Source organism: Strongylocentrotus purpuratus, unplaced genomic scaffold (assembly GCF_000002235.5).
Source record: "Strongylocentrotus purpuratus isolate Spur 01 unplaced genomic scaffold, Spur_5.0 spur5_scaffold_20, whole genome shotgun sequence".
NCBI lineage: Eukaryota > Metazoa > Echinodermata > Echinoidea > Camarodonta > Strongylocentrotidae > Strongylocentrotus > Strongylocentrotus purpuratus.
In genome coordinates, this window is record NW_022145606.1 from 29,595,957 (window position 1) to 29,668,045 (window position 72,089).

The 72,089-nt window shown below is 38.1% G+C and overlaps 1 protein-coding gene and 3 long non-coding RNA genes across 4 annotated transcripts; all 4 read left to right on the plus strand.

Moving 5' to 3' along the window:
• Positions 1 to 5,551: 5,551 nt before the first annotated feature.
• Positions 5,552 to 11,138, plus strand: LOC115918259. Its single transcript, XR_004065586.1, has 3 exons — positions 5,552 to 5,667; positions 8,342 to 8,568; positions 10,003 to 11,138. It is a non-coding gene; the product is annotated as an uncharacterized LOC115918259 (long non-coding RNA).
• Positions 11,139 to 17,241: 6,103 nt separating this feature from the next.
• On the plus strand, positions 17,242 to 24,632 carry LOC115927363. Its single transcript, XR_004065587.1, has 5 exons — positions 17,242 to 17,366; positions 21,651 to 21,741; positions 22,228 to 22,364; positions 23,184 to 23,300; positions 24,054 to 24,632. It is a non-coding gene; the product is annotated as an uncharacterized LOC115927363 (long non-coding RNA).
• A 16,892-nt stretch (positions 24,633 to 41,524) lies between these two features.
• Positions 41,525 to 43,210, plus strand: LOC105443174. Its single transcript, XR_004065729.1, has 3 exons — positions 41,525 to 41,618; positions 42,641 to 42,715; positions 43,139 to 43,210. It is a non-coding gene; the product is annotated as an uncharacterized LOC105443174 (long non-coding RNA).
• A 690-nt stretch (positions 43,211 to 43,900) lies between these two features.
• Positions 43,901 to 46,485, plus strand: LOC105443246 (salivary glue protein Sgs-3-like). The gene is made up of 5 exons (XM_030993834.1): positions 43,901 to 43,959; positions 44,430 to 44,504; positions 45,606 to 45,680; positions 46,169 to 46,243; positions 46,457 to 46,485. The coding sequence occupies exons 1-5, from the start codon at positions 43,914 to 43,916 to the stop codon at positions 46,483 to 46,485; spliced, it is 300 nt and encodes a 99-aa protein (XP_030849694.1). The 5' UTR covers positions 43,901 to 43,913.
• Positions 46,486 to 72,089: the final 25,604 nt, after the last annotated feature.

Genomic DNA, 72,089 nt, shown 5'->3' on the forward strand with positions numbered 1-72,089 from the left:
GTGTTTGAGCAATTTCCAATTTAAAGTAGGAATGCCATGACTTTGTGAGGTTGTCATCAGTAAAACACAGATCGTAACAATGTAAAATATCTTGCGACGTTCTCTCCAATATGCCATCTACAGCAAATTTCACAAACGTTCATACAGGGGATGTATATAAACAAATTTGCAATAGTTATATTCAGGGCGCATGCATGATTACAATACAGAGAAAATATATATTTCGGATTTTTTTTTAGTAAAGAAAAGATGAGAGAGGACTTCGCAGAATACATTACAGAGTAGGCAATTTGTTTTTGATTGATCAAAACTTTGGAAATTCAGAACTTTCTTATTTTTACATAAGACTCTGCTCAAACTTTTAAATTTCCTTTTTCTTTCATTTGCTTCTGCTTCGATTAAAACCAACGTAATATCACGGGGCCGTTTCATAAAACTTGTCATCAGTGCCAAATGACAGTTGTTGTTATAATCTACTGAAATCCTGGCTTCTGATTGGTTATCAGCAGATTTGTCACTGATTGTTGTCATTTGTCATTGAACAAAGTCTTCGTGAAACGGGTCGGTTGTACTTCTCCTTTATATGCATTTCTCCGTTTATGAGATACTCTCCTCCGTTCATTACCTGGCTTATGTACTGATACTCTTGTTAGGCCATTCGTTGTTGCCTTATGCTGTCATTGTGCTGCTATGCATCCTATGGTACAATCATATTTTAAACAAGATGACAATTTCATATCGCTGCCACATGCTTTGCATTATTCCGGTACATTTCTGTGTGCATACAGGCCTATATAAAAAAAAATGTTTTGGTGGGTGAAGTAGTTATATGTAGTAACAACAACCAATAAGGAGAGCCCATAAGGTTAAATGATTATTTCTTTTGGGCAATCCCCAGGCATTTGTTGTTGATTTGGTTCTGATATGTATCGTTATTATTATCATGAGTTGTGTATGCTTGCATTAGTTATGTGCGTTATCGCTTTGTAGCTGCTGTTGTTAACCCATATATGATATAAATACATACATGCCATGTAGAGTGTCAAAGTAATTAGGCTTTCAGGACCTCAAAGAAGATTATGAAGAAGAGGTACAAGAGTAAGGGGGTGAAAGCAAAGACTGCAACCAGCTCCCCAACTTCATTGCTGCCTTTGTTGACAGGGGTGGGGCGGGGAGGGGAGGAGGGGGAGGGGTGGTGGTGGGGTAAGAATCTCTAGTGTGAACAACTGTTGTTGTTTGTCTTTCTAAGGCATGAAATATTTTATTTTTAAGGGGTTATCGGATACCCACCCACTTTTGCAGAGAAAGTATACATGCCACTTTTAATTCATAATACTATATCATTGGAACGCTAAGTTTGTTATACAAAGTATAATTTATGAAGAGCTTAATTCCAAAAGGAGCTAAATCCACTTTTAGTATGTTCAAGTAAATCACCATTTTATGTTTTACCAATTTCCCTTTAGTTATGTGTTTTCATTTTTGAGTATATGTTATATTAGTTCCCATTGACCAATAATATCTGGTTTCAAACAAATCTACCAAGTATATTTAATTTTTCCTGAATAGTAACTATTCTTTCCATGGATTAAGCTCCTTTTGGAATTAAAGATAATTTTGTAGCAATTTGTTTTATATTTTAAAAATGAAACTTCAGAATGTGATAAAGTGCATATTATTCTTATGTAGGAATAAGTATCTTAAGACAAACAACTACATGTTGATACAAATGGATTTAGCTCCTTTTGAAATCAAGCTCTTCACACATTTATTATATATATGTAACTCACATGTTGACATATAGTCATTAGCGTTTACGAATTTATATTATACCTTACGTGTACATATATTGTTCTTTGTTACTCAGTTATTGTATTTAGGAAATTGTAAACAAAAATTGAATACAACAAGGAAGGCCTCTAGAGACATTTGGATTCTAATAAAGAATGAAACGCGTGATGTAACTTGCACGTGTATGTTAAGTATTTACTAAACTTTAACTGATGAAAAATGTACATTGTTTATCTTTGAATTAAAACAAACCATTTAATAAGGATAATGTAACTTGTACGTAAAGTATTTCTTAAATAACATTGTAAATTGTTCACGTATTGAAACTGCGTAAAATTGTACGCTCTCTTTCTTTTTCAAAAAACAAACAAACCATGAGTCGAAAACATTTTTTTCTATTGTCATGTACCTTGTACGTGTATGTTAAGCATTTTCTAAATAAAATAGTATCCGCTTTTACCAATTCAATCTGTGTAAACTTGTACGCTCTTTGTCTTTGTATTACACATTTTAAAAAAATGTCTGAGTCGAGAAAATTTGATTTTGAACGGTTGCCAAATGTATACGATTTGAATACTAAGACATAAACAAAGAAACACAATTCCAAAAGGCGCTAAATCCACTTTTGGCGTTTTCGAGTAAATCAAGGTTTTCACACAGTTCAAAGATCTACCCCCAAAGATCATTAAAATATTGCTTAAAGAAACCCTGCCATAGTAATTATTTTTTAATATTTTTTTATTTTTTAAATTTGTTCGGATTTAGCGCCTTTTGGAATTAAACAAGGATTTAGCGCCTTTTGGAATTGAAATTTTTGATGTGTCATTCCGCATTTCAATTTTTTGTTTTTTTTGTTTTAAGAATGCTGTTCGGATGTAATAACATACTTCTTTAATTATAATTCAGGGTCTAACACACACATATCTATCCATTTAACACATTGAAAGCCAACATTATGTTGAACATACTTCTCACATCTCGTCATTCTAGACGTTTTCGCTCCACACTAATTTCAATCAAAATGTTACACATTTCGCAAATAGTAAGTACATGGGCAACTTCAATCATAAAAATGTTCTCTCTATTCAACTTGTAAAAAAACACAACCACTCGGGTGACTCAGCACATTTTTGAATTGACAAAATAAACAGGCAGTAAAGACTTGTATTGTGTGAAATTTGAAAATCTTGTAAATTTGCTTTACTCATCATCTCATGTCATAACGGTGAGCTAATTAAGACATACAAGAATTGGCAAGTACTTAAATAATTGGCATACAGTCATTAATGTACAGTTTCTTTAACAATATTATATGAATGTCAACAAGAAGATACCTTACAATGGAAATAATTCATAGTTCACTAATTATCTGTGTGCATGCATTCTGGTTTAGTAAATTTGCATTAATAATTACCAGCGCTACTTACAACAAAATGCATACATGGGTAATAAAATGGGATTTGATTCCAACTGCACTGCTCAATGAATGCACATTTTAGAAGCCTTCTCTGTTCTTGAATTAAATAGTTTAAACTGATCCATTAACTGTGTAAAAGGCATAAGATCAAATGTCAATCTTCATAGGCAACGATGATGCCTTCGTCCTCATCACTCTCTACGTCCATTGAATCAGTAGGCACGCACACCTCTTTGTAAAAGGCACCTACTTCCTGAATGAAGTTGCGTGGCCAATACCCTACTAGCGGGTCCACTTGTAGCTACACCCCCATCGCTCCTAGAAGATTTGCTACATCCCGCTGCTTCAACAATGGGAGCTGATTGACCCGAAGAGTACTCCATCTCTTTCCTCTCTTCAATATGGTGTACTCATCTCCCAGTGCGCTATAATAGGGACTTTTAGATTTGCACGTTGACAGCTTTGACTGCAACGTGTGACGTCATTTTAAGGCGTTGCGCATGCTTCACGTCGTCTCAGTCGGCGATCGAGAATGCGTCAACCTTGATTTTCCTAAATCTAGTACCGGTACTAGTATATGCCGCGTGCGCATAAACTATACAGTTCCTCAGGTAGACAAAGGAACATCCCTTCCCTGCTATTATGTAAAGATGTGTAAAACAGGTGTCACATGCATATTCACCTGTTCTACATATTTTTACAAATAGCAGTGGAGGGATGTTTTACCACAGCAATAGGCCATTTTCGTAATGCAACCAAATTTAATGCATAAGTCTTTGTGTAGTGCCTCAATACAAATTATTTCATTCACCTGATAAGAATAATAGTATTTCAATAGACAGAATCCGAACTGCATACATAAGTTGTTGCCAGGTTGGACAAACATGATGGCTTGGCCTACCTAGCAACACTTAATATATGCAGTTGCATTCTGACTATTGAAATACTATTATTCCTAACAGGTGAATGAAATAATTTGTATTGAGGCACTTCACAAACACTTATGCATTAAATTTGGTTACATTACGAAAATGGCCTATTGTTGAGGGTAGAATGAGGAACTGTATATGTTGTCCTCTTTCTTTGCCATCTGCATGTGTATATCATCGAGTGCAATCTAAAAGATTTCTAATTGTAGTCAACATGAGCAATTAAGTACATTGACACGCATGATCAGTCGGTGTCCGTCGTGTTCTCGTCCACTCAATCTAAAAGTCCCTACTACTTGGCGACAGTGACTGGGGCTGGAGCTGGTCTCACGTAGATGCGTTTGACCTCTGTGATTTTGAATGGCAGGCGTACTTCATTAGGTTGCCCAGACGTTTCCTACCAAGTACAAGGATGGATCTGAATCTTCCGGAGCACACCTCCACATTTTCCCCTTGCTGTGTCGTAATCTGTAAATTAAAAGTGAAACATTGTTAATGGACATTTCCAGCTACCTGTATTATAAATCACAAAAACCGTACATGAAAATTTTTATTTTTGTTGGTTTCATTCAACCTAAATAAACAAGTTTGTAATACTAAGCATAGCCCCCCCCCCCTCCCACCAACTGTCCTTGCCTATACTGCTCGTGCATGTTATATCTACATACAGAATTGCATTGCGCGAGTGCACATTTTTTGGCACAGTGTGACATGCAGTGTATGACACCTGATACCAATAATCGAGCCAGTAAGGTATCGAAGCAGGTGACCCAAAGTCGCTCAGTATATATCAGAGCAGAATATATATTCTGTAACCCAGGTGATATAGTTGCAATAGTAATGTACTGGAACTATATTGTCTCCTGGATTATACTGATGACCCAGTAAGATAGTGTAAAACTAGTCGTCCAGCGCGCGCGCGCTACTCAGCTACTGTAGATCACCGCCTCTGGATTATATTCTGTAACAGTAACTTACTGTGGAAGGCTTGTGCGGAATACGCGTGCGTACCATTAGGCAGCCTATGCCATATTCTGCATGCGCATATGCTCGACCGGCTATAGCGGCGGATCCAAGAGTTTTTTTTTTTAAGGAGGGGCATGAAGTGTTATATCGGCATGGGTCCCGGGGCCAAAGGGCCCCGGAAAAAAATTGAACTATAAGATGCTTTATGGTACATTCTGAGGCATTTCTGAATGCGTAAACTGAACATTTATTTGAAAATTCTGGGCTTTTCCCTGTTTTTTTCGGAAGGAAAAGGGGGCATGCACCCCAACGCTCCCCATGGGTCCGGCCCTGGCAAGGCTAGCTAGCTCGACGCGATCCGGCAGGGCTAGCTCTCTGCAGTAGTACGCCCAGGACTGGCGTCGACCGCCGGCGCCGCCGCTAGACCCGCCAGAGTGCTTAGCTAGATACCGTACCTGCAGCTAGCATCAGCTACAGTTTCAGCTGGTCGGCGCAGCTTTTTAGCCTGGCCTATGCTGCTGGTGGTTCCTTGTCTTCACTCCAAAAATATCTACAATGTATACCGTAAGTTTTAAATATGTCTATAGATATTCATCTTAGAGGAATAATCGATAAGGACTAGCCTAGGCCTAGTCTGATATTGTTTGAAAAACATTTGCCTTTGTATTTCATGAATAGAGTAGTCCCAAATATAAACTTTTCTGTGTGTGATTCCATCGTTATTTGTGTGTGTGTGTGTTGGCAGTTTTTCTACGAAAAAGTGTTGTACAATCAAAATTCATCCAACTTGAGCATACCAAATTCCACTTCACACTCCTATAATTTCAATGCATAAGGTCTAGCCATTAATTAACCGGTATCAACCTCATGAAACTCATTGGATTTTACTAAGTTAAACTAACAAATTACTTTTCCACACACTGGCATGCATGTAGATCTAACAGTTAGGTCTACAAAACGAATACCGGTAGCCTAGATCTAGATCTAGATCTAGAAGTCTAGGCCTACTAAATTATAAATAGGAGAAAATGTAAATTATTGTTCAATTGAATATTGAATATGAATCATTATGATGCTTCAAAATCATAGTTCACACTGCAGTTTAAATAACCTAAAAAAATCAGTTCTCTTATTTAATTTCATGATTCACACTCACAGCTCAAAATCGCGTTGAAAAACTGAAGAAACTGCCCCTTGATTTTATTCCATTGCACTTTGTTTCACTAGCGTTTGCGCATCGATAGACTTTATGATAGACTCTGTCTAGATCAACAGAAAATTCAAAGAAATTTTGGGCAAATCTTGATGAAACTGCGGCTATTTGTGCTGCTCACTCTCCTCATTTGGCATGTTTGGCGCTATAGCCAATGTACTATGTAGGTATTTCATTTAAAATAATTATTATAAAGTCAAAATGACTAGTATATTGTCTACACATTCTTGGCATGCTTGTGAAATATTCCACCACTCATTCAAGGACTCTGCACAGTAAAGCCTAACGGTTCATTGTGCGCAATGCTTGCACATGTTATGTCTGTAGATTTTATAGGCCTACACGAAGAAAAAAAAATGGTTTATTCACAAAATCAGTTGAGGTGCTAGTACGAGAATAAGCATTGTCCGCATAAACGACAATACCCTCGTAAATGCAGACCATTCGCATCCAGAAAATAAGGATCATCCGCATTTTCGTGAAGGATCCGGATTCCCGATCCGCGCGTTGGTGATGCGAAAAAACGGATTCCGCGATGATGCTCCATAATGCATTTTACACTTACGCAGAGACTTTCACGTTATGAACAATAAATCCTAGGGAAGACGGACAACCCATAGAAAGTATAGACGGTGAACTGGAGGTATTTTATTACGTGGAATCCTTTTTTCGCATTAATTGCCAGCACGCGGATCAGGAACCCTGTACCTGCAGAACACCGAAGAAGAAAAAACGTCCGTGAAAATTGCAGACAATCCTTATTTTTTTAGGTCGAGACTTGTCCGCGTTTACCAGGATATTTTTGTTTATGCGGACAATCTTCATTCTCAGACCAGTGCCCCTACTGAAAATGGAAATATTCCTCACATCAATTCCACTCTTAGAGAAATAACTTGGCACAAAGTACCCTGCAGGAAGTCAAGCTAGGGCCATGCAAGGACAAGTAAAAGGGCCACATCCAATCCATTGTAATTTGCAATTATAATTTTTTTTCTTTTTCATAAAGATAAAGAATAATAGGAATAACTCATTGTTTAAAATACACATCACATATGATTTGAACAAAAATACCATGCAAACATTATCTATTTTTCTATTTGGGACTATTAAATGGCAAAATGGAATGATGATGCATTTTGGAGCAGGCAGCATGTTCTTGGCCATCAACACATAATTACCAGGATTTTTCACTGAATATGTTTTAGATGGAATATATTAATTGTTCTTTATGTTATAATTTCATTATATTATAATCAATCAGATTTCATATTTTTCATTGAAATGAGTTATCAATGTAATTTTTTTTGGGTAAAATTGTTTCTTAGGATCATACACTGGCCCAACTTTATTTTTGAAGAAAAAAAATGTTATTGTTTTGGTAATTACTGTTGTAATCTAACAATACGAACAAGCAAAGGGCGTATACAGTAGTACAAAATAAGCACTGACTTGAACAATTCAGGGAAAGCTACATGTATTTATAGTGGGAGGGGGGGGGGGGGTAATGATCCTATGCACCTAATTCTGCATTGGTGTAGTACGTAGTTCCCATCATTTGCTATTTCCCCAGTGGTGTTATAAATTTGCTTGCATCTTCACATTGGAGTGAATGTTGTTATAGGGTTCTATAGACTATTACCCCCCCCCCCCGGATAATCACCCCTGACAATTACCGCAAAAGGACATTTTACCCCCCCCCCCCTCTGAAAACTTAGCCCCCCCCCCCCCAACCCTCAATTGAAGCTGTTATTCAACCCTTACACTGACAGCAGTGATCAAGGTTGACCTCTCAGTCATGAATATAAGCCATAAGGGGGAGGGGGGGGGTTATACTTTGCAACATACAAGTAGGGTGATCCTATACACCCAATTTTGCATCCAGTGGTTCCTATCATTTGTGATTTTTCCAAACATTATTTAAGTCAATTTTATAAATTCGCTTGCATCTTCAAATTGGAGTGATCGAATGCCGTTTTAGCAATATTTTAATTTTATTTTCATATTGCATCTTTTTAATACAAACAGAAAACCTAACATGCTTGAAGATGTAGGAGATCCTCGCTATCCATCCACCTTCGCAGCTTCTTTTGCCTCACAATTACCTCTGTCACAAGTCCTATTAAACACCGTGCCTGATTCGGGTGCAGATGACAGCACTGGGGACACTTCGCCTCAATTGAAGCTGTTATACAACCCTTAGACACAACCACTTGCCTGCTAATTACCTGCTATGAAAGAAATTACATATTGTGGTAAGTACATTAAAGCAGTAATGGGAATGTGGGGCTGTCTCACTGACAGCAGTGATCATGGTTGACGTACTCTCAGTCGTATAATCATCATGGGCGGGGTTCATACGTTGATGCTATACAAGTAGCATGAACCTATACACCTAATTCTACATCCAGTGTTCCCATCATTTGTGATTTTCCCAGAGATTAAGTCAATTTTATAAATTTCCTTGCATTTTCACATTTGAGTGAATTTTGTTTTAGCATGGGGCATGGGGGGGGGGGGGGGTCATACTTTGATGTCATACAAGTAGCATGATTCTGTACACCCAATTCTGTTTTAAGTTTCGTTTATAGATTTGATTGCATTTGACATTCTTGAACATGTACGATATCCTCGCTATCCTTCCACCTTCACAGCTTCTTTTGCCTCACAATTACTTCTGTCACATACAAGTCCTAACACCATGCCTACTTTTGGTGCAGGGAGCCTAAAGGGCATTTCCAATTTCCTTTGGTTGTTGCCACTTTTTGTTTAATGAATGCGTTTTAAGCCTTGTAATTGCGATATCTAAGTAATCATTTGAGGTATGAACTTCAAACCTGCTAATAGTATGTATCACTTTAGGAAGACAATCTGATTATATTTTGGGGTAAGTAGGTCAAAGGTCACATAAGGATTTCTCTTTATGCCAATAGAAAAAACTCTCACATTGTTTAATACAGATAACGTTATAGAATTTACACAATGGAGGGATTTTATTTTTTATTTTTTAATCTCTGAAACCCAAAACTGTACAAAATCCAGGAATGAAAATTTAATCTAATGATACTTTGATCTCAAGATATATGTTTTGGCGGACCCACCTCCCACTAGCATAGAGTGTTGAAAGAGTCACACACTTTTTACAGCAAACGTTATTGTTGAGGCATAACATAAACTGTTTTGCGAGAACGTGCAGTTTTCTTCATGTTGGACTGTTTTCAAGATATGTAATTTTCGATCTTTACCAATTAGTATTGCATCTGTTGGATCATTTAGAAGAAACACCTACTTATGATATTCATATTAATGTTTAAATGTGCCACATCAATCTGTACAAAGTAAAAAGGGTATTTATTCAAGATTAAAATGATAGTGTTTAAGCCTATATTATACACTATTTATTTAAAAAAATCAGTAATGTGAAGATAAGTTGAGGCTAGCAGTCTGCAATACTTTGAAACAGATAAAGTCCTGCAAAGGAAACAAAATAGAGCCTCAAGCACGTTAGGAAAATGTGTGTCGAAGTGTTGAAATGAAAAATTATCTTACAGTAGTCTGATTGGTGTCCCTTTTTTTTATCTCCTTTGCAGCTTTGCTCAAGCTCAGCATCCATTATTACATTATTCCTTCACTTTTTATCAAAATTTAATGAATTTTTTCTTTTCTCTTTTGTTTCTTTTATTTGATAGAGCTACTAGCAAAGGAACAACTTCAACACTGCATCAAATGGCTCGACCAAAGTTATCAGTGGAGCAATATTCACCTGGTTTCCCCAAAACAAAACAGCACATCCCAAAGAATGGTGAACTCCAGTTGAAAAGACATGCGATTCTGAAATAACCATGGGCATTTCAGACATCTTGCGGGAGAATTAAAAGGGGCAAGAATAGTCAGTGATTTAGATACATTTTACCATCATGAGCATTCACTGCATTGCACAGTTTGTAACTGAATAGTTGGAGAGAAACTGGACTCTGTGTAACTATACTAGACATGACAAGTACAGAAGTACTAGCTAGTAATGGACAAGGAATTTTACTCACGTGAGCAGTTCAAAACCGAATCCAAGTAAGTTTTCCTCAAGTGTATCCAACCAGCCCTTCAAATGCTGCACCTAGACCACAAGGCCATCCAAAACTGCACCACTCCGACAATTCTGGGAGTTATATTACAGTCAGATCTCAAATGGAATTTCCAAGTGTTTGATATGATATCAAGTGCCGGCAAGCGACTATACATTTACGACATCTCAGAGTATCATGTGAAGATCTAGCAGACATCTTCTCGACATATCCGATCTTCGCTAGAATACGCTTCTCCAGTTTGGTCCACATCAATTTCCCGAACAGTTATCTTGCAGTCTGAAAATAGTGCAGAAACGTGTCTGCTGTATTATACTTGGATAAGAACAGTTGTATGAAACCACTCGTTTCTCTCCAGAGTCTAACTTCTTGCCGTCTTGCCCTTCTTGAATCCTTTTCTCTCAAACTGTTTAAGTCATCACGAGATCGAATTATGTTCTACCGCCAACTCGTCGCCAAACCTCTTGCCATGAACTCTGAAACTCTCTACACATAACTATACCCTATTGTAGAACTGAGAGACACCACACTTCAATTATTCCCTTTATCGTACGACTCTTTAACAACTAACTGTGATTTTAATTATCTTTGTCATGTTTGTATTTATTTATTTTTGCTTACCATATTATTGTTTTTCATTCTTCTCTTTTCCATTCTTCATTCTTTTATCCTCCCCTCTCATACTCTCATACTTTTTGTCCTTCTCTCTAAATCAGCAATTAAAGTACTTACATGCATTATGATTATTATTACAATTTTGATTAATTACAAAAGAGTCATCTCAGAATGAAGTATCTTTTTAAAGGTAAAGACCAGTATTGGACATGCCCCAATTTCAAAAAATGAAATGGAAACTCTCATTACCAATCATGTAAAAGAATATGTTTTGACTAATACATGTACATGATGATAAAAAATTTGCCGGGAAACCGCCTACTAATTCATATATTTGGTAAATTTGTTTCTCTCGTGGTCGTGTGAGAGATATAGGGTGGTCCCATATACATCTTTCTGTGTATAGTGCTTGTAACTTTACGAAGAATGGGCCAAATTTCTTTTCATTTTGATGATTCCAGAACTTTGCAGATGCTAGATGCTAGATGATCAACATTTTCTGATCGATTCCACAACGTTTCTTTCACAATGCAATCGCATGACCATTACTGGTCTCTACCTTTAATCAATCTTTTTATTCATTATGTTTAGCTTGTAATTAGGTTTTTCACACCAATTAACCAATGTATCGGTTATTACAGAATTTTAAAATCACAATTATAGGCATGTATTTTCTGAGAGGGTGGTGTTGACTTTTTGTGACTGCTTTTATTTGTGTTTGCGATGGGATTTCATTTCTTTCATTACCCATTGTCGGTTTAATTCAAAACTGTATGAGTTTTAGAGCTCAATAAGTATTAAGTCTTATTTAGGTATCAACAAAAGCTACTCTGAACATAATTGTTTGAATATAAGGTTATACTATTTACAATTGCTATACAATTTCTATTTGGAGCATTTTTGGGGTACTAAAGTTCTTGCTAGATGTTAACCCAATGAAAAGTCATGCGTAAACAATTTTCAATATTATTATTCTACTCAAAGAAAAGAACGGGGTGATTTTTTTCCTATTTGTATACCTTTTTTCCTGTGTTTGGTACTAAATTTGTCATTATAGGAAATTTATATTTTTGAAGTCATTGCCAATTTTCATGAGTTCGGCTCATGGTCAATTTTAGTTGAATTGCCCACATTCAAATGTATATAATTCTTTAAAATCATATTGATTTTATTTTGGCATGTATTCTTTGGTAGCAAAAATACACCCATCACATTAGGTAATTAAGCTAAGAGTAATTGCTGGTAAATTTTCGAATTCTCTGGTGTGCAAGTTTTATATATAATCTCTCTATCTTTTATGAGGGAAAAGGTTAAACAAGTACCTACAGTCTTCTCAGAAAATACATAGTGCATGTACAGTGTAAGTTTAACTTAAATAATTGATATTCCTGTTATAGGCAGTTTAAGACTTTTCAACTGATATCTTGTCATGATCTTGGTTTTTGATAATTAATCGGTAGTGTTAATAGTTTAGCATGGGTTGAGTTACTGAGAGGGCACTGATGTCATGGGGGGGGGGGGGGCTGCTGCTCTTATTAATTGAATTAATTGTTTAGACAGATAACTGGAATCTCAAGTTGGAGCATATGTGGGAGGGGTCATGTTGCATTCCTTTACTTTTCTTTTCACTCCTTGATAGAATGTCACATATCATTTCAGATACCCTCCCCCCCCCCCCCTATAGGTATTACTCTCAAGCAAATCAATCGATAGAGGAATGTGTTATTGGGTTAGTTCAGCAATTACATAATGATGCCTTTTGTCTCAAATTTTCAGACTTGTTGGATTGGATAGGAAAGGATCTTAACCCTAATAAGGCCGGGGGGGGGCATTATGGCCCCCCCCCCACGATTTTTCCAATTGCTCGTGAACGCATATGGATGGCGCCCCGCCGCTCGCTGACTTTTTTCTTTCAAGTCTTGCGCAACTTTTAAAAGAATTTTTTTGAAAATCAGACCTACGGTTACAAGGTCACGTGACCTTTTGTCTTTGCATGTCAGCCCGAAAATCGCTCATTTTCGTGATTTGTGTACAAACATATGGAAAAGTCATTTTTCCTAAAAACAGATCAGACATGGGTTATTGGGTCTTGTTTAAAGTTAAGGTGGTTGTTTTGGAAGTCAAAATAGTTGAATTGTAGTAAGAAATGAAATAGAACAACAAAAACAATGAAATACATAAGTTAAAAAACAATGAATACATAGTTAAAAAACAATGAAATAGAACAACAAAAACAATGAAATACATAAGTTAAAAAACAATGAAATACATAAGTTAAAAAACAATGAAATACATAAGAAATTATCAAAACAAGGGATAACATAAGGAATAAGCTGGCTCTTCCGAATTTTTTTGTCGTATTATTATTCAGAATGGTCTAATGAATGTATGCAGTGAAAAAGAATGCCTTGATATGAATAATATATGATTTATGGGTAAAAATGTGATTTGTATGACTTTATTTGCATAAATTACCATAAATATGCAAATGAGTGCATTTTTCAAAAAAAAATTGAAATTATCATATTATTCTATATACTTCACTTGACAGGCGTGCAAATTTTCGCGGCGATCGGCCGCTTCGCGGCCGAGATCTTAAGGGGGGCCATAATGCCCCCCCCGGCCGTACTAAGACCTCAAATAGCCCGGCCTTATTAGGGTTAAAGAAGTATAGTTATTTTGGCTCTATGTTCTCCAGTTTCGCTCTGATGACTGCGAGGTTAGGTCTTTTGTATGTCTTTTTTGAGAGGCATGTGCATTAGTCTTTTCTCTCTTTCATAGTATATTGACATCTTTATATTAATTGCAATCATGTGATGTGTAATAACGAGTACATTTGTAGGTCCTATTATCATTCGTTTTTTTCTTTGGTGATGGATCCTTTCTCTGAATGCAATTTGTACTTTTTTTGCCTGTATAAACATCTATGTGTTTTTACATTTGTTGTTGTTCAGCTACCCTAAATACCCGACGTTATATTATTACCAAGAATGTGTTTCTTCTAACAATATTGACAGAAGAATTATATCTTTAATAAACGATTTTATCAGTATTGCACTAGATGTACTTCAAACTGGATGAGATTTATTCTTTTGCAATTTCATGTCTTTGAATTGTTCGTTTGTGCCATTAAGTCAGTGTAGACAGACGCGGATCCACGTGGCAATTTTTCGGGCCCGGCTCCCCCCCCCCCACCCCCTAGTCTAAAAAATGTTTAAAAAAATAGGATAATAACGTATATTTAACCTTTTTTTAAACAAAAACAAAAGCGGCGCCCCCCCCCCCAAAAAAAAAAAAAAAAAAAAAATTGCGCCCACACCAAAACAAAATATTACACCCCCCCCCCCTGCGTATTCACCGACTGGATGAATCGCTGCTAAATATTTTCTCACGAATTGGGCCCCCAAAAAATATATTAAAAACAATATATATATGTGCTCTTACCCCCCCCCCCCCCCCCCCCCCCGCCGCTTATTAACAGCCGGCTGAGTCGGCGCTAAATTTTCCCTCTAAAACTGTACCAAAAAAAAAATGTTCTTCTACACCCAGCGCCCCCCCCCCCCGTTTTTTTCATTTTTCACCGGCCGGCTTAGTCGGCGCTAAATTGTTTTCTCAAGATTTGCCCCCCCCCCCCCCCCAACTCTTTTCGCCAGCTGGATCCGCCCCTGAGTGTAGACGCCACATACTGTGCCTTGGTGTGATTAAGAGAGACTTGATGTGAAATGGGTTGTTGAGATTTGGAGAGGGAAGTCCTGGTCCATCATATTACGAGAAACCGGTAGGACGCCGCTAAAGTAAAGTAAAAAATATTTGGACTAAGGGCTGTGAGATTCCGAGAAAAGTAAAACATCTGCTCAGAGCTAGATTATATTCTGGATCTCCACAGAAACATGATAGCTGTTCAAAACACATCGGTGTTCTCTACTCTATGTCGCAAATTGGGAACTAGAAGGGCATTGATATAACCTGTGATTTCACTGCATGTCATGAAAACCCTCTTATGTAACAACAAAATCAAAAACTATATTCCAGGGCCAAAATTGTCAAGCTTTTCATTACAATGCTGCCCCTCCCCTCATCACTCTTACAATGTACGTTTTATAAACTGATGCACAATATTTTGTCAAATCCTATTTTTCACATTTTCCTGCAATGCCCCGTTAAAATTAAAATTACATCTATGATTTAAGACATTCAATATATCTTACTAAGGCAATTCTACTGAATGTATGGGCATGGCTACATTTTATTTTCAATAATCTATAATCATTTTTTGTAATTCTCCTTGATAAATTTCCTAAATTGTTACACGGTTTTAATATAGTTTGTAGATAATCCGTCTTATATTTAAAAGGGGGGCAGTGGCTACAAGAAGCCTCCATTGACAAAACATGGCAAACATATTAAGAACAATGCGCTATTTAAGCACATTTTCCGTTTAGGGACAAACATTTGAATCCAATCAGTTGTAAGACCAATTTGAAAGAAGGTTGAATGCACACGAAAGGAATCTAGCTGCAAGAAACCTCTATATTGACCAGAAAAAAAGCTGACATAAAAGTAAAGTGCAATATTATTAGGTACGTCGATACGAGGATAAAAGCGAGGGCGCTCTTCAAAATAGATTAGGTTAATTAATTTTTAAAATATGTTTTTAATGTAACCGTGTTTCAAAAATTGATTCTAAAAATATGTAATGGCATGAACTATCACTCTACAAAGTTTGAATCATCAATTCAAAGCGCAAGACAAAAAGTTGAACAAACTACCTAAACAGGACAATAACACCATCTCGAACTATAAACCTTCGTACATACACATTTTGCCATTCAGGATGGATCCCATTCGTGACAGATTGTGTGGAAATCGATTTACACGTCGTGTATTTTACATGCAGGAAAGGGTGTATCACGCCGTTTAATTCCGTTTAATTAAAGGTAGAATTTGCGTAGCAATTAGACGAATTCAGATTTTTTTTCCTGCCATTTATTTATTATGCAGTTCATATGCAAAGTTGAACCTAATACGTTCTTATGTCTTTCCATAATACTTAGTGTAAAACTAACAAAATTATACACATTATGTGGTGAATATTCTAACACAAGAAATCTATAGAAGATTATAGCTGCAATATGTGACAAATAGATGTAAGAGCTGTTGTGTGTGTAGGAAGTTTGCCACTGCTTAGTGTGTATAACATGAAACTATTTAAGTTGTATGATTATTGGATATCACGATATTAACAATGTTTATGTATACCCATTTCATGTTAAATAAATCATTCGCATAATAGGACTTTATTTAATCCTGCAGTCGTTTTAGAACAATGAAACCTTGGTATTCATCTATATGGTATAGATTTGGGCTTTTTTGGTTTACCTTGCATATGTTATTATTCATTATCTCCATATGTTTTCTTTTAATGCACCCCCTCAATAAACTTTATTTTCAGCACAATTAACTTTGAGGTATATATATGCTATTATGTTTCTTGTAAATTGATCCTCAGCATGAGTGTTCAAGCAGTATTAATTCTGGGGCGATGAATTGTAGTTCCGCTATTCAATTTTGTTTTTAAATACATAGGAGACTACAAAGTTTTAATTTGAAAAATATATATTCAATATGTCTGATCTGGCGAGAGCATAATTTAACCAAAACTGTCAAATGGTGCGAACTGAATTGAAGTGACATAAAAGCTCCAAGCCTCAAACATATGGTTTATTATCATTATTGTAAGTTTTTATTGTTTTTATTATTATCATTATTATTACTATTATTATCATTATCGTTATACTGACCTTAGTTTCACTGTATAGTCTAATTGAGCTGTACCTCTGCACCATCTAACATTCTTCTGAATTCGACTTAATTGGCTTATGAAGATAATTGTTTCCCTTTGAAACAGAACTTTAACAAACAAAACTGCCTACAACTTAAATGACAACGTGATCGACACAAAGCAGTCGTTGACAATTGCGGATATTTTCTTTAAGAACAGCTACCAAGGGGTAGCGTCTGAATAGTCTTGTTCAAGACTCAAATGCACCAGATGTCTTAAGAGACTCGAATATATCCGCAGCATTGAACTCAGAATCGAATTAATATTAAAAAAATTGTTATTTATAACACATTTAATTAAGAATTCAATCTGCGATAGAAGTAAAAATCCGTTTCATAAAACAAATAACAAGTTTATATAGTCAATAATGTATTGATAGTTCGCGAACGAGTCTAATTGCACTGTCGCACTCTGCGCCTATGTACACAACCACAAGGCTAAATATAGACCTTATCTGTGACAATGAACCTAACAGGCAACTTCGGTGCTGGACACGGTTTTCTGTAGAAATCCTGTAAGTACATGTCATATTTATTCCGTAATTTCGTATTCATAAGGTGATATTTATGTGTTTTTTGATATTTGAATACTTTCCGGAGGTTAAACAAAGATTGATCCTGAGAGTTAGAGGTCGTGTGTGAGTAGCCGGGGCGAGTGCATGAGTAGGCCTAGACTAGGCCTGATTGGGGTGTGCATGTGGACCATTACACTAGGGTCTAGATTTTACTACTTACTAGACCTCTAGCTATAGCTACGAATAGTGCAATGAAATGGTTCTTTGCAAGGGTGGTGACTCTCCTGTACACGGGGCCTCCATTTAACGTCCTATCCTGTTTTCCACTTGACATAACCTGCGCCTATGAACAAGGGAAGGGGAACGTTAACACACTTCAGTCATCCGCCTGGGTTGGGGTCGAACCCGGGATCTCCCTTCTTAGATCTAGACTAGACGTGACCTATATCTTCATGTTTGCTTCGACAGGCAGACGCTTTACTAACTGAGCAAACTCGCCTCCTGCATCCTGGCTGTGTATTAAAAGCTGTGCTGTTGATTCTCAACATTTCACACAGCACTGTACAAAACTCAGCTGATTTCACTCAAAATTCTAACTTTACTTAGATCTAGTGACAATTGATGACACCCCTACTACTAATACTAGGCTACTAGTCTAAAATAGCAGTAAAATATAATTTACAGAAGTTAGAAAGAATAATTTAAAGATTTTAAGCGTGGGCTTACTGTCAAAATTGCCAATCAGCCACTTCGCATCGTCTTTATTGCGTGCATTCGTTTGTTAGGTGTGTATGGACTATTTGTGTGTGCAATTCTGCCTATTAAAGTATTAACACGTAGTGCAGTGCTAAATAGCTAAGGTCAATACGCATTAGCATTGACTCTCTATCCTGCCCCCCCCCCCCCCATTTCGAAAACGGAGGGATACCATGCGTGCTACCAAAATGTCCGGTAACGGGGTACTTTTTGTGCGACAAGGTCCGGCCCGAGAATTCTAAAAAAAAGGGGTGTATTTGACTTTTCACCTCGGAGATTTCTTTAAGAAGGGGGTGTTTTTTCTTTTTTCTCTCATCTCTTTGGACTCCTGAGAAATTAAAAAAGGGGATTATAAAATATCTCGAACATAGAAAAATCGATCAAATCCAGGGATCGATGTAGACTGTTTTTATACTGTAGTCTATCCTAATTCACACACAGCTGCATTACTATCCTGGCTGTGTCCTGTGTATTGAACCTATATTCTCAACATTTCAAACACCACTGTAAAAAACTCAACTGATTTCACTCAAAATCAGTACTTTAGTTTAGTGACGATTGATGATACCTAAAATTAAATAGCAGTAATTACTGATTCATTAAATCTAAAGAGTATCTTTACGAGGATAAAGTACTTAATACAGAGTTTGATTACAAAGTCATTCATTATGACAGGTACAAACATTAGTAGGCCTATGTGAAAGGACACAGTTATGCAGGCACAGGTGATGTCAGTTAAGAATAATGGAAGGCTTATTTCTAACTAAGTCTCAATATCAGGCACTAAATTAATTATTCGGTAGTGATATATTATGCAGATAAGTGAGCATAGAACTAATTTGCAGACTTTGTTTATTCTTACAAGGTACATGTATGAATGAAAACAGGAGCACAGAAATTTTGTATGTATTCCATGTGCTAAATGTACGTAATGCAGGCTAAGTTCTTTGGTGTATTCCCTGGGTGTGTGAGCCAACCAGTAATGACAGCTTATCTGAGTAAAGGGGGGGGGGGGGGGGGGGGTTGGTCTGCTTTTTCTGAGATAGGGGGTTCATTGAGCAGTGTTCCGGATTTAGGGGGGGGGGGTCTCAAAGGCAGGAAAAGCCCGCATAAGGGGCGTCCAGAAATTTTGGCAGTCCTCAGATAGGGGGTGCTTTCAAAAAGAGGGAACAAGCATATGTGTACCCTAAATAACACTGAGGGGGGGGGGGGGGGGGTTCTCTATCAGTCTTAGACAGAAATAACCGTCTGATATGGGTCATTTCTTTAATAAAACTGACATTTGTTGACATTCCCCATACACAGATCGTAACCCAGGCGACTCACACAGGGGGGGGGGGGGGGGGATAGATTGAGCCTATTCTGTACCTCTTTTTACTCTGAAATCTGCTCCCCCGATTTTCTATATTTAGATCTAATTTTCTGATTTATAAAGCAAATAGAAAAAAAGCTAGACCCTATGTATATTTTTCTCCTATTCACAGTTATTTGTTATGACTTATTTTCAAAGTGAAATTTACGGACTTACATGTACAGTACGTGTATGAGTTATCCAATTTTGATTTCAGAACCGTGAAACGGTACCTTCATGCATTCATTCTGGTAATCTATGACATGACCCGGCCGATATATTTCCGGGTCAACCTACCAAACATAGCCAATGGCCAATCAGAGCACTCGTTTAATATTGGGTTTATGAATATGCATACGTCACTGGGTCAAGACGGGCTGACTCGTACGTACGTAGCTATTGGACGTTCAAAAAGAAAAAATGAATATTCATCATCTAAAAACCAGGTGGCTGACAACGAATCATGTTGACTACGAGACTTTCTCGGATTAATCATTATCCCCTAGCAACGAAGTTGGAGGGGATATAGAAACACTGCCGTCCGTCCTTCCGTGCGTTCGTCTGTCCGTAACAATTTTGGATTCCGATCAATAACTTCGGTAATGTTTGACGGATTTTAATGAAATTTGATATGAAGGTACATGATATCAAAATACAGGCTAAGTTAAATTTCCGAGTATGTAGGTGAAAGGTGAAAGGTCATATCTCATTAAATATGCAAAAGCACCTAATTATATATGTGAAAATGTGGTTAACTTCCTTGCCTAGTAATATAATAGTATAGTCCAATGGAGGTAACTTGTTCTGATGTACATGTATATAGGCCATTTGTACCCTGCGAGGGGATGCTACGCTTTGCGTTGACTTGTTAAAGTAGGATCTAAATGAGCAAGCTATCGTAAGTCAAAGTAGATATTTCTGTGTTATTTTTTATTTGTTAATATAATCAAATGTAATTTTACAGCCAAAGTGAATATATGAGGATGTAAAGAGTAAAAATCTTGTTGCATATCTCATCGCGGTCCTGCCGAACCAAACCATTTGTTCCACTCAGTCACCATAGGACGTACTTCAGTCTATGTATAGAGGCGGTCAGATGAGCCAGATGCAATTTCAGCAGAACAACCGTCGATATCAGAGACTGAAGCTTTCGGTCTATATCAGTCTATGCTTTGCTGGAGTGGTATACTGTAGTAGTAGATCTACTGTCATCCGTTGCTGTTATCCGGACTTGGCTGTCGATTTAATAAATTTAGAATTGAAAAATTTCATTTTATTTCAAGGGCAGGCTAAGCTGTAAGCAGCCAAAACAACAACTCCTGCAATAAACTGCAAACCCCCAAACAGTGTTTAGATTTCACTAACACCATGCTATACATGTACGTGCTTCAGAGAGCTCCGCCTACGGCCTCCGAAGGGCTTCGGTGACGGAGCTCCCTGGAGTAAAGATTTCACTAGACTTTAGTTAAGTTAGAATTAAAATAGAAATGTAAATAATCTAGAGTCTAGTTGGTAGACAGTAGGAGGACTAGGAGGCGATTTGGCTCAGTCGGTAAAGCGTCTGCCTGTCAGCCCAAAGATCTTGGGTTCGAATCTCACCCAGGCGGATGACTGAAGCAAGCGTTGTGTGTTAACGTGCCCCTCCCCTTGTTGTTTCATAGACGCAGGCTATGTTACATGGAAAACAATCCGTCTCTCGGATAGGATGTTAAAAGGAGACCCCGTGTACAGGATAGTCACTACCCTTGCACGTTAAGAACCCACGGCACTATTCGTATAAGAATAGGGGAAAAACCTGGTGTAGTGGTCTACCTGCACACCCCACTCAGGCCGAATATATATATATACATGTATATACGGCATCTGCAAGAATCTTCAGTACCGGTATTGAAGGATAGGAGGCAGATTATCTTCAAGAAGGAGAAGAAGTATACTGCACTCTGCAGTGTAGTGTAGTCTAGTGCCTAGTCATGCTAGTGGTTTCTAAATTTATTCTAGAGTATTGATCTTTTTTTGGCGCAGTCTTGACTCTATGTCTCTTAGTTTACGTCAAGACTCTGTCTCTGCTCTCAGTCTTTAGACTGCAAACACTGTAGCAGTGACTGTTGTTTTCAGTCACTGAGTCTGAATGTGAACCTAGCTATTTTAAGAATAAATTTTCCCCTTCTCTTTTACAGGAAATATACAGTGTATTACCATATGCTTGCTTCTTTGAGTATGTGCCTGAAACAAGAATGTCCTGGAGAAAACAGACCACAACAAGAAAAGGTAATTTTTTTTTTTTTTTTTTATTTTTTTTTTTAACTTGGACTTTTTAAAACTTGACCTGTTTAGTTTGTCAAGTAAAAGGAAATTTTTAAATGGGTGAGGGCATTAAATAAGGCCAAGTTGGAGGGGTGTGCAAAGGGCTGGTATGAGAAGTATCGATTCAGGGGTGGCTACATGGTATGTGTGCAACAAGATGTCTACTAACAAGTTGCTGTAGTGTTTATTTAAAGTGTATTTTAACTTCCAATATATATTTTTTATAATTAACATTTGAAGGCCTTGAAGAAGGGATGGGGGGGGGGGGGGGGGGGGGAGTCCTATACACGAAACAGAATGACAAGCAAAAAGAAAATAATTGACCTTCATATTTTGCTGAAAAAGAAAGTAAACATTGAAGACAATTGAAGAAAAAAAAATAATGCAATTTTTGTGTATTCTTACATATTTGGTTAATATTTATTGAATATTTTTATAATTCGGTTCCAGGGATGGAGAGGAAGGGCTTGCTGTTGAGAGATCATGGAGTGCCTTGAGGTTCCACCTTCAGTCTTGATGTTCTGCCCCTTACCTCAAAGCGATGGCCTCTTGTGCCTGGCAATATATGAGCGAAGCACAATGGACTGGTAATTCATAATGCATATTACAATGTTTTTTTAACAAATCAGGGAAAGAAACAGAGATAAATTCATAGCATATGAGTCTGTCATGGCATTTTTAGTAACTCAACATTTGCTCCTGCAACGACTACTCTAGGCTTTATTTTGTCAAAGGTGTAGGGTTAGACTGAGGGTTGGAATTGTGATTAAGGTGGTTTAGGTTTAGGGTTAGGCCTAGGGATGAAGTTTAATAGTGGAGAAAAATTATGTGAAGCAATTGTCTCAGGAGAAGGTGTTGTACAACTGGATTTTCCAGGTGCTGGTGGAGCTGCATGTATCTTTTACTCATCAATGGTAGTTTTAAAATCTTCCTCTGTATTGTGAAAGCAGAAACGTGATGTAGAGTGGAAGGGAAAAAAGTATATAACACAGTATCATTTACAATAGATTTTATAAAGTAAAAACACACTGGCCTGCAGTTTGTGAAACATGTAGCACTGTATTACCAATTAAAAGAATTCAGCGATTTTTACAACATGCTCTATTGGCATTTATGTACTGGTTATGTTGTAACACAAAATGAATTCTTAACTTTAATCCTGAATCCATTGCTAAACATAATGTCAACCCTAAATGTATTAAACATTGCCAGACCCAATTTCGGGCTACCCTAAATCCCTTTCTACATACCAGTATTGTTCAAAGTTTTATTTATTACACCCTTACTGCGAGTTATAGAAATTCTGCAAGAACCCTACCCTGCTGTTCGCTTTATAATTAGTACTGTACATTGCTTTCATGAACATGCCATAAAAGTGAGTTTATTTTATGTCTCTATACAAACAGGTGCCTGTACATGTAATGTATTTCATGCAAATGAACGGTAGAATGAGAAGCTCACGATGATATGGTAGACAAGGACCTTGCTGTCTAAAGCTTGGAGGCCAGATGACAGTGTCTGAAGTAAGTCGCCCCATAAAATAGCGAGAACTTTTTGTTGCAATTGTTAACCAACACATCCTTACCACATGCAACCCATCCCACTTTCACAATATATTTTCTTAACAACAGTAACCCAAGTTCAACGTTTGGATTGGTGATTTTAAACAAAAATGGGGGTGGTAGGGCGGTCAGCCTGGCAGTACAAGATCTAATTATGTCATATGGCTGTATCTTGGATGTCCTGGAGGTAGTTGCCCGAGAAGTGTGATAAAGAAAAATATGTTTGCATACTAACAGTAAAAAAAAAAAAAAAATGATTGGACACCTTTGGTTGTAACAACTCAGATCAGAATGAGATTTTTACACTGTAAAGTTGCCGGTGTCAAGTATTTTTGGAATTCAATTCTATGATTTCTCTGTGAATGCCATTTTAAAAACAATGGTCTGAATGTTTAGTTAGATCTTTTACACAAACGTAGTATATTAGTAATGAAAGGCATGTTTGGTAATACAGTAATTTCATTTCAGACCATGAAGACCATGTATTATTATAATTATCTGGGATGTGTCGTTGGGCTGATAATCATGGAAAATAAGGAATGTACTCCTGTCGAGCAAACAATATGTTTATATAAAACGAATAACTCTTTGGAGATTACTTACTAGAAGAAGTAGAACAAGAAGAAAAAGAAGAAGAAATACACTGATGATTACTTCCTTTACTTCCTAAAGTTGTATACTATTTGAAAATAGTTTATATTTATTCATGAACAGCCGGCTTGTCAGAATTGCGTACAAGGATGCCATTGGACTTTTCTGTACTAGTAGCTGAAGGGGAGCAGTCACCAGAAGGAGCATGCAACTCCAAAACAATGTGGATACTTCTACCGAGTTCATCTCAAGAATCGAGATGTGACAGTGGATGTACATGTAGAGGGGTTTGTGACCCTTCTGACTGTGGACTACTTGCAATACACATAAACTCAATCAATGGATTGTAGAGGAGTAATGGTGGGTCCGGTGAGCTCAACTCTGGAGGTTAAGTTCGGAAAATTAATAAAGTTCCTTTTAATATGGTGTATATGGTTCCAGGGATTAATTTGACGCAATGCCTCGTAGTGACACGCCCTTTTAAGGGGCAACACACGTGTCAGAAGGTATAAAATGGGAAGCAGTTCCTGAATTGGCACGCGCTTTTACTTTTCGGATGACTTCCTCATTTTGTTTCATACCTCATTTCCTTTGCCGCCATGAGGTGCTAAAGTTTTAGCAGAGTTGGGGGCTTCCATCCCATAGATGTGACTTTTCATGATTAAATGTAATAAATTGTAATAAAGTTACTATCCACTTCAACATTTGTCGAGAATTTTATTTCTTTGTGTGGACTTTGTTCTTCTCTGGAACGCGATTTGGGCAGTGTGATAGGCGGCCACCGGCCACTCAGTTGCCAGGGCTGTTTCATATATAAAGAATGTGTGAAGACAAGCGACTGCATTATAAGCTCAGCATGATCAGTAACATTGATTCCTTTTATGAGGAAATTTAAATTTTTGTTCCTCCCAACCATGAGTTGTACATATTCTTTGATTCGGGGAGGGGTTGGTGAAGAGGGATAAGTGCCCCATATTTTGTATTGTAACAGGTTTTGTTTTCTACATAAGGAGACAAGGATAATATAGTAATATATCACCTATATCAACACGATGAGCAAGACGGCAAATGAGGCGATAGAATGAGTTTAGAGAGGGTGGGGAAGGAGGATCGAGAGAATAGAAGGGGATGAGGTGAGAAGGAGACTGAGTGTGGAAAACAGAATTGGAGGGGTAAAGGAGGGCGGGAGCAGGAGGTAGAAGAGAGAGGTATATAGAGTAGAATAGGGAAGAAGGGAGGAGATGGATTGAGTGAGGAAAAAGAGGATGAAATGGGGAAGAAAATGGAGGAAGGGCTAGAAATGAGTGGGACAATAATAATGATATATGCCCGATATATGATGTTAGGCTGAAAGAGGAGGAAGGCCAAGAAATGGGAGTTGATATAATATACAATGAGAAGACTCTGTGAAAGCAGGGGGAAAAAGAGGAATTAAGGGGGGGGGGGGGGGGGGTTAAAGGGAGAACAGAAAGTAGAGGAAACAGAGAGGAATGGTGGAGCCGAGAGAGCGAGGTTAGAGAGGGGCAGTGGCGGATCCGGGGAGGGGGGGGGGGGGGGCGTCCCTTCAAAAATAAAACGTGTAAAAACACGTCAATTTAACCTTTTGGGGAGATGCCCCACCCCCCCCCCTGGCGCTCAAGGGGGGGGGGATTTAGAGGGCCCCCCCCCCAAAAAAAATGTGGTCACTACCCACTAATGGGAGGACAAAGGGGGAAAGTAGAGGAAACAGAGAGGAACGGTGGAGCTGAGAGAGCGAGGTAAGAGAGGGGCAGTGGTGGATCTGGGTGGGGGGGGGGGGGGGGCATTCCCCTCCCCCCTTCGTAAATAAAAATGTAAAAACACGTTAATTTTACCTTTTTGGGGAGATGCCGCACCCCCCACGCCCCCCCCCTTGCCCCCTGGCGCTCAAGGGGGGGGGGGGCAAAATTTAGAGGGCCCCCCCCAAAAAAAAAAAATGTGCTCACTACCCCACTAAGGGGAGGTTAAAGGAGGAACAAAAAGTAGAGGAAACAGAGAGGAACGGTGGAGCTGAGAGAGCGAGGTAAGAGAGGGGCAGTGGCGGATCCGGGTGGGGGGGGGGCCATTCCTCCCCCCTTCAAAAATATTTTACCTTTTTGGGGAGATTTTCGCCCCCCCCCCACCTCCCTGGCGCTCAAGGGGGAGGGGGGGATGCAAATTTTAGAGGGCCCCTCAAAAAAAAATTGCTCACTACCCCGCCACCCCCCCCCCCCCCCCCCCCCCCCCCCCCCCCCCCCCCACCCCCCCACTGAGCGCATTTTCGGCTGGCGCGATTTTCAAATTTCCGGGAGCAAAAATAAAAAAATTGGGCCCCCACCCGAAGAAATCCTGGATCCGCGCCTGGAGAGGGGAAGCAGGGAGAAAGGGGGATCGAGAGAGGGACCAACATTAATGAGACGCGTAGAAAAGGGAGCGTAGGTGGGGAGAAGGCGAAAGGGGGCATTCTTTTGGATTTAAGAGGGCGGCCGGCCGGGTAAGGGAATTAGGGCGTATACTCCGTGGAGCGTTTAGGAAATGAGGGGAAATAAGAAGAGCTAGCGCAGGATAGTGAAGGGAAAGAGAGAGGGAGAAAGAGCGCGTGCGGGAAGGAGGGAAGGAAGATTGAGGAGGGGGGGGGGGGTGGCGGAATAAGCAGGCCGACCGGAGAATGAGTTGATGAAGGTTTGGGAAAAGGGAGTGAATGAACTAGGGGAAAGGATTGGATAAACTGCGATTAATGGATAAGAGCGAATTAAAGGCGGTGAAAAAGAAGGTAGAAGACGAAAGTTGGAGGTGAATGAGGAAGGAGAGAAAGAAAGGGGAGAAAAGAAAGAAGGAGAGAGTGGTAAACAGAGAGCTAGAGAGGGTGAGCGGTAAGGCAAGGGGAGAAGGGGAGGGGAGAGATGAGCAAGCAAACCGGCGGAAAAACGAGTTTAGAGAGGATGGGGGGAAGATGATTGGGTTTACGGCGAAGAGAGGGAAATGGCTGAAGGGGTGCATGGGGGGGGGGGGGGGGGGGGGCAGGGGAAAATCAAAGGAGAATGGGGATGAGGGATTGAGACAATAGAAGGGGACGAGGAAAGAAGGAGAGACACTATAATACTCAGGTGATAAAGAGGAACAGTGCGTTACTGTGGCAACTGTAATCTGGATAACATTAAAGTAAGAGGTAATAGTCTACTCACAAGACGATTTTATGTTAATCGAGGGTCTATAAATAGGGATAATATCAATCTATAGCTCTTTTAAAATGTTATACAATCGGCCTATGATCAAATGAAACTCCTAACTTCACTACAACCTTTGTTTTGGTGATTAATTGGTACTCTTTACCGCTAGGTTCTTTTAAAGCTATGATCATGCTTAACTCGTTGTTTATGCATGCATGAAGCATTGCCCCTACCCCCCTAAAAATATTAAAACAAGTGAATTAAAAAAGTTATGTCAGTGCCAACACAATCTAAATTAATAAGTGAACATTAAACAACATGAACAGCCTACACAGAGGAGCATGCACGCGTTTATTTTATATCATTTATATTTTCATTGCCCATGCGATTAAAAATAGGTAAAGTCTGGAGTAAAGAAAACTCATCAGACCAATGTACTATCAGGGCGCAAAAATTACTCAATCCTACAGTTCACTACTGTTCTATAAATCTAACCTAGGTGACAATATTTCCAGTACATTACCATAGCAACCTTCTCACCTGGGTTTCAGATTACATATTCTGCTCTGATATTACTGAGCAACTTTGGGTAATCTCCTTCGATACTTTACTGTTACTGTATTGGTATCGGGTTGTACCGGTGCAGTATAGCCACTGCTGACGGCCGCATTAGCTGCACTGCGAGCTTCCGTTGTTTGTACCGGTAATACATAGAGATGGGAGAGAAAGCGCCATCTAAGTTCCATTTCATTGGTTTAAGGTTTGAAAATTGAAACTTATTTTGTGTTAAAGTTATATAAGAAAATATAATCTTTATTTTATAATTCCACGGGGGCGACTTTTAATTTTGCAATCGTCCCCGTGGGCAACCTGACGGGGGCGATTATGGAGCTCACGGGGGCGAGATGCCCATCGCCCCCGTGTATTTTGGGCGCTGATAAGGAGTAATATGAAAGTACAACAAACAGGAGCAATTGATAATGTTAGTTTATATTTTGCACGATTGGAGAAATAAAGTATCTTAAATCGTAATCTTGAATTTTGTGCAAGAGTATTGATTTAACTTAATAAGATTTCGTTTGTGATGTGAGCAAAATCAACGCAAATTTCTAAACGAATGTCAATCAATGATTTGTTACCTTCCTTCCATTACCCCCACCTAACAAAACAAACAAAAAACCGGATACACATTAGTATACTCGGGAGAGGGAGGAAGAAAAAATAATGAGTGCAGTTTTCACATTTTAATGAGATTTATTGAATGGAAGAGTCAAATCAACCCAAATTTCTAAACGACTATAAACGATTTTTTATAATTCATTGCTTTCCTTTCATTATTCATCACCCTCTCCATCTAAATAATGATAATAATAATAATACCAAGATGATGATTATAATGATAATAACAATCCGGAGAAACACTAGCGTACCGGGGGAAGGGGGGGGGGGCACGGGGCAGAATGCGGATAGGAAGGCAGACTGCACCCATAATTGGTGGCCAGTGAAGAAACAAAAGAGAGGGAGAAAAGAGAGAGAAAGAGAAGAGAGGGAGGAAAAGAGATGATCCAGAGCAAGAGAAAATATTTTCTTTGGAGAGGGCTTTATACCAAGTTCTCAAAGAAAAAAAAATATTTAAAACCTTCCGTAAAATGTGTTTTGCCTCAATGAGTCAAATGACAATGGAATAGCATAGTCTCCAAACAAGAATTCATGAATCAACACATTGGCTGTATGGGCAGCACGCAATTGTTTATACCAGCGAGAGAGAGAAAAAAACACTAGTCTTTATTTCCATGAATTGCTGAAAAATTAAATATGAATGGGGCTCCCATAACCCGTGTGTCTAGACACCTCCAAGTTACCTCCCCGAAAAAATCTACTTTTTAAATATTCATTCGGTTATATATACACAGATAAAACGTTGTTTAAAATGCTAACAGTTCATTACAATACAACAGCTTGTTGAATTTTTTGAACAGGTGTTATTATTTGTAAACAACCCTTTTAAACGGTGTTTTGATTGTGCATAATGATCCATTCCAAACATACAGTGTGCAGTGCTAATTAGACACGAAATCAAGCATAGATAAAATAACTTAGTTTAGCCGCAGAGGGAGTATGACGAGTATGACGAATCTTTCAATGGGTTGAAAATTAATCGCGGTTTTTCTGGCTTGAAAAAGACGTCACGGTCTTCGTACACACACAATGCGGCTTTTCGTGGGCAAATCGCACATCTGGGTTAACTCAATACAGTTTTCATGCATGCGCTCTCAGGTTAAAAGGCTGCAGCTTCTCGCACATGAGAATTAATCCAAGGCGCCTTAGGAGGGTCTGCGCTGTTAAGTGGAAATATAATAATATGCAATCCATCGATATTTGTTAAAAGTGCCCCAAGAGTGAAGGCCTTTAGAAGAAAAACAGCAACTAATGATATTTATGCACATGACAAACGGCAGACTTACCCGCGACTACGTCACAATCCACTGATCAAACTGCAAATTTGGGATTCGCATATAATTAGTGAACTCATATTTCAAACATCCATAACTTTCTTATCATTGGCCCGATTTGTTTTAAACTTTCGCCATTGTGTTTATCTTTTTTTTATGCTTTAATACTAATGAACTTATTACAAGGGTTGGATTGTTCTTTAAGAAAATGCTCATTTACAATCACAATTCATGATATTCTCTTTGCAATGATCACATAATCTTGAATATCTTTTTCATGAAAGTATATTTTCAATTTTTTGGGTAATTTATCAACAAGTTTTCTTTCTTGTACTTACTAAATCTTTGAGGTTAGTACACTCATGAGTTTTCATGTGCTGTTCGTGACAAAAACTTGCATGCACCTTTAATACACATCTTATGCAATTTGAAATGATGCAACGGACAAGTGAGCAGGTAGATCTTAGATAATAAGACAAGACGTTAGTAGGCTGTTTCAAATAATTTTAGGTTATCCTGTCGATTGAAACTATGTCCTTTGAAAGCTTAGACAAATTGGATCACTTTAAACAGAGTGCGCCCCACATTCTCGAGCACCCCCAAAAGTACCCCTTTATTTCTTTCTGGAAAATGCCCCTTTACTTCAGATTAGTGTCCCACCCCCTTTTCAAAAGTGCCCCTTTTCACCTCTGATGAGTGCCCCTTTTTAAATAGGAAGATTGTATCTTTGTACTTTGTACTTCGTACAAATGAGTGCCCTTTTTACTTTCTAACAAGTGCCCAACGTTCCCTATTCTTATATAATAGGTTCCCTTTTTACTTTGACAAGTGCACTATTGTAATAATTTGTAATAAATGCACCCATTTCACATTTTATAAGTGCGCCTTTTCAGGTGCAAGAAGTGCTCCTGTTTACCTCTGAAAAGTGCCCCTTTTCCTTAGCTTGCAATAATTGCATTTCCCCTTCAAAGAAGTGTACCCTTACATCTCTGATGAGTGCCCCTTTTTACGTATGAGAATTACCCATTTTAAGCTCTGATTATCAAGATATTTATGATTGGAATTACAAATTTACAATTTTCATAACACTACCCATAGGAAAGAAATGAGCCTGCCGCATACTCCTGCGGCAGACTTGCGGCAGACTTGCCGCAGATCTGCAGCAGACCTGCCGCAGACAGTCATCTTTTTCACATGCAAATTAGTTTTGCCGCAGACTTGCCGCAGACTTGCCGCATACTCTTTCAGTATGATGAAGAGTCTGCGGCAGGTCTGCCGCAGACTTGCTGCAGACTTGCCGCATACTCTTTCAGTATGATAAAGAGTCTGCGGCAGGTCTGCCGCAGACTTGCTGCAGACCTGCCGCAGACTCTTCATCATGAATATCCATATCTCATATAGACCTGCTGCAGACCTGCCGCATACTCTTTCATATCCAGTACGTGGCAATAAAGTATGCATGTAGAAGAACCAGTGATAAACTGATCGATACTTCATAATTGATATTGGAAATATCGATATTACCAATTAGGTAATACCAATATATATCGATATTACCAATTAAGTATATTCTATTCTCAATTGTATTAACTCCATCACATAGATCATTTTAAGTGTATTCAAGAGTAACATTTAAGCGACACAGGCTCGTACACTTATAATATATACTAAATATGTATATTGTTTCTTGGTTAGTAATCATATAATCAATATCAATCTATCAATTTATTGCTAAAACGTGAATGTAATTGTAACATGATCAGACAAAATAATCTATTGGTTAATAATGGCAAAAGGAAAAAAGAAATCACAAAAATGATGTACATTGTCTTAATTTGCTTAACAAATCATGATAAATGTATTTTTCTGTCACACGTGTAAAGTAATAATGAATATGCATGAGATGATTGGTTTCAATTGGTTTCAATTGGCCCTATTAGACTTTAATGGGATTTCAATTGGACCAATCTGCCCCATTAGACTTTAAAAGGTTTTCGATTGGTTTCAATTGGACCAATTGAAGTCCAACTTTAGGCCAATGGGGTCCCATTAAAGTCTAATGGGGCGTAGGCCAATGGGGGCCAATGGGCCCAATTGGTCCAAAAGGGACAATCTGGACCAATTGAAACCATCTGAAGTCCTATTAAAGTCCCATTGAAACCTGTTAAAACCTATTGAGACCAATTGAAACCAATTGAAAATTCAATTGGTGTTCAATTAGTTTCAATTGGATTTTCGTCTTGGGTAGTTACAACAAAAAAGTGAGTTAGTGGGGCTGAAGATAAGATCACATATGGCACAACAAAAAAGTTTGAAACAGTCCGTTAATTCCTCAGTCTCCTCTTATGTAATAAATTCCTCTTATGGTACCAGTTGAACTTGAAGCAAATTGTTTGGTTTGACAGAAGCTAAAAAGACAATTAACAGTGCTAATTAACACAGGAATTTACAAGATCATGGGCTCAGCCTTCAACCTCATATGGTACTGCATGTCCTACAAAATGGCCGCCTTTAGCCTTGCTTCAGACTGTATAATTTCCCACATTTCTGTGGCAGACCTGCCGCAGACTGTTCCTGTGGCGTACTGGTATGCGGCAAGTCTGGAGCAAAGTTTCGCCCTGCCGCAGACCGTTCCTGTGGCATACTAGTATGCAGCAAGTCTGGAGCAAAGTTTCATCCTACCGCAGATCTGCCGCAGACTGTTCCTGTGGCATACTAGTATGCGGGCGGCAAGTCTGGAGCAAAGTTTCATCCTGCCGCAGATCTGCCGCAGACTGTTCCTGTGGCATACTAGTATGCGGCAAGTCTGGAGCAAAGTTTCATCCTGCCGCAGATCTGCCGCAGACTGTTCCTGTGGCGTACTGGTATGCGGCAAGTCTGCAGCAAAATTTCATCCTGCCGCAGACTGTTCCTGTGGCATACTGGTATGCGGCAAGTCTGCTGCAAAATTTCCTTCTGCCGCATACTTCGGCATACTCTTTGCCGCAGACTAAAAGTCTCTGCGGCAGGTCTGCGGCATACTTTTCACTTTCCTATGGGTACATTCTAAAGGGGAAAAGGAGTGTGGTGAAACCGGTCACTCAAATTTTTTTTTTTTACTTTTTTGAGGCACTTCTTGATCATTATGTAGCGCCTCTTTTTTAGGGATCCAATATTACATCATATCACCTCTTACACCCCCCCCCTGCTTATTCGAAATTTTTGGGCCGATTTCGAAATGTAAACCCCCCCCCCCCCCCCCCCCCCCCCCCCCCCCCCTTGAAAAAATCCTGCGTACGCCACTGGTTACATTGGATGTTGTACAGAACCCTCCGAGGAGTCTTTCATTGTGCGCTCATCCTTGGGATGCACTAAGGAACCACGTAGTTTTTGAGAAGGGTGTTGTCGTGGTGTCAATGTTGTACTTCTTGAGGACCCTCTGGAAGCTAGCTTCTGATGTTCCCTTGACATATGATGGTAACCATGTCTTTCCGTCTAGTGTTACGGGTTGGTTCTGATCCAGGGGTTGTGGGTTTCATGCCGGGGTTTCATGGCTGCTTCCGTTTTTCTGAAGACCCATTAATCCGGGTAGCCACACCTCTTAAGGCATGCTTCGATGTGGTTGGTTTCTGTCTCTAGACAGGGTCTGTGAGTGGAGACTGGGCATCCCATCGAGGCTCCGAACTTCTTGCGGTAGATCTGACCATCGAATTAGAAATAGGTAGTGGTGACAGTGGCGGATCCAGGGGGGGGGGGGGCCGCCCCCGGGAAAAAACGTGTAAAAACACGTGATTTTTAGCCTTTTTGGGGGATGCCCCCCCCCCCCAGGCGCCCAAGAGTGGGGGGGGGGGGGTTAAAAAAATTTAAATTTTCGAGGCCCCCCCCCCCCCCCAAAAAAAAAAAAAAAAACTGTGCTCACACAGCGCTAATATTGCTGTAAGTTGGTATTCTGAACCTTGTTGTATCCCTGTGTTATCTCTTGAAGGACCGCCTCTATCTTATCTTTGATCACTTTTGACACGCCCATCTTTATGGACCCTACCAATCAAAATCTGTTTTATATAAGCATGATAAGTAGGTTAACCAATATGAATACTTTATGCCATATCAGAAGATGCGCCTTGGGCGTAATTAGTTAATTGAGCGCTTATTACGCTCAAAAATTCGAAAAATTCCTATATTTTAATTTGATCATGATATTGTAGAAGTTGTTGATGAATACGTCTATCTTGGAACTACTTTTAACTACATCAACAAATTTCGTAAAGCACAAATTAAGCAACTTAATCAAGCTAGACGAGCAATGGATAGTCTATTATCTAAAACTTATCAACTGCACTTACCTATTGATATCCTCTTGGAATTATTTGATCAACTTGTGTTGCCCATTCTGCTCTATGGAAGTGAGATATAAGGATTTTAAGTGCTACATGATCTTGAAATTTTCCACATGAAATTTTGTAAGCAAGCCCTTTCTGTCAACAAAACAACTGCAAATTGTATGGTACTTGGTGAATTGGGGAGGCTTAAACTTGAGAAATATATCGAAAGCAGAATGATAAACTTCTGGTGTAGGATTGTACATAGTGGACAGGATAAATTTTCTGGTAAGGTGTATATTATCTTAAAATTACTCGTTGAGAAGAATATATATCAGGCACTATGGTTAAAAAAAAATCAAGCTGACTCTGGACAATATGGGGATGTCTAATTTATGGGAAATTTGTGAAAATACTAGCTATGAGTGGGTCAAACAAACTGTGGAACGTCGATTGAGAGATTCTCATGCTCAGTATTGGTCTGCTTGAATGTACGATAATTCGCATTGTGTTAACTATCGAATCTTCAAACATTCTTTATGTTTAGAAAGATACTTACTCGATTTCATTAAAAGAGATCGGACAATATTAAGTCGTTTTCGCTGTGGCAATCATTACCTGCCGATTGTAGCTGGTAGATATTCAAATACTCCAAGGGAAATGAGGCTATGTACGCTGTGCAATTTGCAATCGCTTGGGGATGAGTTTCATTACTTGTTTGTATGCCCTACCTTTCGTTCAGAAAGAAAATTGTTCATCGATAAATATTTTATTGAGAGACCAAATACACTGAAAATGGATCAGCTTTTTAACTCCAATAATGTACAAACACGTTTAAACTTAGTAAAATTCTGTCGAAAAATAATGCTTCGTTTTCATTAATTTAAGTATGTGCAAAAACATGTTATGAGTTTAATATTAACTTTATGTTTCTCTTTTTTGTCTTATATCAATTTATTAAATTGATATCAAGAATGTTTTCAGTAATTCATTAATTCAGATATCAATTTACTGGTGCCAGTAAATTTCTTTTTCAATTGCTTCCATTAATTTCGTCATTAATTATCGTTTTAATTAATATTATCGTTTTGTTTTTGATTATTATTATTATTATCATCATCAATATTGTTATTATCATTATCATCATAATTTTTCTCACTATTGTCGATAGTGTTATTTTGTATGGATTAACATTAACTCTATTTGTATTGTATATTTCACAGTGTTTAATTGACAAATTCAAACTGATTGTAAACTTCTCCAATACCCCAATGTGGGTGACATGAGAATAAATTGTCATTGTCATTGTCATTGTCATTGCGCGTCATCATATGCGCTGTGGTATGTGGATCATGAACACAAGTCACGCTTTCACTTTTATTGGTATGATGAGAGCATTAAAATCGTCATATCCTAGCTTGTAATATCTTTAAAAGTTCTCATCTGTGATGTTTCTGGTCAACACACAATCTTCTTCCAACTCGTCTATTGGCACGTAGTTTGTTCTGGGCAAGAAAGATTGCCGCCATAGTATCACCACAACAATACAACAACCCCCTGCCTGTTGTAAATATTGTTGTAAATACCATGCAAGATAAGATAAGATAAAAGATACAACAACTTCCAGAATACCAATTATCTCAACATATTATCTCTCTTGCGCATATGCAAATGAGGATTAAATTTTATAAATAATTGGAACATTTTAGTATGTTTGCAAGTTTCAATAAGTAGCCTATACGCCTACAATGATAATTAATAATTTACTATCTGATTACCTCGCCTACATTGTAAGTTGTCAGTGATGAATGATGATCCTGCAAAACTGACTGGTTATACATGTTGATGAGAATCTGTACTTGCATTTATAACTGCCATTTTTGATTGATTTGCAGGGTTTTAAATTACTGCTGAAGTAGATGATCATCAAATAAATTGGCTCATCACCCACTCCTCACGTACTAGCTGCTTGGTTGAGTGATTCTTTGTAGCTTCTGTACTACGCTCTACTTTTACTCTTACCCCGTATTACGACATTTCGAGACAGAATGAAGTCCATCAAGCGTACCTTTACTGATAATTATGTATCAATTATTCATGATCGATTTTAATATTTTTAGCCTAGGTGGCCTACTCAGAAATTAGCTGGTCTACCGGGGAAGCCCTGGAAAACATGGTAACTACCTAATACATGTAAGGACATGAAATAAATACTCATTAATGTGTAAAAGCATTAAAATACAATTGAATTCGATATAATTATAGATGAACATAAACTAAAAATAATACTAAAAATTACAAAAGATTTGTATGTCATGTCTTTTAATAACTCACTGCTAGAGAACAATAATCATTAAATCGTATGCAAAGCAGTTTTGTGAATAAACAATATATTACAAACTTTGGGATTTAAAAATAAGATTTTTTTAAAATTTTCATATCTTGCGTTAAAATGATTGGAATTGTCAGCACACTTAAACATATTATAAAACATTTGTACATGCAAGCCAATTAATATATACGTCACACGATCGTTAGATAAGAGCCATTTCATGTTATGAAAGTTTTCTTTTGAGGGCGTATAAAAGTTGCATGTTAGGATTATTCTAGCCGCTATTTTTGCAAGTTTGATGATTATAAAAAAATCGCAGCCTCCATCTTTCATAGCAATAATTTGATTTGACAAATCATAGGTCTGACCCTTCGTAACCAAATTATCAATATAGATTAAGAAAAGAAGGTCCTAGAATGGACCCTTGCGGCACTCCTAAAGAAACAGAATGTTTACATCAGGGTGTTTTTACTCTTTCCAGACAGACTTAGACTTGATTTTGTTTTTTGTTTTGTTTCATGAGATTCATTGGAAGCATCGTGATAATGTTGACAGAGTATAAAGAAAACTGCACAGAATTTGTAGCTATGTCTTCCTTGCCTAATTTCTAGTGTTTTCCCCTCCGCACAATCACATTATTTATCTCAAGTGTGACATCGAATGTTAGTTTCAAAACGGCAGTTTAGTTATTTGGGATTCATCTCTCTGCAGTTAAAGCAGCATTTGTATCTTATGTCAAACTTGTGCAAATACCATGCAGTGTTTCCAATCGTCAGAATAACATTTTCTGAAATAGAACATCGGATTTCGTTGGTTTGAATTCCCTGATATTTCTCAAAATTCCTCTTACGCTCCATTTATGTTGTTTACTAGGCCGAGGATAACGTCATACGTCTTTTGGTACACCATACTAATCAACTAAAACCTCCAGTTTTGCGAGGAAAATTAATATACTGATACCATGGTTCGCTAAACACTCGACTGTCAAAGCGGTCTGGGTGGGCACTGTGGGGATATGTCAAGTGTTCCTCGCGTTGATTGGTTACTTAAAACGGGCATTTCTCTTCCTGATCAGGGTGCCTGTTAGCCGCGACATCCGCATATTGGATATTAACCCGTGAAAGTTGGCATTAAACCCCGAGTGTTTCGATAGACGTGTTCATTGTTTCTCATTTTGTTGTCGAAACAGAATTAGGCAAATTGTAATGTGAGTTACATTTCGAGAAAAAACAACAACAGACTATTTGCAATACTGGATCTTTTATTCACGTTTTTACTTTATTTTGAGGAGTTAAGGAGTAAAGACTACATTGCAAGAAAAACTTTACAGAAACTATAATGCTGCTGGATGAACAAGTGTCGAGTCGTTTTGAATTATAAAGACAACACAGCAAGGAAGTTGAGCAAAATCTTCCGAAAACCTAAATTATGGCATTCTTGGATGGTTGCTTCGCATTTTAAATACATTTTGTCTCATTCTAAGAGTTTACTTTATTTGAAATGTAAAGACAACGTTGCAAAAACAAAATACAATCAACCAACTGTTGTTCGACTGGATTTTATCGAATAATTGGGATTTCTGTTCCATCAGTCAAAATGGTGAGTCCTCGCCTTTATTTATTTAATTGCAAACATATGCATATATGCCCATGTATTTTTTCGCTTTGGGAAGCCCCTTGTAGGTGCCCCTATTTTCTGTAAAAAGTGCCCTTTTTGTAGATGTCTTTACTTTGAAAGATGCACCACCCCCTACATAAATGAGGATGCTAAAATGAATACAGAAAAAATGTATAAATTATTACTTTCATCTGCATATAACTGGACAAACATGTGTTTCGTATATAAATGGTATAAAATGCGATATCGATTTAAGATTTTTTTTTAAAAGATCGTGGATAAATACCTTGGCTGTTTTTCTCTTCCTGTTTAAGTTATTACATGCATTGAATATCCATATTAATTCATATTAATTTACTTTTACTTAAGATATAAGTCGAAAAAACGCCTTGCCTGTTATATTAAGAATATCTCAAATTTCATGGTATTTTTAATAATTCATTTGGTAATGCAACCAAATTTATTCTTGTGAAACGCCTCGATGCAAATTAGTCAGAATACAAATTGAATACATAGGACAAACATTATGGTTTGCCCTACCTTATACAACACATAATACATGAAATGTTGACTATTGAAATTCTGTGCAATCATTCGTATGGAGGCCCTTAAGTATACATTTGGTTACATTACGAAAATGGCCTATTTAGAGGGACTGAGGTCTTAAAGATGAATGTCCATTTACAAGATTTATCTGCAGGGAAGTAGAGTTAATTGTCCAAAAATGGCAACATATCACATGCAGTCTCTGAATTATTATGTACAGTTACGTCAACTGAGCTGCATTTATCAGTATTAATTAATAGACATTTTGATCATCGAACTTTATGCCTCTTATCATCTAATATGAAGCCTTTTCCATTTCTTTTTTTTTCACATGGAAAGGACAAATATCTCATACGAGGCGTGATCCTTGTTTTCCTGACATGTGTATCCTTCGGTACGTATGATTCTGGTATTAAACGATGATTCATCATTATCATTATTATTATCATCATTATTAATACAGTGATAGAAGTAATAGTAGTATCAATATTAGTAGAAGAAGTATTAGTAGTAGTCGTAGTAGTAGTAGCAGTAGTAGTAGCAGTATTCAACATAAATACAATGAAACATTGATATTGACATTATTAATCAAAAATTGATGTTATTACCATTTATTTGGCGCTTTCAATACATGTATAAACAAAAAGAACGTACAAATGAGTGAGCAAAATATGGAAATAATTTCATTTTCAATTTCAATTTTTATCTCAATGGTGGACCCACGCTCCGCTATATGGTGTAGTTACTGGGTTCTAATGGGTTAACACCAGAAAAGATTTATACTCTTTACTCAATTTGTATTTTCTCCTTTTATATCTCATTCAAAGCCTCTGTCGTTTCTTCGAATGAGAACACGGGTACTTGTTGTTCGGACGGATTAGGGCTGAGTTACACCTTACCAATGTTCAACGAATGTAAGAAGGAAATGCATCATAATGGCAGTATGGTACAGACAATTCCAAAGCTCATCCCATACACATCTAAGGAAGCTTCTTGTCCAAGAAGGAAGAGTAAACTGGGGATCCCGCCCGGACACAAAGTGTGCAGATTTCCTGGTAAGTCGTTCTTTTCGAGTTAAATGATGATGCCTGCTAGTACAATAGTAATAAATTGTAGCTGATCTCCCGCCCCTCCCCCACTTTACACACCAGAGATAGGGGTTGCTTTCAAAGGAATGGAACATGCAAACGCGTACCCTAAATAACACTGAGGGGGGGGGGGGGGGGTGGACCTGTTCTACGGTTCGATTCTTTTGAAAAATGTAATCATGTAAATCCTTGCCAAAAGTGCCATAAGATTCGACACTATGTTAGAGATTATTTCATTGTCAACAGCGGTTGAAAGTATATCCATAGCATCCGGGTGTTATATCCTGAGAGCAGCCGGAAAAAAATGCCCCCCTCCCAAAGATTGTGTGACTCCATCTAGTCCATGACAAACCTTTGTCAAAAAAAGAAGCGATGTCATTTTACATTACAAAACACAAAAAAGACTCACAAAAGCCGAAATCTTTTGTTTTTAGTTCCTAGGTAGATGGGGTTGATAATCCCTGGTAAAACAGGTAAAAAGGTTTACATAATCCTCTACGGTTTATGATGAATTTTATATACCTCTCTTTAGTATTTTGAATGAATCTAGTCATCCGATTGGTCTAAATTGGAGTCGTGATTTTAGCCATGCCCGTCTTACGGTCAATAGTTAATATAAAAGATGCCCGTTGCCCTTGGTAACGGGCTTCATAGGTAAATTTGGCTGAAGACAAGATTGAATCGCCCAAACGGACAGGGTTTTATAAGGGGGAGCTTTAGGTGCTAAACCGACGGTTAACGGTTAGGTTGACTTATTACACGATGGAAAAACTCTTTTTATGAAGTTCTGAAATCAATTGTCATATAATTCAATTATTTTAATTTGATTGATTGATTTATTTGCAGTTTTATTTAACAGTGTAGCATTGCCAATTTCAAAATTGCTTTCCACAAAGGCGTTTGTGGTCTTGACTAAGTCTGTATACAATATGATTAATTACCAACATTATAATTTCTAAATTTCTATTCAAGCCTATCTGCACTAATTTAGCCAGGAGGGATTAGACCTCTCTGCGTGGTCACGGAAAGGTGGTTATCTCATCAAACCAGCTCTCAATTAACATAGGGAAAAGGGGATTATGGGGGACCAACTGTTGGTTACATAGAGGGCACAAGTAGCTACAAGAAGTGCAGTCCCAATTAGTGTTGTTTCCCCAAAAGCTTTATATTCGATTATAGTTGAAAAGGCAATTTGTTAACCAGAAATCGCTGATTATTAAGAATATGTCGGAAGGCATTGCAACCAAAATCAAAACAATTAATTATTTTGTGGGGGTGTGGGCGAATATGGAAGAGTGTGCATGTGATCCTGTTTCCAAACTCTGTATTTGTTTAATTTACTGTACTTCCATATCAGGATTGGTCTGCCTGCCTACTTACGAATAATATGATACATCTCGTCCTCCATCATGAGGTCAAGAACGAGCTACACTTAAGTAAATTAATTCCATTTTGTTGGTGTGTAGTACGTTACGCGTGTGGTTGTCTTAGCAACACAAAATGTCGATATACCCGAGTGATTCTAAAGCTAATCTAATTATTGGATGATTAATTAGCCAACTGGTCCTTTTAACAAGTTTACGATTATTAGTAGCACACTTTTTCAATGAGAGGTTTTAAAACGAGATCTGTATAAGTCAGTATTAATATTAGAAACTTCTACTAACTCTACTACTACTACTACTACTACTACTACTACGACTACTAAAACGAGTACTGCTACTACTACTCCTACTACTACTACTACTACTACTACTACTACTACTACGACTACTAAAACGAGTACTGCTACTACTACTCCTACTACTACTACTACTACGACTTTTTTCAGACCCCTCCTCCACTTCCTGGGGGGGGGGGGGGTCCATATTGTCCGCCAAAATGGCTTATATAAAGTGCAATGGGGAAATTGGGTGTCTTCGGGAAAATTTGAACCCCATCAATTTCTGATAGCTTAAATGCCTAAATGAATCAAAAATGCACCAAAAAAAAAAATGGCAAAAAAGTCCTACGGGAGCTGTTTCAGTGACATACCGTACCACACTAATATAGTTGCAGTGTCTTGTTCTCCTCTTTTAACTAAAGATTGTGGCGAAAATACCTGTCAAAATGGCTGGTGTGAGGAGACTATGGAAAACTACAAATGCCACTGCTCTGCTGGATATCGGGGGAAACGCTGCAATGAACGTGAGAATAAAAGCAATCACAATAATTATCTGAAAAGTCGGTTTGACAAAATTAATTAAAAACCATCTATACAACTAATTTTCATCATAATCAACCGATAGTCAGACCCCCCTTCCATCGTTCTCTCTCTGTCCCCTCCCCTTCTCCCTCTTCTTCTCCCCTTTGTCCTCCATATTTTTTGTCTGCCCCTCTCTCTCTTTCTCTCTCTCTCTCTCTCTGCCTTTATCTTTCTCTCTCGATCTTGCTTTTGTTATTTATCTTTCCTATTTCCCCTTCTCTTTCTCAATTCTCTCCTTCTCTCTTTCTATTTCACTTTTCGCCTCTCTTTATCTGTCTATCTTTTTCTGCCTCTCTCTCTTACGTTTATAATTTTCTTAATTTGTTCATTCTCTCTGACTTTCTCTCTCTCTCTCTGTGTCCGTCTGTCTATCTGTCTGCCTCTCTCGTTTACGTTTATAATTTTCTTAATTTGTTCATTCTCCCTCACTTTATCTCTCTCTCCCCTCTCTCTCTCTCTCTCTCTGTCCGTCTGTATGTCTGTATGTCTGTCTGTCTGCCTGTCTATCTCTCTGTCTCTCTTTTTTTTCTCTCTCTCTCTCGGCCTTTCTCTTTCTCTCTCGATTTCTATTTTAGCTGTCTTTCTCGACTTCCCTGCTCTCCATCCCTCCATGCCTCTCTCTTTCGCTTTCACTTTCACGTGTATATAATATGCTACACCGTGAAAGTAACATCTTGTTCTCGGCAGTCGATGAGGTATCAAAAGCTAGGAATTGAATATCATGTAAGGATTTGTTCAGTCAAATTTTAGTAAATATAAATTTAAATGTAGTTTGCTCCCCGGTTGTGTCATCAGGGCCCTGTTTTACAAAGAGTCTTACAAAGTCCTCTAATCAATTGCGAGTTTACAGTCCCCCATCTCTTTTGTACATAATTGCGATCGATATCAATCGCAAATAAGTTGCGACTAATATTAACTCTTTGTAAGACAGGGCCCCGGTGTATAAATCATATTTCTTCTTCAGAAACAACTACTACACAGGACACCAAAACGATGTCCACGATGGATAGCACCACCTCGGATCCTACCACTACTACTCGTAAGAAAACTACATTTTAATACACTATCTCTCTCTCTCTCTCTCTCTCATCCTTCTCTTTCCCTCTCGATTACTATTTTACATGTTTTCTCACTTCCCTACTCTCTCTATCTCTCTCTCTTTCTCTCTTTCTCTCTCTCTCTCCAATTTTCTCTCTCCGTCTCTCAATGCCTATCTATTTCACTTTTACTTTCACGTGTACAGAATATGCTACCACGTCCAGCAGCATGCATCTTGTTTTCGGCTGCCACCCAAGCGTTAAAACCTATAATATCATGTGATGATTTATCCTGTAAAGTTGGGGAGATATGAATATATTTTTATTTGGACGAAGGTTGTCTTGTCAAGTAAATATATATATATATATATATATATATATATATATATATATAAATATATATATATATCATATTTCTTCTTCAGAATCAACTACTGCACAAGACACCACAACGATGTCCACATTGGAAGCCACTACCTCACATCCTACCACTACTACTCGTAAGAAACCTTCATTTTACAATCTCTGTCTCTCTCTTTCATTTCTTCCTCTCTCTTTTCTCTCTCTCTCTCTCTCTCTCTTTCTATCTTTCTCTCTATCTCTATCTCTCTCCCTCCTTCGTTCTCTCTAAACATGCTCACCCTTTTCGGCTACAATTTCACAATTTTTTTCATTTACCTTCACTCTCTGTCCGTCTCTCTTTCTCTCTCTCTCTCTCCGCCTTTTCTTTCATTCTCGAATATTATTTTTCATGATTTTCCTCTTCCCTTTACTCCCTCAACATTTTTTTCTCTCCGTCTTTCTCCTCTTCTCTCTCTCTCTCTCTCTCATCCTTCTCTTTCCCTCTCGATTACTATTTTACATGTTTTCTCACTTCCCTACTCTCTCTATCTCTCTCTCTTTCTCTCTTTCTCTCTCTCTCTCTCCAATTTTCTCTCTCCGTCTCTTAATGCCTATCTATTTCACTTTTACTTTCACGTGTACAGAATATGCTACCACGTACAGCAGCATGCATCTTGTTTTCGGCTGCCACCCAAGCGGTAAAACCTATAATATCATGTGATGATTTATCCTGTAAAGTTGGGGAGATATGAATATATTTTTATTTGGACGAAGGTTGTCTTGTCAAGTAAATATATATATATATATATATATCATATTTCTTCTTCAGAATCAACTACTGCACAAGACACCACAACGATGTCCACATTGGAAGCCACTACCTCACATCCTACCACTACTACTCGTAAGAAACCTTCATTTTACAATCTCTGTCTCTCTCTTTCATTTCTTCCTCTCTCTTTTCTCTCTCTCTCTCTCTCTCTCTCTCTCTCTTTCTACCTTTCTCTCTATCTCTATCCCTCTCCCTCCTTCGTTCTCTCTAAACATGCTCACCCTTTTCGGCTACAATTTCACAATTTTTTTCATTTACCTTCACTCTCTGTCCGTCTCTCTTTCTCTCTCTCTCTCTCTCCGCCTTTTCTTTCATTCTCGAATATTATTTTTCATGATTTTCCTCTTCCCTTTACTCCCTCAACATTTTTTTCTCTCCGTCTTTCTCCTCTTCTCTCTCTCTCTCTCTCTCTCTATTCCACTTTCCAAGCGTCATGTGATGATGTAGCCTGTAAGATTTGTTTAATTAGGGTAAATGTGAATATGATTTTTGTTTTGCCCCAGGTTGTATTATCAGGTGTATATATGATATTTCTTCTTCAGAATCAACTACTACACAAGACACCGTAACGATGTCCACGATTGAAGCCACCACCTCACATCCTACCACTACTACTCGTAAGAAAACTACATTTACACTATTTCTCTCTATCTCCTTCATCTCTCTATTACATCTTTCTCTCTCTCCCTTTCCCTCCCTCTCACTGTCTATCGTTTACCTCTCTCTCTCTTTTTTTCTTCTCTTTCTCTCTCCCTCACCCTCTCTCTCTTTCTCCCTGTTTCGTTCTCTCTAACGATGCTCACCCTTTTCGGTTACAATTTCACAATATTTTCATTTACATTCACTCTCTGTCCGTCTCCCACTCTCTCCTTCCTTTCTTCCCTTCTCGAATACTACTTATATGATTTTTCACTTCTCTTTTCACCTCAACAATTTTCTCTCTCCGTCTGTCTTTCTCTTTCTATCTCTCTTTTTTTTCTCTCTATCTCTCTTTTTCACTTCTCTTTTCACCTCAACAATTTTCTCTCTCCGTCTGTCTTTCTCTCTCTATCTCTCTTTTTTTTCCTCTCTCTCTGCCCCCCCTTTCTTTCTCTCTCTCTCTCTCTCTATTCCACTTTTACTTTCATGATCATAAAATATGCTACCACATAGCAGCATCTTGTTCTCGGCAGCCACCCAGGCGTCAAAAGCTAGAAATTAAATAGCATGTGACGATTTATCCTGTAAGATTTGTTAAATTTTGGTAAATATGAATATGATTTTTATGTGGCCCCAGATTGTATTAACATTTACATTCACTCTCTGTCTGTCTCTTTCTCTCTCTCTCTCCTTCCTTTCTTCCCTTCTCGAATACTACTTATATGTTTTTTCACTTCTCTTTTCACCTCAACAATTTTCTCTCTCCGTCTCTCTTTCTCTCTCTCTCTCTCTCTCTCTCTTCCCCTCTCTCTCTCTCTCTCTCTCTCTCTCTCTCTCTCTTTCTCTCTCTATTTCGCTCTCGCTCGCTGTCTATTGCACTTTTACTTTCATGATTATAGAATATGCTACCACGTAGCAGCATCTTGTTCTCGGCAGCCACCCAGGCGTCAAAAGCTAGGAATTAAATAGCATGTGATGATTTATCCTGTAAGATTTGTTAAATTTTGGTAAATATGAATATGATTTTTATTTGGCCCCTGATTGTATTGAGAGGTGTATATATCATATTTCTTCTTCAGAATCAACTACTACACAAGACACCATAACGATGTCCACGTTGGAAGCCACTACCTCACATCCTACCACTACTACTCGTAAGAAACCTTCATTTTACAATCTCTGTCTCTCTCTTTCATTTCTTCCTCTCTCTCTTTTTTTCTCTCTCTCTCCCTCTCTCTCTCTCTCTCTTTCTCTCTCTCTTTCTCTCTATCTCTATCTCTCTCCCTCCTTCGTTCTCTCTAAACATGCTCACCCTTTTCGGCTACAATTTCACAATTTTTTTTCATTTACCTTCACTCTCTGTCCGTCTCTCTCTCTCTCTCTCTCCGCTTTTTCTTTCATTCTCGAATATTATTTTTCATGATTTTCCTCTTCCCTTTACTCCCTCAACATTTTTATCTCTCCGTCTTTCTCCTCTTCTCTCTCTTTCTTTCTATCTCTCTCTCTCTCTCTCTATTCCACTTTCCAAGCGACATGTGATGATTTATCCTGTAAGATTTGTTAAATTTTGGTAAATATGAATATGATTTTTATTTGGCCCCTGATTGTATTAACAGGTGTATATATCATGTTTCTTCTTCAGAATCAACTACTACACAAGACACCATAACGATGTCTACGATTGAAGCCACCACCTCACATCCTACTACTACTACTCGTAAGGAAAATACATTTTCACAATCCCCCCTCTCTTTCCCTCTCTCTTTCTCTCTCTTTCATCTCTCTCTCTTTCATCTTTCTCTCTTTTCCTTTCTCTCTTTTTCTTCTCTTTCTCTCTCTCTCCTCTTCCTTCTTCCTCTGTTTATTCCACTTTTTCTTACATGATTATAGAATTATGCTACCGCGTAAAGTAACATCTTGTTCTCGGCAGGCACCCAGGCGTCAAAAGCTGGGCAGTAAATAGTATAGTAATAATAACTGCTTTGAGAGACAAACTTGTTTTTAAACGCTCAAGGGGAGGTTACAATCGTGCTATTGCCCTCGGCTTAACCTCCCCGAGAGCGCATAAAAACAACTATGTCTCGAAAATTAAAGCAGTCACTATTACTTTTATATACTGAAAAAAGAGTCAACTTATGACACCACCTTTGCTTTTCTCTAGTTTATCTGCACGGTTGTTTTTTGTGAGTGTATCTTTGAGAGTTAGATAGTCTAGATCTAAGTATGTAGCATTTCCTCCTAATTCCTCACAAATTTCAAAGCTGTTGAGTGTCATAACATCAATAAATACCTTGTCCTGAAGACCAACAGGATCATCCAAGGGTACGTTTATGCTCAATTTTGAAGGCAGAATGAGCGATTTGAAAAGCTCATCGTAAACGTTTATCGTAATCGCAGTTCCACGGTGTACTGTTTATGCTCACTTCTCTGGCTCCTCCAGGCATGATTCTGGCTCAGAGCCAGAATCATGCCTGGAGGAGCCAGAGAAGTGCAGTGCAGAGTCTGCACTGCGCATGCTACGTTGACCCCATTTAAACGCGTTTACAAATGATTGTGCGTTTATGCTTCCCCAGAATCGCCGATCCAAAACGCACCTTTTCGTGAGTTTACGATCAGCGATTACGATCACCGTTTTTCTGTGATTCTACAAAAATGAAAAAGGACGCAACCGTGTTTTGAACTAAACGCGTAACAAATGCCTCATTCTGGCCAGAAAAAGTTGAGCATAAACGTACCCCAAATCGAGCGAACCTTGGATTTTGTCCATGTCTCCTGCCGAGACAGCTGGTTTGTGAGTCACAACTCCCTTTCCTTCTTGTTTAAGCATTGCTGAAAAACGCTTAAAAACCATCGTCGAATTGGAAAAATCTTCATGCTTAATTTATGATGTCGACATTGTTAGAATTGAGGAAATGACGCCGAAGTCCGAATCTAACAGTTAAAATTGATTTCTTCATGCATACAAAACCGTTGTTCCGTCTAGACTATAGCACCAGTGTAAAACTTTTGGAGTAGGCCTAGGCCTAGATCTACGTTGTCCAGCTCCAAATTTGGCAGTTTTTTTACGCTATCGAGGTCTGTGTTGATAACTTGCAGCTAGCCTAGATCTAGACCTAATCATGGAATATATTTATGAAGATTTTTACGTACCATTTTGGTGTTCTTGCTGTCAGCAGAATTAATCAAATCTTGAAATAATTGATCATCATCAAGAAGTTGAAATCTAGGAATAGTTTATTCAGGCATTTTTGCCTTGTTTGGAAACTATAAGTAGAATCTAGGTCGGATTTAGTAGTACGATCGACATCGTCGGTCGTCTTATTAAAAAATATAACAAGTTAAGCGACCAATTCGCACACACACAATGTATGGTATTCGCTCTCGCTCAAATCATATTTTAACACGTGAACCAATAGGTATGTCAGCAAGATTGAACTATTTTCCCGGTAACTGTAATTTGCCGGGATTTTACTGATTTACTCTACAACTATTGCATAGGTTTGGCATTTTTCGTTTATTCACGGGAAAGGCTTAAACCACGACTGCAATTTTGACCAATCAGAAGGCTTGATTTCATAAGTGAGGTATATAACATGTGATGATGTATCCTGTAAGATTTCTTAACTGGCCCCAAGTTGTATTATCAGGTATATATATTATATTTCTTCTTCAGAATCAACTACTACACAAGACACCACACCGATGTCTACGATGGATACCACCACCTCGCATCGTACCACTACTACTCGTAAGAAAACCACATCTTCTCTCTCTCTCTCTCTCCATGTCTCTCTCTCTCTTTCTTCTCTTTCATATCTCTCTCTCTCTCTCACTTTCTTCTCTCTCCCTCTCTCTTTCTCTCTCTCTCTCTTTCTCTCTCTCGCTATACCACTTTTACTGACATGATTATAGAATATGCTACCACGTAAAGTGACATCTTGTTCTCGGCAGCCACCCAGGCGTCAAAAGCTAGGAATTAAATAGCATGTGATGATTTTATCCTGTAAGATTTGTTAAATTTTGGTAAATATGAATATGATTTTTATTTGGCCCCAGGTTGAATTATCAGGTATAATATATATAATTTTCCTCTTCAGAATCAACTACTACAGAAGACACCATAACGATGTCCACGATTGAAGCCACCACCTCACATCCTACCACTACTACTCGTAAGAAAAATACATTTTCACAATCTCATCCTCTCTTTCCCTCTCTCTTTCTCTCTCTTTCATCTCTCTCTCTTTCATCTTTCTCTCTTTTCCTTTCTCTCTCTGTATATTTTCTCTCTCTCCTTCTCTCTCTCTTTTCATATTTCTCCCTAGTCACTTTCCAATTCTCTCTCTCTCTTTTTCCCTCTGAATTTGCCTATCTTTCACTTAGTGCAAAAATGTATTCGTTTTATTTTTCCTTTCCTTACATTCATTTTTTCTTTCGGCGCTTCTTTTGAAAAAGTTTTTTAGAGTTCCATATTTAATACATGTATAATTGTCTTTTTCGAAATTGTAACGATTGATGATCGTATATGCAGTGGCATTTACTCTTTTTTTATAATTTGAATTTTAAAAAACAAGTAAGACCAAGAATTAGCCTACAATAGGCTGAAATCTTTAGAAAGTGTAAATGATAACATTGAAGAATAAAAGAGTAGATGTAGAAGGAGAACCCCTATTAACATGGAACTAATGCCTCGGAGAAGAACAGAGCTGTTTAATGGTTCTGAATAGAGCAATCTTTAACGTATATTCTTTGAATAATTTATGTGCCTATTTCTTAAACTTCATATGTATTGATACGGATCTTTTCAGTTTATCTACTGTAGGTGATATATACATTATCGAAACTTTGTGGAATAAATTTCCTTCCTTTCACCCATCTGTTTAAGCATCGACTGCCAAGATCTTTGTGACAGATGAAAGCACCGAAAACAAGATTTTTGTTGCATATCTACGAGACGACCTAGTCTTCACTTCTATACCATCCACTAAAGAACCGCGTTATATTACCTATGATTCCGTGGAGAAGAAGATCTACTGGACTGACAAGGATACAAAACGAGTCTATCGTGCTGATGAGGATGGTGGAAATAGGGAAGCGGTCACTTCTGAAAGCGGTGATGGTATGATGTATTCACGTAGTCTTAAAAAACAATCTTGATATGATTGTATGCATTTTGCGAGGAATAATGTAGATCAGAATATGGTGTTGTTTGTATTTACAATCCAAACATAATAATACTCGTGTGGCTAAGTTATTCATATTACATACATCACGTTGAAAATAGAGCCAATGGTCTGGCAGATTTTCCATATAAGAGATGCAGGCTGCACACCTTATGTAAAAAGAAAGTTTATACACATGTTTATATAACATAAAGTTGAGGGTTGTTGACATCTTTATTGAATGGAATCAGAAAATGATATTGATACACTGTTGGTCATAATGGTGGAATATTTTTTTTACCCCAATTTATGAGATGATTGTGACAATGATGTATTCCTAATAGATATAGATAATAGTATACATTCTAATATTTTCTTTAATAATAATTTGTGAGTATTTGTTTTGCGGGACTGCTAAAGCATGTGTGTGCTTCTATGCACATCAAACGAAACTTCAATTAGTTATCAACAGTTCATTGCATTTTGCCTCGACCCCCAACATAAACAAATCCTCTATGTGGACATGTCTTGAACCATAATGCATGGCCCTACAGAGGATTTTTTTCCTGTTGGGGACCGGGGGGAAATGCAATGAAATTATTGATAATTGATTGCATTTTCTTAGTTTTTTTTGTATTTGTGGGGGCGGCAAAGTACCCTAGCCCCCGCTGCGTACAGTCATGATTCATTGGCTAAGCAATAGCCTCGTTACTGTGAGTCCCCGGATTCAAGACCGTGTCGATCAGCTATATTAGTGCCCTTTTGTGAGGCATCAATCCTCATTTCTGTCAGTTATGACTTAAGGACGTAGGTCCCCTAGTCGATTAGGATAGTAGCAGACACATGCTTTAGCAGTCACGCAAAACAAACACTCACAAATTATTATTCAATAACATCTGAGAATGTATACTATTATCTAGATCTATTGGGAATAATTCATTGTCAAAATCATTTCATAAATAGGGGTGAAAAATAATTATTCCACCATTATGACCAACAGTGTATATCGACCGCTATGAGAGGCCAAGCTGTTTTTAAAGGCTCAAGGGGACATTGCATCCTGCCATAACCCCTCAACGCCTGTCTCCGAGAGCCAGTACAGAAACAGCTAGGCCCGAATATTAAAGCAGTCGATATATTTGTATACACCGAATTCACACAAAATTCTACCAAGAATTCATACCTTATCCTTTTCTTGAGTAAAGATTGGTCAAAACATCACAGAAAATCTGAGACACTGTCTGTTAATCTTCGCTGGAAAAATGACTGAATGTTACAATCAATTGGGAATCGCACACACACTGCATTGTATGGTATCTGCGCTCGCACAAAGTAACTCTTAACACGTAAACCAAGGGGATCACATCAAAATGTATTTATGCGGCCCGTTAATCGCGGCATGCGGGTATCTTTTCAAAAGATTATTGACCGGTAGGCGGGCATGGCTAAAATCACGACTCCAATTTCCACCAATCAGATGGCTAGATTTCTAAAGAGAGGAATATAATATTATTTAAAGGCCTCCTCACTATTATGGGGTTAATGATCTCCTTATTTATTGCTAATTCGTTTCATTATTTCATTTGTTAAGAGGTATCACCTGCCTTGTTCCGACAAAATTTATATTGTTTTAATTAAATCCTAGAACTACGAGGAATTGCTATTGACGAGACATCTCGCATTCTCTACATCGCGAACAAAAGTCCGAAGAAAATAACATATGTATCGATCGCACAAGGAAGCTCGTTTCCTAGGGATGAGACGCCCTTTACGACCGAGTTCTCTGAAGAGCTATATTCCGTAGAAGTGGATGAAGAGAAAGGGTGAGTCTACCATGGTGTATTTAAGATATACCATGTCCCTTTTTTTCATAGTGGAACAAAAATTGAGGTATTTAATGTCACTTGATTTGATTTGATTGATTTATTTACCAACAGCAATACAGTACATTTCATACACTGATATTGACAAGTACAACAAGATCAGAGACACTATTGGTTGGTAAAAGGGGCCATTTAATTGCTCATGTGCTAGTCGAGCCCAACTCCTTACAGTTCTTTTGGTACAAGTAAGTTCAGAAAACGAAACAAAACAAAACAATGAATTTTCTAATACAATCTGGGATCTTATTTTGTCATGTTTATGTAAGATCATTTCCTACCGCCCCTCCCATCATATGAAAGTATTATTTATTGTTCAATAGAGCGAACATAAACATAAGATGCGCCATTTGGTTGAAGAAAATGTTGAATCAGGAATGTATAAGGTTAAGTATAGGTTAGTATTCATGTTATGTTCATTGTCTATCACGTTAAAATATGATTTTGACCTTACCGCTAATTCCAGTCATGACATCTAAATCTCTAAGACATTTAGGACGCACAACTGCTCGGTATTTAGAACATTTTTTTGATGAAATACGGATACAGAGGTGCATTTCAAGACCAACGAACAATCTCCATGCCAAATGAATCGTTTAATCGCCCGCCAGTAGCGATAGAACCCAGGAAAAACGAGATGCCCCTCTACTTTTCCAAAACCAAGACAAAATAGAGGGGAATTTATCATATCGGTAGAGGGGGCAGAAGTAAGCATATTGTGCTTATACAAAACATGTTAAATGTCGGGGGGGGGGGGGGTCTCATACATTTTCAGTTGGGATCAATCTTGCATGCATTAGCGTTAATGAATTATTACAATAATTATAACAATAACATCGCGAAGATATACATGTAAGAAGGTATACACTGGAATCAATATGCACATGCCTATAGAGCCACTTGACGTATTACATAACTTTTTCTCAAATAATACAGCCACATACAGCCTCCAGAAAGATATCAATATACATTCGTTCCATTAGCTCAACATTGGTACAAATTGATTTTCACAAGACAGAAATATTATGAATAGGGTACCATTGTACAGAAAAACAAGTTATTCTTCATCATGAAAAAGATTTATAAAGCCATATTGGTTATGACTTTTGAATCAGAAGCTACTAAATTCGGGTTCGCCTATTTTATACTCACTGTAGACATGTATGATCTTTTAAAAACATTAAGTCATAAAGACGATAATTTTTTTTCATCAATTAGAGTGGAGATTTTAACATCCGTACGCAATAATATCAATCTTTTACATGAGGTATTTATAAAAGCCCCTTTCCCCAAAATGTGCCCTCTTTGGCAACGCTCCTCCCGCACGCTTTGAAAACAAGTTAATCTCTGATTATGTTTATGTTGATATTAAATGACAGGACACATTTTTTTTCTTCAGATTCTTGTATTGGTCAGTGAACGACGAGATCCTACGCAGACCTCTCGATAAGTCTTCAGGCAGAACTACTGTATACCAAAACGACGATCTATCCAAAATCACCGGATTAAGCATTGATCTCAGCCGTATGTATTATTTAGAAGGATTTAGTAAAATGACATGTAATTTAGCAAGACAAATTATCTTCATGGTTCCACTCAGGTGTTAATGGTTACCCGGTATGATGCGAACGTCATTGTGGTTGGATTAGCATGTAGGCGACTAATGTTAATGCCCTTGTTTGGAGTGAAGATTATGCACTGTATTATGCAAAATGGTGATATAATTCAATAACTGGGGTAGTAATAACACTGTAAGCGTGGTAGTAAAGCTGTTCGTGAAAAACTGATATAATCATTTTTGTTTCTTTTTTTTCTCGCTGATTCTCTAACACTAAGGCATTTCAAAACCTTGACAAAGAGATGAATTCGATGAGAGAATGAAAATTATAAATGGAGAAACCAATAGTTGTTTTGATGGGGATAGGCACCGAATTTTGAAAATTCTGTACACAATGCATTGGTATTGTTATAAAAAAAAAGTGTAGTTAGAAAATGTCATTAAAAAGAATAAAGACAAGACATGCAATACAATAATTATATGAGTTCCAAGCACTGAAAATGATAATAATTTGTGTCGGTTCTAGTATTTGACCCTGGTGCTCTACTGATATTACCCTTGTATTGATTTAAGCCGTGTATGTATTTCGTAGTTATAAGGCCAAATTGACATTAGCTATGTACGTGGATACATGGAACGATTTTTCTCGACGGTCTTTGGAATGCAAACTACTGTATTTATCATGAAAAGATAACTATATGCTGCATTTTCATTAAAATTTCACGGTATTTCCCTCATTCCATAATGGAAACATGACTTTGATGATATGATATAATCAGGTAACAGTCATTGTAACGGTCCCTCACATTATCTTTATTAACCGGGCACGGTGGCTCAGTGGTAAGAGCGCCCACCTCATGAACGGGAGGTCGTGGGTGGGTTTAAATCCCGGCCGAGTCATACCAAAGACTTATAACAATGGGACAACGCCACATATACCACACACATTCAATATATTCAGGTTGAACGTAATCTTGTCTTGTCTTCTAAGACTATATTTTAAAAAAACTAAATATTAAATTCTTAAGAAGACAAATTCGTCTCATTTCCTTGTAAGATTGGCTGATTTTCTTTGTTTATGCAGGAGATCCACGACGCATGTTTTTCTGTGACTTTGCGGAGGAAATATATTTTTACCAGGACATAGACACCGGGAGTCTGCCTGTGATTATCCCTGGCACCAGTGGCGAAGAAAAACTGCGAGATGTGAGCTACTTCAATGGCGACCTCTACTGGACAAAGGATGACAGTCAAAGAGGCATCGCTGTACTGACCAATTACGGTAAAAGCAGCCCATTATTCGACATCAAAGAAACCAGTGAGATTAAGTCACCCTTTCAATTGGTCATCACAGATGTAGAAAGAGATATTATATTACATTAACTCGATATTATACGAATAATGAATGGTTATGAGTTTAATAGTGCGTAAACGAATGAAAGACATTAATTATTGGTTTTATACAACATCGAAGAAGATCTAATAGAACGTTAATCAACAAATTATGCTTTACTCCTTATATTAAAGATAAATTAAAGTTGGAGTCAAGCCTCCTCAATTACATTCAGATTGCCTTCGCGTCAGATACACGCAGGAATACGCACACGGCAGAGAGGTACGCAGTCTGCATATTATACAAATATACAATGACACTCGAGGATCTAGCTGAAACTATTCGCATCGAAGGAACATCAACTAGTACTATTCTCTCGAGGGTCATCGGCCCGAGGGAGAAAAGTACTAATGATGTTTCTGAGTGCGAATAGTTTTAGCTTGTTCCGAGAATGAGTCATTTTGTATTTGTTTTATATCCCTTCCATCTGTATTATTCCTTGTACATTTCTGTAATAACATGAACCTTATACTCACATTCACATCTACATTCAGATCGAAAAGAAATAAAGAAAATTGCACGGCTCAAATGAAACATTGAAGGATGTAAAAATGTTTAGCTGGCGCTATTGTAGTGCAGTTATCGCACAGCGTAAATTGCATATGGCTTGAGCGCCGTGACACCGCAAGGGTTGACCGCGCAGAGGCACTTAAAATCATGTACGCGCTCGCTGGGAAAACGCATAGTTCAAGAATATGATTTTTTTTTATTGTGATGTCACGCATAGTACCTTTTTTCCCTAGGGGAAAAAAGGTACTATGCGTGACGTCATCAATAAAAATGAACTATTTCGATCTAGTCGGCAGGAAACGTCTTTTACAGTAAAACTATTCTTTTTCTTGTTGTGTACACACCTAATGCAACAATCTTACGATAAGGGATATAAAACCAAATATGCACGGCGCATATAACCAAAAATGCACTCCCGTGCAATATAACATCAATCGAATATCATGTGACCAACAATCCTCCAATCAAATGACAAGGATCCACGTAGGTGTTGTATAAACTCGCATAATTAATCTGACTAGCTGTATTAATGTCCCGTGGGGTACAAATACTTTGATTTGAGACCTGGGAGGCGTTTCATAAAGCTGTTCGTAAGTTACGCACAACTTTACGCACGACTGGTGATATGTTCTTGTGCTACATGTAAATGATTGAGAACCTGATTAGCACCCAAGAACATGTTCCAGTCGTGCGTAAAGTCGTGCGTAACTTACGAACATCTTTATGAAACCCCCCCTGGTTTAAATCTAATGAATTGTCATTAAATCTTAGTAAAACAAATTTCATTTATTTTAAACAGACCAACGTACATGACATAAGAAATTGTAATATTGAGATTGATCGCTTGCCTCTCATTGAAAAACAATCTGTAAAATTTTTAGGAGTCACCATTGACTCTCATCTACATCAAAAATTGGAATACTGTATAAGTTTTAAAAAATTCTTTCTGAAAGATCTATGATTATATTATACAATTCTCTAATTTTATCACTTGTGATATATTGTAATATTTTATGGGGTAATTGTAGTTTAACAAGATTTTTTTTTTTTTTCCTTCAAAAGAGAGCGATTAGCATGATCACTAACTCACATTATATATCACACACGGAACCTTTCAGCGTTTGAAAATATTACAAATACAAGATATTCACATTTTTTAGACATGCATTTTTATGTATAAATATTCTCATAATCAACTACCATCCCTATTTCACAATATTTACAGTTTAAACTCAAACATTCACACATACCCAACCCGTTGTTCAACAAATTATCACTTAGAAAATCCTAAAATACTTTTGGCCTAAAGATCAGTAAGATATCATGGACCAGATGTTTGGAACTCCTTACCAAATTCAATAAGGCATTGTTCATCTCTCTTTTCTTTTATAGCATCTCTCAAAAAACTCTTATATCGAAGTATCTAACATAACTGATTTCAACATGCAGTAGATAATTGTCAAATGTTGGTCACATTGCAACTCAGGTTTGCAAATTTTGTTTTCTATTTCGTATTCTTGGTTTCCTTTATTGCAAAGGCTATATTTGTTTCCACTCCACTATACCACACAGAGCTACGTGCACTTCCACTATTCGTTACAAACACATACAAAAACGCACGCTCGCGTGCACATGCACACACACACACACACACACACACCCGCACACACACAATACATATATATATATATATATATATATATATATATATACACTTGCACGACACACTCACCAACTCATACACAAAGACCGTTTAAACACTTTTTCATTTTAAGTTTTACCCTAAGATTTTTTTTTTGAGGCCGCCATCCTTGTCAAGCTTTGCTTATGATTGCAGTCTTCTGCACTTTTCCAACAGAATAGTTCGGATAATACTTTAAATTTATGATAATATGTTATGGAAATATTAAGTTTCGTTATGATAAGTACATAATTATGTAAAAAAAAACATTTTGATATAAAGAAATTATTGTTTGTATATGTTGTATTATACCTTACATTTATATGTTCTTTGTTATTCAGTTATATTATATTTGGAAAAATGCAGAAATAAAATAAAATCAAATAAAAAAAAGAGAACATGCATGATCAACTATTGGACACAAAAGAGCCTAGCTGTCTCCTGTTTAATTGATTCAACGTTGTGAACATTGTCATGTCAGATACGACGTACGTGGTAAACGCTGCATTTTTTGTGTTGGGGGGGGGGGGGGCGAGGTTTTTCTTCAATGAATGCCATCAAAGGCCCTGCACGTATTTACAGACCTCTGTGTTGTGAGATACAGACATGTGGAAGTATTACACTTCATTTTTGCGTCAACTGCCGCGGTTTTCCAACGTCATATCCGAAAGAGGCTGAAAGGTGGTGTGTCCCTGCATGTTGCAGGCTGAAAATAGAAACTTGTTTTAAACAAGAGATAATACCCCCCAAAAAACTCACCTGAAAAATGGTATAGACTCCTTGAAGTGATAGTTTTGTATCATGCTTGCTCGAATACCAGCTATCAAACTCTCATTTGCTATCAAACTTTCCATTCTCATAACTAATATTTGTATATATTGGTCATAAAAAATGAAAGTTATTGTAGTCCAATGTCATTATCTACGGAATCTCAATACAGTCTCGTAAAATGTTGAGAATGCAGGTAAATTGATAAGAGACACTTGTATTAAAATCACTATCAATTGTTTATTAATCATATACACTACTTGTACATAGTATTTCAGTATATTGATAATTTATTTTCTTCAAATTTGTTGTTCATAGGTGTTACTAACAATGAAGAAGATCTTATCTTCTGATTGAGTAAAATATATCTTTCTCTATATATAATATTTATATATAAATACATATATGAGAGTATCTATGTATCATGTAGAAGGTAAATTATGTAACTGTATATATTTATTTAATCATAATAAACATAATATAAGGTATATTATATTCTTAGGGATGATATAGGCCTTGATGTGCTCAGCATTGGTCAAAACTACATTACTTTTAAATATTTTGTTGCAAAACGTTCATTTCTTTGCTGTTGGTTGCTGTGGAAATTAAATTAGACTGATTGTGTTACACCTAAAAAGAGAGAATCCATTGTAATGATTGTGTGTCATGTTTTAAAAACCAAATAATGCTACGCGGTTGTAAAAGGTTGGCAAAGAGGTACGATTTCCAAACAGTAGTATGTTTCGTATGTTTATGGGTTAATGGCTGTATGATATATTTGATGAACTTCTAATATCTTCCTGTATATAAATATTGGAAATCTAAATACCGAAAATACACTTTCAATAAATACAACCTAGCAATAGAGGGAGTTTGGTTATGCTCACCGGTGTTCTCTGACTATCGACATTATATACAGTAGGCTTGCGGATGCACCATGTGAGAGAGAGAGGGAGGATTGAGGAGTAAGGAGAACTATATGCCAAGAAAGATACTCAACAGTCTTTTTCAAGACTATTACACCAACAGTCCTTCTCAGGACCACACAACCTCACAAATGTTGACCTAAATGTTGTCGGGAGTTTGTGCGACATACTAAAATATGTCGTAGGTACCAATTTAGTGTGATTCCAAGTGAAAATTGTCACTAGTTCTAGTATTTTCTCTAAATTCTGTGTCTGTAACGTGTCGCAAGCTATTGCAGCCGAATGTGATACTAGCTTTACATCCATTCCTAGTGCGATGTCACTTATATTGCGCGTCAAAGATCACGCGTGTCGTTGACGCAGTCCTAAGTTAGTAGATGACGTCTCATGTGCAACGGTAATAACTACTTTTGAAATTGAGATGAATTATTGACGTATTCCAATTTCTCTGGATCAGCGATGTCATCGTAAACCCCTTCTTGGATGATGCTGCTCCCCGTTCCTTTGAGGCCCTGGTAGACATGTTGCCTGACTACACTCGGTTGAGGTAGCTCGTAGTAAGGGCTCTGTGGATCGCCTGCTGATGGGACAGCATGTAAACGAGACAGGTCCTCCTTATTCTGCTTTCGCTTGCTGTTTGTCGATTTAGAGAAAACAGACAGAAATGGTCGATAATCACTATCGTCATCATCACCATCACCATCCATCTTCCCAATCATCATCATATCCATCTTCCCCATTATTATCATCTCCATCTTCCCCATCATTATCATGATCATGATCATCATCTCCATCTTCCCAATCATCATCATCATCATCATCATCATCATCATCATTATTATTATCATTATCATCAAAATTATCATTATAGTCGGCGAATCATCAAATACTATTAGTGTAAAGATACTAGGCGCATTTATACTGTCAAATACCTCATTTTGAAAAGTCGCGATGTTTCGCGCACCCGTTTACACTTGTGCGGAAACATCACCGACTGAAAAGCTCAATGATGTTTTGGCGTGTTTCAGTTGGTAATGCGCATGCGCGGCACTCCGATGCAAACACTTCCCTCTCTCTATCTTCCCTTGTTATTCTTTGTTTTTCCTTCTATCGCCTTTTCTTATGTTATTCTTTATCACTTCCTTCTATCACTTTCTATTTCTGTGTGTCCTTATGTTATTCTTTATTTATTCCTTTTATCACCTTCTCTGATGTTATTCTTTTCTTTTTTTTAATCATTCTATCACTTTCTCTTTCTGTCTTTCCTTATGTTATTCTTTGTTTCTTCCTTCTATCACTTTCTCTTTCTGTCTTTCGTTATGTTATTCTTTGTGTCTTCATTTTTGTATCACCTCTTATGTAATTCTTTGTTGTTTTTATCATTCTATCACTTCCTCTTTCTGTGTTTCTTTATTTTATTCTTTGTTTCTTCCTTCTATCACCTTCTCTTATGTTATTGTTTGTTTTTTTATCATTCTATCACTCCCTCTTTCTGTGTTTCCTTATGTTATTCTTTATTTATTCCTTTTATCACCTTCTCTTACGTTATTCTTTGTTTTTTTATCATTCTATCACTTCCTCTTTCTGTGTTTCTTTATTTTATTCTTTGTTTCTTCCTTCTATCAGCTTTTCTTATGTTATTCTTTGTTTTTTATCATTCTATCACTCCCTCTTTCTGTGTTTCCTTATGTTATTCTTTGTTTCTTCCTTCTATCACCTTCTCTTATGTTATTTTTTGTTATCATTCTATCACTCCCTCTTTCTGTGTTTCCTTATGTTATTCTGTGTTTCTTCCTTCTATCGCCTTCTCTTATGTTATTCTTTGTTTTTTATCATTCTGTCACTCCCTCTTTCTGTGTTTCCTTATGTTATTCTTTGTTTTTTATCATTCTATCACTTTCTCTTTCTGTCTTTTCTTATGTTATTCCTTATGTTATTCTTTGTTTCTTCCTTCTATCACTTTCTCTTTCTGTCTTTCCTTATGTTATTCCTTATGTTATTATTTGTTTCTTCCTTCTATCACCTTCTCTTATGTTATTCTTTGTATATATTATTTTCTTTAAGGACGACATCTAGCTCCGCTCCTAAAGTTACGTCATCTAACATTGCGAAGTTACAACTGCTCGCGTTTATACTTGCCAAACACGCTAAAACACGCCAAAACACGCCAAAAGATCACACTTCGATTTGGAATGTTTTGGAATTGGCATTTCTGGCGGTAATGCGTAGTTGCCCTTGGTAACATCGCGGTCAGGCTCCGGTTTGGCATGTGTTGGCGTGTTTGGATGACAGTGTAAATGCCCCTCCTGTATGAGAAAATTTGCATTGCAAGGTCTTTAACCTTCCACGATTTTTCTGATTGTTTTCTGAACGCATATGGATGGCGTCCCGCCGCTCGCAGACTTTTTTCTTTCGAGTCTTGCGCATTTTTTAAAAGATTATTTCGGAAAATCGGATCTACAATTACAAGGTCACGTGACCTTTTGTCTTTGCATGTCAGCCCGAAAATCGCTCATTTCCGTGATTTGCGTACAAAACATATCGAAATGTCATTTTTCCTAAAAATAGATCAAACATTGGTTATTGGGTCTTGTTTAAAGTTTAGGTAGTTGTTTTGGGAGTCAAAATAGTTTAATTGTAGTTGGAAATGAAATAAAACAACAAAAACAATAAAATACATGAGTTAAAAAAACAATGAAATACAAAATGAATCATCAAAACAAGAGATAACATTTAGGAATAAGCTGGCTCTTCCAAATTGTGTTGTATTATCATTCCAAACGATCTAATGACTATATGTAGTGAAAAAATTGCTTAAATATGAATACTATATGATTTATGGGTAAAAATGTGATTTTCATGACCTTATTTGCATAAATTTCCATAAATATGCAAATGAGTGAATTTTTCAAAAAATTAAAATTATCTTAGTATTCTATACACTTCGTTTGACATGCGTTCCCCCTTTCGCGGAGATCGGCCGTTTCACGGCCGAGATCTTAAGGGGGAGGGGGGGGGGCATAATGGACCCTCCCCCAGCCGTACTAAGACCTCGAATAGCCCGGCCTTTTTAGGGTTAAGGGAATCCAAGAATAGTGTATAACCACTTCATAATTATATTTCAGAATTTCAGGTTTATGATTATCATGATGAGATTAACATGATTTTTGTTACCCTTTTACCTAAAAATGCCTTTTTTGCAATGCAGACTGTACAAGAGAAATAGATGGCAAGCAGCTCTGTTGTATGCATTACGTCTGACCCGAGTAAATGGCTATAAAGTCGGGCATTGAAATACCCTTTTCTTTGCTTGCTGCAGAGGAGGCCTAACCCAGCTGATCAACTTGTTTTCCAAACATAGCGTTCGCGCTACTTTCGATCTCTCTCTCTCTCTCTCTCTCTCTCTCTCTCTTTGACCATGCTTCGACCCTGTTTCTTTGAGACTACCTCCTTCAGTCTCTCTCCCCTCCTTTCTATCTATCTCTCTTTCTCTTTCTCTCTCTCAATCCCTCTCTCCTCATGTTTATTTATGTCTGTCTCTCCATTCCCCAGGTGTCCGTCTCTGTCTCTCTCTCCCCCTCTCTCAGAATATAATTCTTTCCTCTCTCTCTCTCTCTCTCTGTCTCTCCGGTTGGCGGCTCTTTTCTTTTTCTTCTTCTTCTTCTTCTTCTTCTTCTTCTTCTTCTTCTTCTTCTTCGCCTTCTCAGTCTATAGTGGCCTAGTCTTTTTATTATCTTTTACCTGTATGGCACGGCCGCCGATCCTATAGTCAATCTCTGCAGACTTCCTTCTTGCGTTTCACTTTCTAATTATTCTCCATTTTTCTTCTCCATTTTTCATTTAAGCAATCACTAATGTCTTTCCAGGAGCCACCCCTCCCCCATTCAATCATGTTCTCAGTCCTCAGGTTTTGTTACTGTTTGAAAAACCCCATACATAAAATTTGAGTCCTCAACTCGGGTTTTGAAACACCCCTAATATCACCCGCGCATTGATAATAACAAGAAAGTTCTCTTTACACTGCACTATTTAACGATTTTCTGTCTTGTGTCAGAAGCTTGTTTTTATATTACATGTACTTTTTTAAACAGTGAATACTCTTGCAACGGAATTCTACTTCTTAATGAGGACTAATTTTTGTGCGGATTGTTATTAGGGGGACACTTCGTCCGCGCTCGGCTGCCCAACTCAGTGCAGGCACTTTGCTACGAGGACTTTACGTCATGGAACTAGTTAAAATTAGGAATTAAACAATTAAAAAAAAACAATGTAAATATTGCGAATCCAAGTTTTGCATTCAAAACGTTTTGAAAAGGGCATTACTCTTGTGCTAGAAAATAAAATGGATTTATTCATACCATGCAATCACCATGGCAATAGCAAGTATGATGTTCCCCAAGAATGATATCACCAATAAAACCATCATCCAAAAAGCACTAGTTTTCCTCAGGTGCTGACTCTCTGCAACATTGAAAAGATAACCGTTAATCACCAAGATTTGTCAGTTCATTGCTAATTGCAGAATAGACCTATACTATTACTACAACAAAGAATGCTATAAATGTTTATAGGGACATAATATACACTGTTAGTCATTATGGTGGAATAATTATTTTTACCCCAATTTATGGAATGACTTTGACAATGATTTATTCCTAATAGATCTAGATAATTGAACACATTCTCAGATTTTATTGAATAATAATGTGTAAGTGTTTGTTTTGCGTGATTGCTAAAGCATGTGTGTGCTACTATGCTAATCAACTAGGGGACCTACGTCCTTAAGTCATAACTGACAGTAATGAGGATTAATGCCTCATAAAAGGCATTGATCCTGGGGGCTCACAGTAACGAGGCCATTAATTAGCCAATGGATCATGACTGTACGCAGAGGGGAGCTAGGGTACGTCGCCGTCCCTACAAATACCTCAAAACAAAGAAAATGCAATAAATTATCAACAATTCATTGCATTTTGCCCCGACCCCCAACATAAAAAAAAATCATTTATTTGGGCATGCCTTGAACCATAATGCATGACCCTACAGAGGAATTATTATTCAATAAAATCTGAGAATGAATACTATTATCTAGATCTATTAGGAATACATCATTGTCACAATCGTTCCATAAATTGGGGTAGTACAAATTATTCCACCATTATGATCAACAGTATATTTTGATACCACTGTCCCTAAGAACTTCTTAATCTAGGATCGATGACCAAGGGAACCAAAAGGACAAAGGGACAGTGGTATCAAAATATATTATGTTCCCATTAACAGGACCGATCGCCAAATCCACCAAACAATATAGGACTATTGAGGCGTTTTAGCCGATGGTTGAATGTTTCTGTTTACATGCACATCCGTATACGAAGTCCTCATCAATATCGATCTTATCACGACTCACCGAGGAAAGGAGTCGTAACGGTCACAGGTGGACCCCTTGGTCCTTCTCCGCCGGGACCTTCTCTGACGGCGGATACACTGATATTGTATTTTGTTCCTGGTTCCAACTCGGTTAATTCAAACTCCATTATTCGTTGAAGATCGCCCTCTCCCATATCCGAGTCGATTATACCAACCACTATCCATTCCTCTTCCTTAGTTTGTTGATAGATAAGGTAACCAACAATTGGTCCGTCGCCGGAGTCCAGACAAGGTATCCAAGAGTTCCAGAAGACATTGACTGATGACGAATTGATCTCTACGACTGTTGGGCTAGATTGTAGCTCTGGTAAAGCTGGAAATGATAAAACTGTCCTGTTAATAACTGGCTTATGTGTGAATTACCTCTATCTTATGAAAAGAAACCCTATAGAAACAAACAAATAAAACAAGTGAAAAAAAAACCCATACCAAAATGTAATATCTTAAGGCCTACTTTAAATTGACATGTTAAAGATTCAAGTAAGTTGCTTTCTTAAATAGGTAATTCGGAAATTATCCATGCCTGGACATTATGTATGTTGTCATAATATATTGCATCCAGTTAACAACTGATTTAGTTCGAGGGATCGAGGAAACTATTTGTACGATAAAATACAAGGAAGATTGGAAGTGGTAGAAAGGCAATAAAATACAAAAACCTAGCAGTAAATGATAAATAGCAGGCGAAATTAATGCCGCTTTATGTGTTAGACTTGAATTACATTCGGAGACACATACGCCTATTAAAGTTTGACTCACAAATTCCTTTCTGGCAAATCAAGTTTCTGTCCAATGTACAGCTGACATCGTCCCACTGTCCATCGTCATCCGCCCCGCCCGACTTGAGGCAAGCACAATTTTGATCTCCAGCCTTGTTGTCTGGTTGACCTTGCGCCCAACCATCATATCTAATTTTAAACACAAACAAATAAAATGCATGACAATTGCAATATTAACAATGAAATATGCAGGCTTGAAGGTGAGCAAATACTAATATTTGTATTGTAGACTATTAACTCCTACAAGACTAATGCCCGTTAAATAATCGTTTATAGGACAGAGTCATAACCATTTTAACGACATTGAATTTTTTTGTAAACGCCTTTAGAACGTTTTGCGTTTGCTGGTATTTTAATTGAGATAAATCTAGAATCGTGCATTCCTCATAAATTCTGACAAGCTTAATCGCCCCACATGTAGATCAAAAGTGTAAAGACAAATAACTGTCAACTGACATGAATTAGTCCTAGAAGATTAATCAGCGAAATTAACTTATTATATTCTCGATATCGTGATTATAGTGCTTACGTCACTGGTGTGCCATCAAGCCATCTAAATTGACCTTCGACCTCTCTGTCATTGCAACCAATCCAAAAGCACGGCGTAGGTCGTAAAGGCGGAGAGATGAAACTCGTCAAGAAAACCTACATTGATATTGAAAAATACAAAACATACGACTCACCTCCCATTCCTAAAAACAACACAATATTAATTAGAAACCATTTAACAAAAGCGAAACAATCTCCATATCTTTCTATAATATAAGTGTAATCACTCGAATGAAGAATCGTACACATATGTAATGATTTAGGACCATTTTTTGTATAAAGAATTGGGAATTTTTTAATTTTATTATATGAATATTACCACTTGGATACGATGCGTCTTTTTTGACGTAATATTGCGTCAGCGACTGGCGCAGTGCCTGGACTTCTTGTGAGGGTGACATTCAAGAAGTAAATCGTCCATAGCTGGCATTCCTCGCCCATTTTACACTAGCTGCCTACATAGGCTCGACAAGCGTAGGTTATGACGCAAACCATATTGCGCAATCCTTGTACGTAATAGACATTATCGCATGCGCCAGTAATGGGGCTTTCACATATACACTCCGGGGCCCGTACGGCGAGTAAAAAACAGACATTTTGGGAATTTTCGGCCGGTGTCCGGCCGGTTGCCGTAAAGTTCCTACGGGCGCCGGGACAGTTTTTTAAGCCGTACGGGCGCCGCAGTGCTGAGTTGGCTGCTCCCAATTCTCCCGGCGTTTTTATCTGGCTGTAGAAAGCCCGTAAAGGGCCCGCAGGGTACCTTACGGGTCCCATGCGGGCTCAGGACGGTGCCCGGCCGGGCCCCTCACGATTTTGGAGATCAATTCTCATGACAAATCTTTACGGGCGCCTTGCGGTGCTCAAGGGTTCCGTACGTGTACACTACGGCGTCTCACGGGCCCTCCAAGAGCCCCGGGTGATATGCACAACAACAGGCGTCTGCCGTCCGGGGCCATTTAAAATGAATATTGCCTGTGCGGGTCCCTCACGGCGGCATCTTGAAATGTACAACGCAGTTTTAAATACAGGAGGTGCGGATACCAGAGAAAACAAACAGAGTGAGTTAGAAAAATGATCCACTTGTTAAAAGTTGTATTGTTTGAAGTATGAATATTTAATCATGAGTTTCGTGACATGTCTTGATAGAGTTATCCTCCCAGTACATTTAGGTACCATTTTCATTTGAATGTTCAATGTTCAATGTTCAACGCACTGTTTTATTCCTCACCCAGTAACTTGGCGCAAGTGAGATCTGGCTGTCTTGTAAAGATTGTCTGATATTCAGTGATGCATGCAGATATTCAAATGAAAATGGTACCTTAATGAACTGGGAGGATAACTCTATCAAGATATATCATGAAACCCATGATTAAATATTCATAAAAAGTGGGACATTTTTTCTGACTCACTCTGTAGTTCAGTGCACCGCACGGCAACCGGCCGGGCGCCTTAAGGACCCCGGCCGGGCCCTGGCAGGGCACCTTCCGGGAGCCAACGGTACACCTGCTCATCGGACAGAGCTCGTAAGGTTACCGACCGGCACTCGGCCGGCACCCTTACGGGCGCCTTGCATTTCACTCGACCAGTTTTCTCCGGGCACCTCCCGGGCGCCGCAGAATATGTGCCAAAAAATGCCGTAGAAATGAAGATCGGACGGTTCCCGTACGGTCTCTTAATCCACGGCAAGCCACTGGGTAGGGAAAGTCGTACGGGGCCCGGTTTATATGTTTCCTAGGCATTACAAGGCAATTATTATTAGTGCACCGTTCACTTTGCATTCATTTTATTACTATATTTATCACCCTCACATGTCGCATCAAAGACTGTATCAGAAGCCGACGCAGCTACTCCTACGTCAGCAAATGAAGCTTCCAGAGCAACGGTGAATGTTAAACGACAAAACGCTTTAAGCAGCACTTAGACTAAGATATAAGCTGTCCATCTATCACGTAACAAGCTAAATAAGTTATTGTGTTTACTAGCTGACCACTATTTGAATCCTGTTAATACCTGGATCTTGTCTGAGTCAACCCTTGCAAGATTCGCTCCGTAACCTTGACAGAGAGTCTGCGCCTGATCGTACCCTGCTGGGGTGGTGCTATCCACTAGATAGACTGCGTCATCCAGTCGGTGCCATTCAGGACAGGATGGCTGACTTGTTACTGTATTATGATATGAAATTTACAGTTTCAAAATTAAATAGCGAGTTTTCGCAACCGGCGACATACAACGTAAATCTTAGCGTAGGCTTGCAATCAGAGCGAAAATTTCCGCGTAGCGTCCAAACCTACGACGGTATTCAGCCGAATTAACGTCGGGAGTCGAGCTATTACGGGGTGGCGTGACCAGCCAAGCAGAGCGCTTGTTTACTTTACTTTACTAATACGTCACGCAAGCGCGGAAACTCCAACGCAGTCTGAGTTGCGAAACTGCAAATAGTTCGCACGGGAGCCAGAGTACGGAGACAGTCACAGCTCATTTAAATACCCCGTAGTCAGCACTTGCGTCGTCGTGCGAAAACTCGCTAATACCTGACGCAGCGGAATGTTGAAACAGCACATATAGTTAATAGCACCCCAAGGTAGGATAAACTGGAAATGATTTCCTCCTTTTTGAACAAGGCGCCGAAGGTCTTTACAAAATATGGGTGCCCTTTCACTCCAAACTGAGAAGACAGCACCCCGTGCAGCAGCACCGAAGCACCCCAGCACATCCAATGCAGGAGATGAAGTGCACCCCCGAAAAAACAAAAACGAGGGAGGGTGCTGCAGCGTCCCCAGCACCTCCGTGTTCCAAGATGAATAAAGATAACTAAACAGAGAATTAAGAGAACATAATATCGTGCGCGTAGCAGTGGATTCGATCCGTCTTTTCAAAGTACCCTGAAACTATTGAATCGTTCTTGAATAACATTCTACAAGTTATATGTAAAGCACACAAAACATTTTAAAACGGAAAACAAAATGCGATGAGTTTTTATGACGAACATGGATAGTTTTCTAAGTATTCTTACCCTCTTGTAAAGACACGATGGCTGCAATGGCGATAGTAACAATCACTGTCTCCTCGGAGGCGAACTTCATTTTAAATCAAAAAATTGTTGGGAATTGATGCCAGAAAAAGATACTATTCATTTATGTTTGTATTTCAAAATGTATGTACAAGGACTTAAAGAGAAATGAACGTTGACGTGTCTCGCGCTGCAATGACCTAAAACAAACTTGGAACCTTCTGTTTTGTTTCTAGGCTTGTTGACATTAACTTTCCTCTTTCAGTTTCAATTAACAAATTTGCTACATCACCCGGTCTTATTTTAAAATAGAAGTAACCGTTTCCTTTTATGTTCATGCTTCCATATTTGGCAATGAAATAATTTTATCGATTTCTTTCAAAGACGAAAAGCCTATTTGTAAGCGAAAGAATGACTTCTCAGTTTAATTATTGTTTTCTGTGTGTTTTCCTGAATGCAGTGTGGAGGTAAATTCTAAATAATACGACGATGTTGATGAATGTTGATAATGATATCCACAAGAAAACAATAATCATTATAATAATTATCATGGAAGTAGTAGTAGTAGTAGTAGTAGTAGTAGTAGTAGTAATAATAATAATAATAATAATAATAATAATAATAATAATAATGATTATAATGATAAAAATAATGATAACAATAATACAAAAATTATAAAAACAAATATAATGATAAAAATATGATCTATTTTTGTTTCTGTTTACTACTGAGTTCCTTTTAGCATGGTTTTACTGGTGCTTTATATGTTTATATAAGGGTTATGGCTTATTACATTTGTAATGACTAATGTTTGTAAATATTAAAGATTGTCTGTCAGGTTCGGTTTCATACTTGTCAGTGAAATCTGTATTTGAAAACCTGCAATTGTCTTCGCAAATATGACAAATAAGATGATGATTAATTTATATGATTCTTCTGAGCCTATTTTAAATTTGAATTGTAATCGACAAGAAGAAATGGAAAGCTTACAAAAGACCAGCTGAACCAGTTCAGTTTCGATTAAAAAAGTCAGTCATGAATAGAAATAGGAAATGAGCATTTGACGACAGAAAAGGGCCCCCATCAAATTTTTATGAAGTCCTTTTATATGAGGCGAAAAGGGTATTTATCAAAAGGGGATAGGTCCCGTATTAGAAATGAAAAGGGGCATGTATCATTGTTAAAAGGCCACTTATCTGAAAAGGCAATTATCGTACCTCAAATAGGGCAACGACCAGATATGAAAAGGGGCATCTGTGTAAATGAAAAAGAGGTACTTATAATAAAGGAAAGGGACATTTTTTAAAACAAAATGGGCACCGATCATATTTTAAAGGGGCATTTATCGGAGGTGAAGGGGGCACTTATCTGAGGTGAAAAGGAGTAACTTGCCGTACCTGAAAAGGGTCATTTACCAGAGATGAAAAGGGGCATTTATGAGAAGGGGAAGGGGCTCGGTTATTAATAGGGGCACTATTCATTAGGAAACGGGGCACTTATTAGAAAGGTAAAGGGGCACATGTGAAAATATTAGGTGCGCTTATCCGAGTTAGAATGGGGGTAGTCATTAAAAGGGGAAGGAGCACTTCTTACAAAGGAAAATGGGCACTTTTCACAGTAAAAAAGGCACCTCTTAGATTTAAATGGGGCAATTTATCAAGGGTGAAGGGGGCACTTTAATATAACAAGTGAAAAAAGGCACTTCTCGTACCAGGAAAGGGGCACTTGCTATAGAGATTAAGAAGGGCATTTATGATAATGGACAATGGATACTTTTTGCAAAGGAAAATGGGAACTTGTCGAAGGGAAAGGGGCACGCGTGTGAAAATAAAAGAGCACTTATCAGAGGTGAAAAGGGGAAGGGGCATTTTTACAAATTAAAAGGGATACTTGTCAAAGTAAAAGGGGTACCATTCCTATTTAAAAAATGGGGCACTTCTTACATAGTTAAATGGGCACTTTTATATGTAAAAAGGGGGACTTTTCAGTTGCTTGAAAAAGTGCCCCCTCTGCCCCCCCCCCCCCTTGGAGGGCCGCCTCTGATGTCACGTATACCACACACATTCAGTATCTTCAAGTTGTACGTAATCTTGTCTTGTCTTCTCAGAATCTGATGATTAATCCATATTGACTGTTGTTTGTTTAGTCACGTTTTAAAAAAAAATAAAGATTACATTCTTAAGAAGAATATTTTGTCTCGTTTCCTTGTAAGATTTGCTGATTTTCTTTGTTTTTGCAGAAGATCCAAGACGCATATTTTTCTGTGACTCTGGGGAGGAAAAAACTTGTTATGGGGACATAGACATAGATCTGGAGGTGACTATCCCTGGCATCACTGGCGAAGAAAAACTGCGAGATGTGAGCTACTTGAATGGCGCCCTCTACTGGGCGAAGGATGACAGTCAAAGAGGCATCGCTGTACTGACCAACTACGGTAAAAGCAGCCCATTATTCGACAACAAAGAAACCAGTAAGATTGAGTCACCATTTCAATTGGTCATCACTGATACCGTTGCTTCAATTGTTCAGCACTGAAACAGAATTAGAATCATGATCAATATTTGACACAAAAGAGCCTGGCTGTCTACTGTTTAATTGATTCAACGTTGTAAACATATCGTCATGTCAGATATGACGTGGTAAACGCTGCATTGTTTTTCTTTTTTTTTGGGGGGGGGGGGGACTAAATGAATGGCATCAAAGGCCCTGCACGTGTTTACAGAGCTCTGTGTTATGAGATACATGAATGTGAAACGTATGACACTGCATCATTGCGTCAACCACCGCGTTTTTGCAACGTAATTTCCTAACGAGGCTAAAGGCCCGGTCACACAGAGGGGACGCATGGGGGACGCACGGCAAGCGCATTGGAAATTTGCAATTTTGGCCAGTTCGTCGAGCGCGCTGGACCCACGCTATACATTCGTCGTCGTTCGCTGTGTGCGTCGGGATTTTTTGAGCATGCTGAAAAGTGTGCGCGGAGCTCGACGCATGAATGTACACGCCAAAGGCACGCCAGACATGCGCGGAGCGCGCTAGATCAGCGCCAGACATACGCGGAGCACACGCCATGTATACGCACAGTGCGCTAGCTACACGCTGTTCATTTTGTGTCAGCTCGCTACCTTTTTCCAAAATCATGACAAAAGTGAGGCACACGGCCTTTAGGGGAAACTTAGGGGAAACTTCATTTAGACGAATCGAGAACGGTACAACGAATCGTCTTCCTTCTCTAATAATTAAAGGAAACGTCAAAGCTTTCGCGCTTCGCGCGAGAGGGGGATACTGAATTCAGACAAAATCAATAGGACTTATCTAGAGTCGAAAACTGGACAACGAATCGTGTTCTTTCTCTAATAACTTGAGTAAACGTCAAAGCTTTCGCGTCTCGCGCGAGAGGGGGAAACTGAATTCAGATGAATAGGGCTTAATAAGAGTCGAAAACGGTACGATGAATCGTCTTCCTTTCTCTATATTGTGATGAAACGCCAAAAATTCCGCGCTTCGCGAGGAAGGGGAAAACTTCATTTAGACGAGTCGAGAACGGTACAACGAATCGTCTTATAATTGAAGGAAACGTCAAAGCTTCCGCGCTTTGCGCGAGAGGGGAAAACTGAATTCAGACCAAAAAAATACGGCATATTTGGAGTCGAAAACGGTACAACGAATCGTGTTCTTTCTCTAATAATATGAGGAAACGTCAAAGCTTTCGCGCTTCGCGCGAGAGGGGGAAACTGAATTCAGATGAATAGGGCTTATTAAGAGTCATAAACGGTACGACGAATCGTCTTCTTTCTCTAATAATTTAATGAAACGTAAAAACTTCCGCGCTTCGCGCGGGAGGGGGAAGCTTCATTCAGATAAGGATTAAGAGTCAAGAACAGTACACCGAATCGTCTGCTTTTTCTCATAATTTA

What these genes read in the sequence shown, in the direction of transcription:
- LOC105443246 (XM_030993834.1), top strand. Translation starts at nt 43,914, where the DNA reads ATGTCCACATTGGAAGCCACTACCTCACATCCTACCACTACTACTC. An exon ending in ACATCCTACCACTACTACTC is followed by an intron (nt 43,960 to 44,429) that starts GTAAGAAACCTT and finishes TTTCTTCTTCAG; the next exon opens with AATCAACTACTACACAAGAC. An exon ending in ACATCCTACCACTACTACTC is followed by an intron (nt 45,681 to 46,168) that starts GTAAGAAACCTT and finishes TTTCTTCTTCAG; the next exon opens with AATCAACTACTACACAAGAC.